This window comes from Delphinus delphis, chromosome 20 (genome assembly GCF_949987515.2).
Source record: "Delphinus delphis chromosome 20, mDelDel1.2, whole genome shotgun sequence".
In the NCBI taxonomy this organism is placed as follows: domain Eukaryota; kingdom Metazoa; phylum Chordata; class Mammalia; order Artiodactyla; family Delphinidae; genus Delphinus; species Delphinus delphis.
The window spans coordinates 5,229,650-5,287,794 of record NC_082702.1 but is presented as its reverse complement, the minus strand read 5'-3'; the positions used below and the strand labels follow the sequence as shown (position 1 = coordinate 5,287,794).

Genomic DNA, 58,145 nt, shown 5'->3' with positions numbered 1-58,145 from the left:
GGACTCTCTGCTGCTCCCTAATACGTGAACTCAACGTAAAGGTTTTGCCACACTCATTGCCATTTGCGAGTTATCGCTCCAGTAGAACATACTGTGATGTTTGGGTAAAATCCTTGCCACACACATTACATTTGTGCGGTTTCTCTCCACGATAAATATTCTGGTATTTAAGTACGAGTAAGCAATATATTAAATTTTGACACATTCATTGCATTTTAAAGAATGAAGTATTTGATGACCCCTGAGTTTAAGGCACAACCTAAACGCTTTGCAAAATTCAGTACATTTGTAACATGCTGTCCAGTGCAGACTACCTGATTATTGGTGTGATGTGAGCCATGAGAACAGATTTCTCACATTCATGGCACTGGTGAGGATTCTTTCCAGAATGCATTATCAACGGCCTGACCACATTAAATACATGTATCTGGGCTCTATCCAGTATGAATACTCTCAGGAAGCCTAAGATGTGAAGATTCATTACATTTTTAAGGGCTCTCACCTGTATACATCAGCTGATGGCAAGTTAGGCCTGAAAGCACACTTAAGAACTTACCACATTTATTGCATTTCTCACAGTTCCTTCCAATATGAATTCTGTCATGGATCATAAGGTAAGCACTTTGACTAAACACTTTGAGACACTCATTGCATTTGTAATGTAACACTCCAGTATGAATTATCTGATCATAAGTGAGACTTACACACATAAAAGCTTTGCCACACTCATGATATTTGTATAGTTTCTTTTCTACTTTGAGATTTAAAGACCTTCCCACATGTAATACACTTACACAATTTCTCTCAGGTATGGATTTTCTGATGTTTAGTGAGGGTTGAGACCTCAGTGAATGCTCTTCCACACTCAAAACATTTGAAAGGTCTCTCTACCATATGTACTCTCTGATGACTTGTAAGGTGTGAATTTCGACTGAAGACCTTGCCACACTCATCACATCTGAAAGGCTTCTCTCCGGTATGAACTCTCCAATGAAGTTGAAGATGTGCTTTTTGACTAAAGGCCTTTCTACACTCATTACATGTGTAAGGTTTCTCTCCAGTATGAATCCTCTGATGTTTTGCAAGAGTTGCCTTTTCACTAAAGACCTTGCTGCACTCATTACATTTGTAAGGTTTCTCTCCGGTATGAATCCTCTGATGAGTTGAAAGGTGTGAACTGTAACTAAACAGCTTGCCACACTCATTACATTTATAAGGTTTCTCTCCAGTATGAACTCTCCGATGATCTGCAAGGTTTGATTTTCGACTAAAGACCCTGCCACATGCTTCACATTTATATAATTTCTTTCCTGTATGAATTATCTTATGTCTACTGAGGTTTGAGTAGCGATTAAAGGTTTTGTCACACTCGTTACATTTGAAAGGTTTCTCCCCAGTATGAATTCTCTGATGATTTGCAAGGGCTGTTTTTTGACTGAATACCTTGCCGCACTCACTACACTTGTAAGGTTTCTTTCCCGTATGAATGCTCTCATGAACTGCAAGGTGTGACTTTGTACTAAAGCCCTTGACACATACATCACATTTATGTAATATCTCTTCTGAATAGATTATCTGATTATTCCTGACAATTGAGCCATGACTAAAGGTTTTCCCACACTCAGTACATTTAAAATCTCTTTCCCTGTGTGTTTTCTGATCTTGTGTCAGTACTAAAGGATGCATAACATCATTCCCATATACATTAGAAACGTTAGTTTGGACACGAGGAGGAATTCTTTGAAGTGGTGAAAATGAGAAACTATTGTTGATGGACCTCTCAACTTCATTACATCCAGAAATTAACCTGTCAGTTTGAAATACCTGCAGTTTACCCTGAAAGTTTAATCCAAGCCTATTTCCAATGGGCTTGATTCCTGCATCCCTTCTACCATGTATATCTCTTCTATCAGTGAGATTTCCATTATGGGTTATAGGTATTCCTTTGTAATTTCTTTCATCATCTCTCCAATGACACTCAAAGTCATACATATTTTTCTGGATTTCCGTGAGGTAAAAATGTTTGATTTCACGACTTTTAGATCTTCCCAAGATCACTCTTTGAAATACTTCTCCTGGATCACTGTTCCCTTTGGGTTGTAATTGCTTGACCACATGTATTGGACAGATATCTACAAGACATAAAGAGCCATAGGGATAAATTCAAAATTAACTGTTTCATGTTGAATATATGATATTACACCAAAGGTAATACTTATACCAAACACAGTTGTAAAACTTCCCAACTATGTATTTTTTTAATTTTTTTTAATTTTTTTAAAATTTTGAAATTGCCCAACTATGATCTTAAAATTATTAGAAACACTAAAGCAATAGAATTGTTTACTAAAAAAAGAGTTATAAAATACAATTCAAATTGATTTTAGAGGAGACTACTTGCAAACCCGCTATGACAAAAACACTCACACAGGAAAAACAGACGTCAGCTCTCAAAAGAACGCAATTTTTCCACCATGACTCCAAAGCATGTACCAATTAACAGTAAACATACTGCTGTCTCTGAGAAAAATACATTATACTACAGATATATTCTGCATACCTGGTGTACATAAGTAAATGTTAATGAACACACAATATACTGTAATGCTAAAATATCCAAAACAAGCTTATCTAATAATACGTCGCTGTTTAGAATTATAAAACATATATACCATAGAGAAAAAGAATTCAATAGGACAGTTTTTATGAAAACAAAACATTTTTCTAAATATCTTCTACAAAATGACATACCCATAACAGGCATTCTGCAACATTAATAAGTAAAAAAAAACTTATAGAAATAATGAAAGACTTCAAAAAAATTACTAGATACAACATCAACATGCAAAAACCAACTGGGTTTCTAAACATTAAAAATGAACAGGGCAGGGCTTCCCTGGTGGCGCAGTGGTTGAGAGTTCACCTGCCGATGCAGGGGACACGGGTTCGTGCCCCGGTCTGGGAAGATCCCACATGCCGCGGAGCGGCTGGGCCTGTGAGCCATGGCCACTGAGCCTGCGCGTCCGGAGCCTCCGCAACGCGAGAGGCCACAGCAGTGAGAGGCCCGCATACCGGAGAAAAAAAAGAACAATCAAAGCAATTCAATTTACAATAGAATCAAAAAGGAAGAGTACTTAAACATAACATTATACAAGAAGGGAAGGATTTGTAACTACTGCAAAATAAAGACTTCTGAAACATATTAGAGAAGACACAAATAAATGCAAAGATACCCCAAGTTCATGGATTTGAAGCTGATATTGTCAAGATGTCAATACTAGCCAAAGTTATCAGGATATTCAAAATAATCCCTAGTGTAATCCCAAATCCCAATACCGCTTTGCTGAAGAAACAGATGAATCAATCCTACAATTCCTGTGGAATTTCAGGACACAATGAAGAGCAAAAAGAAGTTTGAAAACAAAGTCAGACAATTCACATTTCTTTATTTCAAAACTTTTTCCAAAGCTACACTAATCAAAGCAGTATGGTACTGGCATAAAGACAGAGAGACCTGTGGAACACAAGAGATTGAGGAAAATACTTCCGTGTATAAGGTCAAATGATGTTCCGCAAGGTTGTCAAGACCACATAATGGGGGAAGGGCAGTCTATGGAACAAAACGTGTTGAGAAAACTGGATATCCACATGCAGAAGAATTTAGTTGGACCATTACTGTATTAACTCAAAATGCTTCAAAGATCTAAACCTAAGTCCCTAGTGAATAAAACTCCTATAAGTAAATTTACAAAAAAAGATTAACATTGGATTCACCAATGATTTATCAGATGTAACAGCAAAAGCTCAGGCCAACAAACTAAAAACAGATAAATTGGACTACATCATAACTATTAACTATTGTGCACTAAACCATACTCAGCAGAGTGAAAAAACAATGTATGGTATAATACAAAATATTTGTAAATCATATATTCAATAATAGTTTAACATCAAGAATATTTATTTAATAAATAAGTTTGTTGTTTTTTTTTTTTAAAAAAGACAGACTCCAAAATTCCAACTATAGTTTGTGACAAGGAGAGACTCTCCATTGCCAAATGCCTGGAAGCTATCCTGCCATTTTCCAGTGATGTAGTGACATTCAGAGCCAAAGTATGTTGCAGAGAAAATAAGATCTGTGCTACTTCCGACTTGACAACTGACACCCTATATTCTCCAGTTAGAATTTGTTCTCAACCAAAAATAATATATTTTTCTTTGATAAGTGATCTTGGGACTTCGCTTGTGGCACAGTGGTTAAGAATCCGCCTGCCAATGTAGGGGACACCAGTTCGAGCCCTGGTCCGGGAACTAAGATCCCACATACCGCAGAGCAACTAAGCCCACGCGCCACAACTACTGAAGCCCGCATGCCTAGAGCCCGTGCTCTGCAACAAGAGAAGCCACTGCAATGAGAAGCCTGCGCAAAGCCTGTGCACCGCAATGAAGAGTAGCCCCCTCTCACCACAACTAGAGAAAGCCCACGCACAGCAACAAAGACCCAACACGCAGCCAAAAAAAAAAAAATTAAATAATAAAAATAATTTTAAAATTTTTTTAAATTAATAAAAATTAAATAGCAGCTGGTATTTTCCATCTTCTGATTATATCTTCCAAATACAACAGACATGAAACCAGGACAGGGTCAGGGGTTAGACACTAGAGGCATCAGCTTTGATCTATATGGACTAAAAACTGAGCATCCAATAGAATCAAGTCCATAAGGAGAGAAGAGGGCTAGACAAGCCAATAACACAGCCCGCTTCATGCTCCTCAAAGTCAAGCAACAACCAGTTCACAGCAGCCAGATGATGAGGGTTGTGGATCTTGATAAAGACCTTGCCTTTGTCTCTATAGGAGCTGCAGCAACACTGGAGGGTGAAAGAATACATTTTACATTTGGAAGGATAGAGTGATAACTCGAGTAGAAGAAAAGTCTCCTCTGAGAGTTTAATAAAGAAACTTTGGTTTTCCCAAAGAACGCTCCACCATGAGAAGCGTTTCCCAAACACTATTAATGTTGTGGCTTCCTCTCTGCCCTGAGATCCCACCTGTGTTCACACTTTTGATACACCTACCCATTTGGTTTTTTTGCTATTTTCACACCACTCACCAGAGTCCTGGGCTCTTCCTCTTGCTCCAAAAATGGAGATAATGTTCAGATCAGAAAAAGAAATTTCTGCTTATCAGAACAAAGAAATGTAAATTGGTGTGGTTTTTCCAAAACCACAGCTCTTTGTTCAGCTGAGGAGTGAGGACATTACAGGTGGGTCAGGAAAAATATTTCACAAATTCATCCACCTCCTCCTTCTAAATGCATTGGGAACAGTGTAATACATATATCTAGCACTCTTCCAAGAAATAGTCAGTCAAAGCCACAGGGCAGAAGACAAGAAATTGGATATCGTTTAAAAGTCTGCCATTGAGCTTTATACATAATTAAGCTCTTGAATAACCCCTAATGTAACATGAAATGGGCAGATCATCTGAAGAAAGGGTCAGTTTAAACGCATGATGGTACTTCATGTCTGAGTCCACAGGCTTTTCAGATCAAAGGAAACAGGGCCTCCCAAGAGGCACAGAGGGAAAAATGCAAAACACCCAAGGGGAGATCCCAACTTCTAGAGGGAAGTTATCCTCACCCACAGAGATCAGGTTCCTGTAGGTCTCCAACATCACGTCCCTGTACAGGGCCCTCTGACCAGGGTCCAGGCATTCCCACTCCTCCTGAGAGAATTCAATGACCACATCCTTGAAGGTCAACCATTCCTGAAATGAAAATACATTTCAACAACGGGTCATGAGAAGGGTTATCTTCATACAAAATGGGAAGATGAGAGAGGGGTAAGGATCGATTTGGTTCAAGTATATGTTCTGAAAGATCTGTGTTAAGGTATTTGGAGCAAATACTGTGTCCCTTATTTTAAATTCTTATGCTTTTTCATAAGAGATTATCATATCATCCAATAAATATGGATTTGTCATCTTTGTGGAGAATCCATAAAACATATATAAATAATACTAAACAAGGGGTTGTCTATGCAGAAGTGTCAGATCTATGTTCTAAACATTGAGTGATATTCAATATTTAAATAAGTTACACCATGAGTGGCAGCTTCAGAGATGACAAAGTCCACAATGGCTTTAAAGAAAACTCAAAATCTTCAATTATGATAATGATAGAAACAGCAATGACTAAAAGTGTTTGAATACTTCCTATAGACAAAACATTACTCAAAATAAGTACTTTACAAGCACGAACTTCTTATCAATACAACAGCTCATTCGAGAAAGATATGTTCCCATCTTACAGAGCGGAAAACTGTGTCAGAGACACAAAGAGAAACTCGAACCAAGTCAAGAAGCTAAGCAATGACACAGCAAGCACCTGAACTCAGGTGGTTGAGCACAGGAATTGAAGCTTAAAAATCAGTTAAGGAGAGCATTGAAAGTTCACTGACACTTTGTTATAAAGCGGAAACTAACACACCACTGTAAAGCAATTATACTCCAATAAAGATGTTTAAAAAAAAAAAGAGTACATTGACAGAGGGATCCCTGAGAAAAGCTTGAAAGACATTCAAGGTGAATGACATGGAATAGCATGAAAGGTCATTATAGATGCGGGCACACAAGCACATGCACATACAATGTTAGTAATCTTACTACTATTTAAACCCATTAACATGATGGTGTAGAAAAATTCAAGGCCACGGAACATATATATGTATATATATATTTATACCTTGGTTAGGGCATTTCTTTCTTTTACTTTGGATTGCAGACACTTGCTTATGTATATGTACCTTAAATCATTAAAACAAGGATTCAAATCTGTTTCATCTCTTCATGTCTTCTATTACTTAAACAGGTCTTTTTTTTTATTAGTTATCCATTTTATACATATTAGTGTATATGTATCAATCCCAATCACCCAATTCATCCCACCACCAAGGCCACGGAATATATTGAAGATATAATTTCAACTGCAAAAAGATATATACTTTTGAAATCATGTCTTTTATCTAAATGAATGGCTTGCACATCCATGGCACCCATCACACAGATCAACACAAAATCAACTGGAACGAGAAGACTTATCTCTTTACATATTTCAGGACAATTTTTTTTATCATCGGTTTTTTTGTTTTCCACTAAAAAACATTGACACAAAATTAGAGAAGTTTAGTGTTATACACTATTTTCACAGATTAAGAAAATTATCACAGTGGTAAAGTTAAAAACTTCTTGGAGAATTAAAAATCATGACAAAAAAAGCGTATGGAAAAAATATATTGTTATTAAGCAAGAACATTTAACCAAACGTCATGAAAAGTAAACACTTGATACGTATCCTCTGTAATTACAGTGAAATAAAGGGGGCTGGCCAGGGCACCAACCTTTCACCACTGCTCAGTGTGCCTGAGCAGGGACCACTAGAGGAAGTAACAGGAGGAAAAAAGGAAGACCAAGTGTAAGAGACACAGAGAGAGTGTGTCAGACAGTTGGAAATGTGAACATTCACACATCAAATGAGACGGAAAAGCTAAAGGTGAAAGAAAGGAAGAAGATATTCCATGCTAAAGAGAGCAGGGCTGAGGATATTATATCACACAAAACAAAGGCAAAAACTGACAGAAGGCACAAAGGATATTATACAATCTTAAACGAGTCAATTCACTAAGAAGATATAGCAGTTATAAATATATACATTAGAGCTTCCCCCCAAATGAAGCAAACGTTAACAGAAATCAAGAGGAAAACAGGGACTTCCCTGATGGCGCAGTGGTTAAGAATCTGCCTGCCAATACAGGGGACACGGGTTTGAGCCCTGGTCCGGGAAGATCCCACATGCCGCGGAGCAACTAAGCCCGTGTGCCACAACTACTGAGCCTGTGCTCTAGAGCCTGCAAGCCACAACTACTGAGCCCGTGTGCCACAACTGAAGCCCGCACGCCTAGAGCCCATGCTCCGCAACAAGAGAAGCCACCGCAGTGAGAAGCCCACGCACCGCAACGAAGAGTAGCCCCTGCTTGACGCAACTAGAGAAATCCCACATGCAGCAACGAAAACCCAACAGAGCCAAAAATAAATTAATTAATTAAAAAAAAAAAGGGGGAAACAGCAGCACAGTAACAATATGACACTTCAATACCTCCATTTTACTTGAAGGCTATAACAAAAGAGAAATCTACACGGCTAAACGGTTACAACAGAAAGGGAAAAGATCTCCACTCAAGAATTTTTTACATCTCAAAGAAGCAGAAAGAGAACAAACTGAATCCAACTTTGGCAGAACAAAAGAGTTAAATAAGAAAGATTCAGGGCTTCCCTGGTGGCACAGTGGTTGAGAGTCCGCCTGCCGATGCAGGGGACACGGGTTCGTGCCCCGGTCCGGGAGGATCCCACATGCCATGGAGCGGCTGGGCCCATGAGCCATGGCCACTGAGCCTGTGCGTCCAGAGCCTGTGCTCCGCAACGGGAGAGGCCACAATGGTGAGAGGCCCGCGTACCGCAAAAAAAAAAAAAAAAGGAAGATTCAGATCCTGCAAACCCACTCCTAAGCATATATCGGGAGAAAACCATAATTCGAAAAGATACATGCACCCCAATGTTCACTGCAGCACTATTTACAATACCCAAGACATGTAAGCAACCTAAATGTCCACTAACAGATGAATGGATGAAGAAGATGTGGTGTATGCATGTGTGTGTGTGTATATATGTATATATGTATACATATATACACACACACACACACACACACACATATATATACACATACACAATGGAATATTACTCAGCCATAAATACAAATGAAATAATGCCATTTGCAGCAAAATGGATGGAACTAGAGATTATCACACTAAGTGAAGTAAGCCAGACAGAGAAAGACAAATATATCACTTATATGTGAAACTGAAGGAAAGAAGATACAATTGAACTTACATATGAAACAGAAATAGACCCACAGATATAGTAAAGAAAGTTAGGGGTGACCAAAGCAGAAGGGAGGGGCATAAATTAGGATTTGGTATTAACATATACACACTATTTTGTATAAAATAGATAACCAACAAGGACCTACTATATAGCACGGGGAACCATACTCAGTATTTTGTAATAACCTATAAGGGGAAAGGATCTGAAAAAGAATATATATAAAATTGAGTCATTTTGTTGTACACCCAAAACTAACCAAACACTGTAAACCAACAATACTTCATATAGGGATATATATGTATGTATAGCTGATTCACTTTGTTATAAAGCAGAAACTAACACACCATTATAAAGCAATTATACTCCAATAAAGATGTTAAAAAAAATACTTCAGTAAAAAATTGCTAAGTAGTTCGACATCACTAATTATTAAAGAAATGCAAATCAAAACTACAATGAGCTATCACCTCACACCAGTCAAAATGGCTACCATCAAAAAATCCACAAACAGGGCTTCCCTGGTGGCACAGTGGTTGAGAGTCCGCCTGCCGATGCAGGGGACACGGGTTCGTGCTCCGGTCCAGGAAGATCCCACATGCCGCGGAGCAGCTGGGCCCGTGAGCCATGGCCACTGAGCCTGTGCATCCAGAGCCTGTGCTCCGCAACGGGAGAGGCCACAACAGTGAGAGACCCGCGTACCGCAAAAAAAAAAAAAACAAAAAAAAAACCCACAAACAATAAATGCTGGAGAGGGTGTGGAGAGAAGGGGACACTCCTGAACTGCTGGTGGGAATGTAAATTGAGCCACTATGGAGAAGACTATGGAGGTCCCTTAAAAAAAAACAAAAATAGAGCTATCATATGACACTGCAATCCCACTCCTGGGTATATATCCAGAGAAAAACATGGTCCGAAAGGATACATGCACCCCAGTGTTCACTGAAGCACTGTTTACAAGAGCCAAGGCATGGAAGCAACCTAAATATCAACAGAATAATGGATAAAGAAGATGTGGTACGGGGCTTCCCTGGTGGCGCAATGGTTAAGAATCCACCTGCCAATGCAGGGGACACAGGTTCGAGCCCTGGTCCGGGAAGATCCCACATGCCACGGGGCAACTAAGCCCATGCGCCACAACTACCGAGGCTGCGCTCTAGAGTCCATGAGCCACAACTACTGAGCTCACGTGCCACAACTACTGAAGCCCGTGCACCTAGAGCCCATGCTCGGCAACAAGAGAAGCCACCACAATGAGAAGCCCACACACTGCAATGAAGAGTAGTCCCCACTCACCGCAACTAGAGAAAGCCCGCGTGCAGCAACAAAGACCCAAGGTGGCCAAAAATAAATAATAAAATAAAATTAAAATAAAAAAGATGTGGTACATATATACAATGGAATATTACTCAGCCATTAAAAAGAATTAATACCATTTGCAGCAACATGGATAGACCTAGAGATTGTCATACTAACTGAAGTAAGTCAGACAGAGAAAGAAATATCGTGTGATATCACTTATATGCGGAACCTAAAAAGAAATGATACGGAGCTCTAGTACCCGGAGTCAGAATAGCTCCACAAGTGATGGAGAGCGATCTGTTTCCAGCCAAAGCAGCAGCAGCATTCCCTCTCAGGTAACAACGGTAGGGTCTGGAAAAATTTCTGAACCAGAAACTCCAGATAAACATGATTCAGCGTCCTTTGTTTCTTCGTTGTTGAAATCCAGTGTGAACAGTCATGTGACCCCATCTACTGATTCCAGAGAACAAAGTGGATCCCCGAAAAAGAGTGCTTTGGAAGGCTCTTCAGTCTCAGCCTCTCAAAGCATTTCAGAGATTGAGGTGTCCTTGTTGGGCTTCTCAGGAAGCTCAGAAGTAGAGTTGCCACCGTTGTCTTCTAAACCTAGTTCAGAGACAGCTTCAAGAGGTTAACTCCCAGAACTAGTTCAGAGGCAAGTGTTTTGTCATCTGTTTCTAAAAACAGTTCCTCATCAGGCACATCTTTACTAACCCCCAAAAGCACCACCTCAGCAAACACGATGCTGACTTCCAAAAGCACTTCACAGGTAGCTGCATCACTGTTAGCTTCCAAGAACAACTCCCAGACCAGTGGCTCTCTGGTTTCCAAAAGCACTTCCATAGCAAGTGTGTCCCAGCTGGCTTCTAAGAGTAGTTCTCAGACCAGCACGTCACAGCTGCCTTCTGAAAGTACTTCGCAATCGAGCGAGAGTTCTGTCAGATTCTCCTGTTGCAAGTTAACCAATGAAGATGTGAAACCGAAGCAGCCTTCTGTCAATAGACTGTACAAAATGGTGGCATGGAAGCTGGTGGCCGTTGGTGACTTCAGTCCCAGCATGAATCATGGAGAGCTCCTAAACGCAGCTATCAAGGCTCTGAAAGCAACACTGGATGTGTGTCTTGTCCCACTAATAGAACTGGCAGATCTGCCTCAAAATAAGAGCTCTCAAGAAAGTATTGTGAACTGAGATGTAAGCCTGTGTATTTGGGCACTGGCTGTGGAAAAAGCAAAGAAAACGCAAAAGCAGGTGCATCAAGAGAAGCCTGGAAGTTATTTCTCAAGAAGAAGATGGTGGTAAAAATATGTAAAAGGAAATACAGAGGCAGTGAAACAGAAGACTTAGTACTCCTCGATGAAGAGTCAAGGCCTGTAAACTTACCTCGAGCATTAAAACATCCTCAAGAATTACTATAATACGTCCAAAATATCACTGCGTACAATATCTGGTATTTGAAGAGAAAAACTTGCTTACTTTTGTATAATATGAAACACAGGCTTTCACAAATTTTGTATTGCTTTTTTCCAGTTTTGCAGAAAATCTACATTCTAGTTCTCTTCACACAGTGGAAGTTGTAAATAACTTGTGAATGACAGTATACATTAAAAGGTTTATGCATTAACAGCATACCAATATGCTGTTTTATTTGCTGAAGAAAATACTGTCTTCTATTTCTAATGACACATTAGGTACAATGTGTAATTCTGTAGTCTTAATTTTTGTACTACTTTGAATCTGGTGAAAATGTATTGTCTACCATGCTTTATTTTTCTAGCTGAATAATCCTTCACATCAAAGAAAAGGAGACCATAGTATTTGAACGTCTGAAAGTCTGTGAAGCTTAAGGTTTTAAGAATGTTGCCCATAATGTTGAACATGTCTGTTAAAGAATAAAAGAGAAAATAGTTGCCTCAGACTAAAAAAAAAAAAAAAGAAATCCAAAGATACAAATAAATCTATACTCATGGACTGGAAGTCTCAAAACTCTTGAAATGTCCAAACAAACTACCCAAACTGTTCTACATATTCAATGCAACCATTATCAAAATCACAATGGCAATTTTTGCAGAAATAGAAGAAACACAGGCCAGACACCACAGAAACTCAAGGGACCGCAAATTGCCAAAACACTCTTGAATAAGAAGAAAGATGGAGGCCACCCTTTAATTTTCAAAACATATTATAAAGTAATCAAGATGGTGTGGTACTGGCATAAACACAGATATATAAACCAATGGAACACAAGAGAACGCTCAGAAATGATCCTTTGTATATATTTAAAATCTACTGATACTAAGGATGCTAAGACTACACAGTGGAAAAAAGACAGCTGCCATTAACAAATGGTGCTGGGAGGGCTTCCCTGGTGGCACAGTGGTTAAGAACCTGCCTGCCAATGCAGGGGACATGGGTTTGAGCCCTGGTCCAGGAAGATCCCACATGCCGCAGAGCAACTAGAGCCCACGAGCCACAACTACTGAGCTGGCGTGCCACATGCCTAGAGCCCATGCTCCACAACAACAGAAGCCCATGCACCACAACAAAGAGTAGCCCCCGCTTGCCACAACTAGGGAGAAGCCTGCGTGCAGCAAAGAAGACCCAATGCAACCAAAAATAAATAAACTAATTAAATAAATTTATAGCAAAACAAAACAAATGGTGCTGGGAAACTGGATGCCAGGATGTGATAAACAATGAAGAGGAAACCTTACCTTCATCAAACGTAAAAATTTCTCTGTGCCAAAGAACAAAACCAGCACAGTGAAAATACAAAATCTGAAGAATGAATGTGATGAAAGTGACTTAAGGAATTTCCACCTCTCAGACATTTAGACTGATTTCATAGTTTGAAACAGATGATGGAATAAAACACCCTCTATCACTGATGTCTGGTTCTGAATTTTTCCTTCTGTTCCCAATCATTAAGATTCTGAAGTCAGTGACTCACTCATTTAGCTTAATTGCCTTAGAAAAAGTCAGAACAAATTTCCCCTTGTTGGTCTACTCCCAGATTTTACCAGGTATTGTGCACCTAATAACTGACTTTCATGTGCAGTTTCTTTATCCTGGTTTACGGAGAGCAGACAGTCCATCCAGATGGGGCCCTAAACAACCCCTCCCACCCAATAGCACTGACGCTCTGCCTGAATCTGTGGGTGTGAAGCCCTGCCCAGCACTGCACCCAGTGGAGCCTCTTCACAAGTTCCAGGTCACTGGGTCATGGGGAGATGGGATCTAAGTGGAGATGACAGGCCCTGAGGGAAGGACCCGGGTGAGTGTGAATGTACAGGTGTTAGGCAGGATAGTTCAGAGTCAGAGATTAGCAAGTCCAAAGAATGGCATTTCAGGAAGCACAGGCAGAAGAAAAAACTGAGAATATGACTTTACCTGAGAAAGAGCCATTTCTGACTCCTTTTCTTTCCTCTCCCTCCTCTTCAGGGCTTCTTCCTCAGACAACGTTGAGTCTTTAGAGGTTGACCTTGAAAGTGGAAAACAGGCTGTTTAATGCTTGGAATCGACACACCCCCTTCCTGAGTCACCACCACACACACAGGGAAGCCCTCAGCATGTGGAACAGACGGTCCTCTGCTGCCCACTGTCCCAGGAGGGGCTCAGGACAGTAAACTCGTAAAAGACCAACAGGTGAGTTTTCCCACCCTTTCTTCAGATCTCGCTCCCCTCCAGGTGAGGCCCTCACGTACCCAGCAGCAGTGGGCACCTCAGCGGGACCCGACGATCCCCTGCAGGTCACAGACCAGCCCTGATCCATCCCCACGCAGAGCAGAGCCCTCACCCTCAGCCCAGATCTCAGCCCTCAGGAACGGGGGGACCCAGAGTCATGATGCTCAATGCTGGATCCAGATTAGAATTAATGGGGGCAACTTAAATATTATTGAGCTTTGGCCTCACACCGACGATCTGAAGAAGAATCTCTCATTCGAGGGTACAAAACATGTATATGCAAAATGCCTCATCGATCTAATATGAAGCCTGGGTTGAGCACCACTCAGCAGTGGCAAGGCCAGCACAGCCCTCACTTTCTTTTTCTTTCCCAGCTTAACTGAGGTAGGATTGATGAGTAACAACCGTGTACATGTGAGGCATATAATGTGATTATTTGATAGATGTATATTCACTGTGTAATAATTATCACAATAGTTTACACTTCCATCAACTTACAATTACCATTTTATTTCTGTGTAGTGAGAACACTTGAGTGTTACGCTCAGAGCAAACTCCAAGTACACAGAAACACAGTGTGATTAACTATAGTCTGCATGCTGTACATTAGATATACATGTGGTACTTTTTCGTTTTACAACTGAACGTTTGTAACCTCTGACCAACCCCACCCCATTTACCCCACCATCCAACCCCTCCTAATACCCTTTATACTCTATGGCCCTATGAGTAAGACATTTCTACTTTCCACCTATAATATCTGCCTTTTTCTGTCATAATAATGTCATAATTTATGGCTGAAATAAATTTTCTATATCCATTCATTTGTCAGACATTTTAGTTCTTTCTACATCTTGGCTGTTGTGAATAATACAGTAATGTTCATTGCAGTGCAAATATTTCCCTCGCTATAATGATTTCATTTCCCTTGGATATCTAGCCAGAGGTGGATAACATAAGCGGATAAACTTCAAATGTTTCACATTCTAAAGCAACAAATTAAAATATCACAACTTAATCACCCATATCCAAAGAACTCACCCCCCATCTGTATCCAGTTTCCCCCTCTACCTGACTACTATGTGTTTCTATTTCATTCTTTATCTATCTCCCTATTTCTCTCTTTGTTCCCCTCTACTCTCCTGCTGTCTGCCCTGCTATTTATTTTATCACACCTGTCCTGCCCCACTACTCTGCAACTCGTTCCCCCTCTCGTTGCTCTTTACGCCCAACTTTTCTGATTGTCCTAAATATCCATATATTTCTGCCTCTTTCTTCCTCCATCTCCGCTCCCGCTCTGCCCTCCAGATTACATTCCTTCTATTCCTGTTACACTCCCACTCTATGGCACCCCAGACGGCTATGCTTCCTTCCTGCTCTGTCTTCCTCTGCTCTTCTAGTCAACACCTGTCCTCTGTGTCTCTCCCAGGACCACGATGCTCCGAAGGCCTTACTTCTAACTCTTTTATCCTCTCCCCCCACTCTCTGTGAAGTGCTCTCACCACTGCTGTCCCTCCTGCTACAGCTGACGCAGGGCCCCTGTCCCCATGTTGCTCTCCAAACCCAGGAGATCACACTCCTTTATTCACTTCTCTATTTTATCCACCCGCTACTTTAAGAGCTAAATCTGTTTCATTTTACTATCCCTTTGAGAACAATTTCCAGCGAGATGAACTCGTGAGGGAAGAATACTGGGTGTCACACGGTTGGCCCTGGTCACCTCCCCCTACACAGGGTGAGCGGAAGAGCTGACTAGAAGAGGAGGCTTGCGGAGCACAAGTACCGGCCTGAGGAGACGCGAGGACAGAGGCGCTGGGACGGAGGGAGAGGGTCTCCGGAGGGGGGTGGGGTCTCCAGAATCCCGGGACCCGGGAGAGGACGCGGCCTGTCCGGGAGCGCGGCGGCCGGCGCTGCCCTCTGGGGCGGGGGAGAGAGCGAAGCTGCGGGCGCGCGAATGCAGCTCGCAGAAGAGGACTTTACAAGGGGCAGGCGGAAGTAATAAAGGATTGTAAGCAGGATAATGTCGCGAAAGGCGGTGTCTCAGTGGACCGAAGGCCGAAAAGCAAAGGGCAAGGACCCTCACAGCGATTTCAAACCCAAAGGAAATTAATACTCGACCTGTAACGGCGACTTCTGGATTTACTTGGGGCGGACGGCGGGCGCTGGGCTATTACGCCCGCAGAACCTCGGAGACCCTAAAGATGGAGTAAGGGGGACCGCGCAGCACAGACTTAACACTAGAGGGAAAAACTTAAGCTCCGCTGTGCGACCTTCACTCTCAGGTCTCCGCTTCCGCTTCCGTAAGAAACTGCGCACGCAGCGCGTACTTCAGAGGCGAGGCTTCTAGGCGGGACTTGGGCGGAGCGCTGAAGGTGAGAGGCGGGGCGAGGAGAGTCCAGGTCCGAGCCCGAGAGCCCGAAAGGCGGGACGGGGGTAGGGGGGGCAGTCAGGGAATGGTGCTTCCCAGTACTTTGAAACCCCTTAAGTTACTGGCTGTTACAGTTTTCAGGTAAAAGCTTACAGCTTTGGGGACCAGTTATGTTGGAAACTAGGATGTTTCCTCCTAACAAGTAGAAAATGATTTTAATAAAAAATTGTTTTTGCCAGCATGTTGCTCACAAGTCCTGCTCCTGAGGCTCAAGCAATTCAGTGGTTGGGAACTTGGGTCTCCAAGTGGTAGCTGTGGGGCAGTCATTGGATGTGGAACATTTCCTGCAATTAGTATTAATTTAAGCAGATAAGAAAACAAGAGCTTGACTTGTCTCTGTATTACAAACTAGAATAAAAAATACAAAACTCCGGGACTTCCCTGCTGGCGCAGTGGTTAAGAATTCGCCTGCCAATGCAGGGGACACGGGTTCGAGCCCTGGTCCAGGAAGATCCCACATGCCACGGAGCAACTAAGCCCATGCACCACAACTACTGAGCCTGCGCTCTAGAGCCCACAGGCTGCAACTACTGCAGCCCACATGCCACAACTACTGAAGCCCGCGCTCCTAGAGCCTACGTGCCGCAACTACTGAAGCCCGCATGCCACAACTACTGAAGCCCACCCTCCTAGAGCCTGAGCTCTGCAGCAAGAGAAGCCACCACAATGAGAAGCCCGCACACCACAATAAAGAGTAGCTCCCACTCACCGCAACTGGAGAAAGCCTGCGCGCCACAAGGAAGACGCAAGGCAGCCAAAAATAAATAAATGCAAAACTCTCCCTGGGAAGAATGGGCCATTTCATACTGACACCCTGCAGAACAACTTATCCTTTCTGTTTCTTATTCAGCCAGGAGGCCAACTCAACACTGCTCGGTTCCAGAGACTCAGGGACAAAACCCAGGGTCTGGGCTTCCCTGGTGGCGCAGTGGTTGAGAGTCCACCTGCCGATGCAGGGGATACGGGTTCGTGCCCCGGTCCGGGGAGATCCCACATGCCGCGGAGTGGCTGGACCCGTGAGCCATGGCTGCTGAGCCTGTGCTCCGCAACAGGAGAGGCCGCAGGGGTGAGAGGCCCGCATACCGCAAAAAAAAAAAAAAAAAAAAAAAAAACACAGGGTCTGAGACTGGAGGACTAAGGTATGTGATAACTTCTGTCAGTAATGATTACTCTTTTTCTTTAATTTTTTTTAAAATTTTTAAATTAAAAACATTTTTACTAACCATTGCTTTAAAAAGAGCAATACATTTTTAAAAACTGATATAAATTACATTGTTCTTTTGTTACTGAGTATAAGCCCCTACTGCTCGCCACATGACAGGCCAACGATCAACAGACGAGTCGTTGGGACAAGGAGTAACGACTTTATTCAGAAAGACAGCAAACCAAGAAGATGGTGGGCTCATGCCCCCAAAGAACCATCTTGCCTGAGTTAGAATTCAGGCTCCTTTTATACTAAAAGGGGAGGCAGTAAAGTCAAACACTTCCTGGTTTCCATCAGCCTCCAGAGGGGGATGTGTCAATTTCTTCCTCCCTGCAGTCATTCACAGGTGGGCCTGGTCAGGAGGTTTCCTTTGAGCTAAACAAAGGTATTTTACCTTAAGGCTCATGACCTGGGAGGCTGGGTTCCCAGAGATGGGCCATTATGTATAATTTAAGCTTCTAGGCAACATCCCTTCAGTGATGAACTTGTAATAGAATACAAAGTGTTCTTCCCTATTACAATTCCCCACTGTCAATTTCCATCCCACAATCTTGTGGGAAAAGGAATGAAGACACTTCTGCTGAACAGAGGTGAGGAATATTCCTTAGAATCTTTAGTTAGTCCTTTTTATCTACAACTATTTAAACCTGAGGAAACCTCTTAGCAGTTTCTTGTCTAATTCGTAACTGAACTTGGGGTTTTGGTTCCAGTTCAATACATATACTAAATTCCGGTGCTATTTCTTTGGACACAATTAAACAAATTGGTTGCCCCTTCTCCAATGGGCAATGGAGATGGAATTCCCATCTACTTCGGTTGGATGGGCAGACCTGTTGGAGGTCTACTCATGAATAAATAGAGCCCAAAGTTTTAATGTGATTGGCCACCGCTAGGTCTTTAGCATTTATAGATTCTCCTGTCTGGGAACACACCTGCAAGGCCTGCCATACAGTATTCTAAAAAGGCTTAATTTAAGCCTGCTTCTGGGAGCCACTGATCCATAGCAGAGCAACTGGCAAGGCCTCATCCCAAATTCAGTGTCTCTTGACATGTTTTAGCGATGTTCCTTTTTAATGTATGATTCATTTTCTCGGTTTTTCCTGTTGATTATGGTCTCCAGGATGAATGCAGTTTTAATGCCTTCTTCCAAATCCGGGGATAATATCCCTTAGAAGGGCTTTAACCACTTCAGAGATTTTCTGTCCGTGGGATATGCTTCCACCCATCCTGAAAAAGTGTCCACACAAACACTAGCAGGTTATCTGAAATTTCTTGCAGTTCAAGGCATTTGAGGACAGTCTGTTTTTCAGTCCTGGGTTGGGCAGTTTCCTCTGTGTTGAGTCCCCATCTGTGGAGGTCTGACAGCAGTCTTTGGGTTATTTTTAAGACCTTGCGGGAAAGAGCTTTGTCTCCTTTCCAGGGATTTTCATGAGCCCCATCTGTAGGCTTAAATTAAAGCGTGTTCTGGTGGGACTTCGATGTCAAGCTATTCTGGTGGAAAAACTTCAGGGTGAGGTCTATCAGAAAGTTAATCAGGGCTTCCCTGGTGGCACAGTGGTTGAGAATCTGCCTGCCAATGCAGGGAACACAGGTTCGAGCCCTGGTCTGGGAAAATCCCACATGCCACAGAGCAACTAGGCCCGTGAGCCACAGCTACTGAGCCTGCGCATCTGGAACCTGTGCTCCGCAACGGGAGAGGCCCGCACACCGCGATGAAGAGTGGCCCCCACTTGCCGCGACTAGAGAAAGCCCTCGCACAGAAAGAAACGAAGACCCAACACAGCCATAAATAAATAAATATTTAATTTTATTTAAAAAAAAAAAAAGAAAGTTAATCAGCTCATTCCCCACTGTCAATTTCACCCCCAACTTCTGTGGGGAATTAGGTGCCTCAAGTCCAAGGGAGCCCCTGGGCCTCTTCATTCAGTGTTCCTCTCTTTCTACCATGAGAGGTTCTTGTCTTTTATCGTTCTTCTTCTGTTTTAGCCGAGGGCAACCTTCTCCAATGTTCCCCCTCCTTCCAGTAAGCACATTGTTCCTTCCCCAGTGGGCACTCACCTCTCTTCAGGTTACTCGCCTTCCGGGAATCCAATGCCACTGTCAAAAGAGTGGCGTGTCGTTTTGCATCTTCATTTTTCTGTTGTTCCCTGTTGAACACTTTAAAAGCAACATCTACCAACTGAGGAGGGTTCACTCCAAATGTACCATCTAATTTTTCCAACTTTCTCCTGATATCGGAGGCACTTTGCCCCAAAAGGTCAAATGTACTATTCTAATATTTTCAGGGGCCTCAGGATCTGCATTAGTATGACGTCTGTAGGCCTGAGGTCTTCATTTGTTTTGCTGAATGTTGCTCAAACTCTTTTGCTTTGGTTTCCCTTTTCAAGGCCCTGCCAAGGTGCACTAATGAGTGGTGCTCTAATAAGGGCCTTCTTCCCTGACTGGGGTCCCAATTCGGTTCAGCTGTGGGTGCTTCCAAGTGGGCTTCAGGTGTAGGGGATCCTCCCTATAAGGAGGACTGCAATCTTTCCAATTAAACAAGCCTGAGAAACCCAGCCGGCTATTCATTTGCATTTACGCCCCCTATGAGATAACGGCGTAAGGGGAACTGCCCGTCCCGGAAATGGCTCCTGGCCCAAATTGGGTGCCCTGTCGGGTCTTAGATGGCAATACCAGACCAAGTCCCTGTACCCCTGAAACTAACACAGGATTTTCTATCTGACCCCTATAAGGAGGGGCTGTCCTGGGCCTCAGTGTAAGGAATACAGGCTGGATAGGAATGGAAAGTGGTGGAAGGGGTGTATATAGTGGCATAATTGTCAGAGCAGCTGGGACAGCTAGCTCAGCCAGAGGAGTTAAGGTTTGGAGCAACATATGCTCACGCTCATTCCCTACTTTTTTGTATTTTCCCTGATAATACTACCAATCCTTGTGCATAAAGGATTTCATCATTCTTCCCTGCTTTTTCACAAAATACCTACAGAGTCATTCAACAGCCACTGTAAAACTATAGATAATAATTGATCATATAACCATTAAAAGGGCGAATTTCTTTTTAAGAGGGTATTAAATCATTTGTTGATTACACATGCTAATGGATGACACACAAGCTTCACTCCCATCTATAACTTTATCTGGTACCATAATTCAATTTAGATATATTGCACAGGATGTGCCAACAATCATATTAATAACCAAAAAACTCCATGACTTTGCTTGGGTGACCCTTTTAACGGTGAACTCTAGGTCACGACACAGTAACAGTCAGTTCATAGCTTCTCCACCAAAGCAGGTTGTAAATAAACTTTGAATGGAACCTGGCATCACCCTGAAGGAATTCTAACGTCACACTGTTGGGGTAGTTTACCAATATGGCTTCAGAGTAGACTAACTACACAGCACATTTAAAAAAAAAAAAACACATTTATTCAGCGTCATGATCAGACTATTACATTTAGCAATCAACAGCATGGGTGCAAAAAAAAAAAAATCTACATTAAAACCCTTTATTGGAATGCTTTACACTTTCCACAGAACAAAAACTAAAGTAACCTGTTAGGGCTTCCCTGGTGGCGCAGTGGTTGAGAGTCCGCCTGCCGATGCAGGAGACACGGGTTCGTGCCCCGGTCCGGGAAGATCCCACATGCCGTGGAGCGGCTGGACCGTGAGCCATGGCCGCTGAGCCTGCGCTTCTGGAGCCTGCGCGTCCGGAGCCTGTGCCCCGCAACGGGAGAGGCCACAACAGTGAGAGGCCCACGTACCGCAAAAAATAAATAAATAAAATAAAATAACCTGTTATACAATTAGCCACAAATACAGTCCTCGATTTTTTTTCCCCACACACATGAGTACTGTCTAAAACATGTCTTCTTTGTAGCAGTTAGGCCCTGCCACCACTGTGCTTGGCTGAGTTCACAAATCTTTTGTAACCTGGAGTTTCCCCGTCACTTCTCTGTCTCTCCTCTCCTGCTAAGCTTTGTTTCCCGGGAGTAGTTAAAACCTTCTGCCCCCACCACAGCTCCTGCTGCGGCTGGAACCGCCACAGCCACCTTGGTTTTGTGGTTTGGCAAAGTATTGGTCTCCACCACCACAGGGGCCAGCACTTCCGCCTCCAAAGTTTCCTCCTTTCATGGGTCCAAAATTTGCAGATTGTTTGTTGTAACTGCCAGAATCATTGTAGCTTCCACCACCTCCAAAATGGCTTCCATCATTACCGAACCCATTATAGCCATCCCCCCGCCACCATATCCCCCGCCACCGCGGCTGCCACCAAAGGCACCTCGGCCACTGAAGTCTCCTCCACGACCAAACCTGTCATTCGCACCAAAACCCCCTCCACGACCACCACCAAAGTTTCCAGAACCACTTCGACCTCTTTGGCTGGATGGGGAACTAGCCATCTCTTGCTTAGATAGGGCTTTCCTTACTTCACAGTTGTGGCCATTCACCGGGTGGTATTTCTGACTGACAGTCTTGTCTACAGAGTCATGGTCATCAAAGGTTACGAAAGCAAAGCCTCTCTTTTTGCCACTACCTTGGTCAGTCATGATTTCAGTCACTTCAGTCTTCCCATACTGTTCAAAATAATCTCTTAGGTGATGTTCTTCAGCATCTTCTTTAATGCCACCAACAAAAATCTTTTTCACAGTTAAGTGGGCACCAGGTCTTTGAGAATCTTCTCTTGAGACGGCCCTTTTTGGTTCCACAACTCTTCCATCCACCTTGTGTGGCCTTGCATTCATGACTGCATCCACCTCCTCCACAGTGGCGTATGTGACAACCCCGAAGCCTCTGCAGTGCTTGGTGTTTGGATCCCTCGTGGCCACACAATGTGTGAGCATTCCCCGCTGCTCAGAATGGCTCCTCAGACACTCATCAGTTGTTTCAAAGCTCAAACCTCCGATAAAGAACTTCTGCAGGGCTTCCCTGGTGGCACAGTGGTTGAGAGTCCGCCTGCCGATGCAGGGGACACGGGTTCGTGCCCCAGTCCGGGAAGATCCCACATGCCGCGGAGCGGCTGGGCCCGTGAGCCATGGCCGCTGAGCCGGCGCGTCCGGAGCCTGTGCTGCGCAACGGGAGAGGCCACAACAGTGAGAGGCCCGCGTACCGCAAAAAAAAAAAAAAAAAAAAAAAAAAAGTCAGACCAATGAACAGTTTTTCTTTTACACCCAGAGGTCAACAAGGTAGGAAAGCCCCCATATGGAAGAGTGGATGATTAGGTGGCCTGAGGCTACATTCTCAGGGGATGTTTTACACTAAAGTCTCCTACTTGGAGGAGATGTTCAGGCAGTGCTGTTGTTCTGAATTACAATGCTCAAAAGCGGTCTAAAATAGTGACCTTGGGAGGGGAGAAAAGCATACTAAATTTTGATTAAATCATGGTAACGGGGCTTCCCTGGTGGCACAGTGGTTGAGAGTCCGCCTATCAATGCAGGGGACACGGGTTCGTGCCCCGGTCCGGGAGGATCCCACATGCCGCGGAGCGGCTGGGCCATGGCACGTCTGGGGCCTGTGCTCCACAGCCAGAGAGGCCGCAGCAGTGAGAGGCCCGCGTAACATTAAAAAAAAAAAAAAAAAAAAATCATGGTAACGGTCATTGTACCCAGTGATCACTGAGGACAACTGAGGATGACACTGAGGCTGGGAATTTGGAGTATTCCTATCTGGCTGGTTCCTAAGGAAACAAGGGAGCTATCTCGAGTCATACTAAAATTGACAGGGAGGTGTAGTTCTTAGCTAAGTAAGCTGTTTCCTTTAGCACAAAAGAAGAAAAGGAGCTCTTTAACCTTTGATATTTTCAAGTTACAGAGTTTAAGTAAAGTCTAACATTTTCACTCCGTAATATGACAGAAAGCGAAATTCAAAAAATAATAAATACATGTGTTATATTTGAATAAAGGAATATTAGAAAATTTAAACTAATACTGGTAATAACAAACTTGCCCAGGAACCTTAGCGTTTATGACTTTGGATGGCATTGAAGGACCCTTCATACTCATTGTGCCTGTGTTGTGACTCTCCCTGTCACATACAAGAGAAATCATTAAGTGCTGAAATATGTTGCTCTAAATCACCAAGTCAGAAATCTATGAACCATAAACTGAACAAAATCCTAGAGGATATTTTCAGACCAAAATTTAGTCTTAACTGAGCTCATCCAGTTCCGAGGCTTCCTCATTCAGAGGAAGGCGGCACCATGAAATATGGCAATTTCAGTGAGATTATTTACAAATACTTGATCATGATAAACCAGTTGGAAGTTTTATAACTGAAAACACAAAGCCCTTTAAGGGTAGTTAGACAATGAACGTAATATATTTGCAATTGAATTAAAAACAAATGAATCTACTATACAAGTGTACTTATTTACAAAACAGAAATAAACTCAAAAACATAGAAAACAAACTTATCATTACCAAAGGGGAAAGTGGGGGAGGAATAAATTAGAGTTTGGGATTAACAGATATACAGCACTATATATCAAATAGACAAAAAACAAATACCTACTGTACAGCACAGGGAACTAAAATCAATATCCTGTAATATCCTATAATGGATTAGAATCCAAAACAGAATATATATATCTGAATCACTTTACTGTACATCTGAAACTAACACAACATGGTACATCAGCTATACTTCAATAGAAATAAATAAGTATGGAGGCTCCTTAAAAAACTACAAATAGAACTACCATACGACCCAGCAATCCCACTATTGGGCATATACCCTGAGGAAACCATAATTCAAAAAGAGTCATGTACCACAATGTTCACTGCAGCACTATTTACAATAGCCAGGACATGGAAGCAACCTAAGTGTCCATCGGCAGATGAATGGATAAAGAAGATGTGGCACATATATACAATGGAATATTAGCCATAAAAAGAAATGAAATTGAGTTATTTGTAGTGAGGTGGATGGACCTAGAGTCTGTCATACAGAGTGAAGTAAGTCAGAAGAGAAAAACAAATACCATATGCTAACACGTATATATGGAATCTAAAAAAAAAAAAAAATGGTTCTGAAGAACCTAGAGGCAGGACAGGAATAAAGATGCAGACGTAGAGAATGGGCTTGAGGACACAGGGAGGGGGAAGGGTAAGCTGGGACTAAGTGAGAGAGTAGCATGGACATATATACACTACCAAATGTAAAACAGATAGCTAGTGGGAAGCAGCCACATAGCACAGGGAGATCAGCTCGGTGCTTTGTGACCAGCTAGAGGGGTGGAATAGGGAGGGTGGGACGGACACACAAGAGGGAGGGGATATGGGGATATATGAATACATATAGCTGATTCACTTTGTTATACAGCAGAAACTAACACACCATTGTAAAGCGATTATACTCCAATAAAGATGTTAAAAATAAATAAATAAGAATAAATGCGGGACTTTCCTGGTGGTCCAGTGGGTAAGACTCTGAGCTCCCAATGCAGGGGGCCCAGGTTCCATCCCTGGTTGGGGAACTATATCCCGCATGCATGCCGCAACTAAGAAGTCCGCATGCCGTAACTAAAAGATCCTGCATGCCACAACGAAGATCCCGCGTGCCGCAACTAAGATATGGCGCAGCCTAAATAAATAAATAAATAGTTTTTTAAAAAGAGTAAATGCATGTTCTAATGGCAAGAGGCAATATATGAGAAGAAATAAGGGTAATAATTTAGGAAGTGAATCCAAGGGTTAAAGGTGGAGTAATTACTGGAGATAATGAGTTCTCACCTATAACCTTGACTTTGGGAGGTTAAGATGGGTATGGAAAAAGAAAAGGTCATTGAAAGTGACCAGTTAACTGTCTACAAGTTTTGCTATGGTAACAAATATTCCTGAATTCTCAATGGCTTACAACAAGAAACACTGATTGCTTCCTTATATTATATGAATCATTATTCACCTCTTGCTTCTTTCAATAATTTGATTCTGTCATTCTCGGTAAAATTTCAGTCTATCCAAGACCATTCTTGCAGTAGAGAGAAGACAGGGTTATATGAAGCAAATAAAAGCTTTGATTTCAGGTTGAAACATGCCACTCTACTCACACCAAACTGGCCCGGGAACTCAAAAGGCATAAATGGGCAAGGAAGTACAATCCTCTCAAAGGGAAGTAAGGGTTGCCTAAGTCAAGCAGCCAACCTTGTTATCAAAGGGCAGACATGTATAATCTCACAGGGTGATAATTAATAGGTAATTATTACAATATATGATACTGCAGCTTCTGTCACAAATAATTTGTCCCTCCCCTGTTCACAATAAATAAAACTACTAATTTCAAATGAAATAGGGAATATTACTACAGAACATGAATACATCAAAATGATATAAAGAAGCTTTGATAAAACTACACATTATACCTAACAACTCAATAGCACATTAAAACGATTATATACCATGGCTAATGGGAATGTATTTTTAAAATATAAGGATGGTTCAACATATGGAAATCGTTCAATGTAAAACAGCATGTTAACAGAATGAAAGAAAAAGACAACATGATCATCTCTACTGATGCAGAAAAAGCAGTTGACAAATGTCAACAGTCTTTTATGATAACAACACTCAATCAACTAAAAATAGACAAAACTTCCTCAACATTAAGGACGTATAGTAACAGCCCATGGCTAACATCATACTCAACAGATTTTCCTCTAAGATCAGGAACAAGACAAGGATATCTGCTCTCACTGTTTCTAAAAACAAATTACTAGAAAGCCTAGCAGGAACACATAGGCAGAAAAAAATAAGTAAATAAACGGTATCCAAATAGAAAAAGGAAGCAAAATTATCTCTGCTGACAAACAACATGTTCTAGTATGTAGAAAACCCTGAAGGTTCTGCAAAATAAACCTGCTAGAAATAATGAAGGAAGTCAGAAAAATTATGAGATAAAATCAACAAATAAAATCAACTGTGTTTCTATAAATTAAAAATGAACAATCAAGAAGGAAATTCGGGGGGGGGTTCCCTGGTTCCCTGGTGGTCGAGTAGTTAGGATTTGGCGCTTTCACTGCTGTGGTCCGGGTTCAATCCCTGATCGGGAAACTGAGATCCCTCAAGCAGTGCTGTGTGGCACAAAAAACAACAAAAAACACTCCTTAAAAAAAAACAAGGAAATTCAGAAACAACTCTATTAACCATAACATCAAAGAAATAAGTAAAATACTTGGAATAAGCTGACATTTAAAGGGAAAGATTTGTACACGGTAAACTAAAAACACAGCTGAAAAATATTAGAAAGGACACAATGCAAAGATATCCAAGTTCATTAACTGGTAGTCAATATTTTCTAGATGTAAATACTACCCAAAGCAATCAACAGAGTCAACCCAATCCCTAGTAAATCCCAATAGTGTCTCTTGAAGGAATAGATGAACACATCCTAAGAGTCACTGCCCTTGAGAAATGGTTTGTGATATTCCTCAAAATCAGGAAAAACCCTTTGGAAAGACTTATCAGCCAGGCTCTGTTGATACTTTCTGTCTCACATCCTAGAACATGCTGACCACTCCACTACATAGCTTGAAATGGTGATTTTGTATGCTGCAGGAAAATATTACAACATATGACGGAAACTGTTCTACATCAAAAATTTCTGTTACCCAGCAAACCCACACGACGGAGAGTCCACCTGAAGTTGTGCATTAACTAAGGGTGGCTCATCACAGCAGAGAAACTGGATAAAATTTCAGACCCTAGGACTAGGTATTTCAAAAACAAGTTTCAGAGGCAAAATCATGCCAACTTAGGAGAATATGAAATCAAGAAGAGTATACATTCCCCAGCTTGACAGAGCAGTACAAGAGCAAAACAAAATACAAGATTTGTAGGTCAGATATTATACGATGAAACCATGTGATCTACCCACAGGAGACAAACTAAAAGGCTGAAAGATGCATATTCATCCTTTGAGGGACTGCGGACTAGAAATAGGATCTCTCTGGGACTTACACTCTAACAATCTTTATACTCTATGGCTCTATGAGCTTGACATTTCTAGTTTCCATATATAACACCTTTCTTTTTTGTCACAATGTCATCATTTATGGCTGACATGTATTTTCTATATCCATTCATTTGCCAACAGGCATTTTAGTTCTTTCTACATCTTGGCTGTTTTGAATAATGCAATAATATTCATTGGAATACAAATATTAACCTCACTATAATGATGTGATTTCATTTGGATATGTAGCCAGACGTGGGTGTCATAGACTGTGTGCCTGTTCTATGTTTATTTTATTAAGGAAACTCCATACTGTCTTCAATAAAAGCCCTAACACTTACATTCCCACCAACAAAGCACAAGGGTTCCCTGTTCTGTGTATTGTGCGTGCGTGTATGTGTGTGTGTTCGTGTGTATTTTCACACAGGTAGGGAGAGGACAGTAGAGGAACCAGCACTGACCTGGCAGCCAGAAAGTAGCAGCTACAGCTTCCCAAGGATGAGCCTCTGGGCTGCAGATCACTGTGGTGCTACTTGCCCTCTGATTCTTGGAAAAATCTTTCACTACATCAGAGAACTTAATGGCCCCTCTCAAGTTGTGTCCACAGACACATCCCTAGCAGAATATCCCTAACGAAAACCTTTTGCCATTCAAAGCTTAGTACTCATAATTTTCCTTCTGGACTCAAATGAACTTACAAACTCTCATGGGGTCCAACACAGTCTCCGTACACTCTGAATCAACTCATCCTACTATAAAATACGAGAAAACATTCTACTTCAATAAATCACGCCTGAGGGAAAACTACATATATCTTCCTTCACCATGACCACAGACCAAACACTGTCATCTCCAAAAAACTATATATAAAAGAAAGATGTTTCCAATGGTGCACATGCCCCAGTGATAACCCCAAATCTCCCACGGAAACACTCCAAATTCTCTTCTGTATCTTTCACAGTGCATCTAAAACTTTCTTCATTTGGGACCCAAAATCCTAAAAAATACCAAAGATGACTCACAACACGATCACTGAAATTTTCCCTGTATTACTCTAACAATCGCACAATGACTCTACACCATCCAAAAGACCCAAGAGAAGTCACCTGTGGCGTGGAGGCTGTAGGGCACCCTCTAGATGGATAGACTGAGGACAAGGCACCCATCCTCATGCACCCAAAGATCCCTGTGGGCTCAGCTCAGGCCATACTTCTCACAACACTGGAGAAAAATGTTTTTCTCTGCCTAAATCCACTGCCTTCATTCGTCCCCAGGTATAACCATGAAATATCCAAATAAACCAATGCATGGAAACCTCAGTCTCAGCAGCTATGTCCCAGGGAACCTGAGCTAAGACACTACGGCACCTCAAACCATGCAATGCACCCGCAACTACCCATAAACCCAATACCAGGTGCTCCAGCCAGAACTGACACATCCCTTGCCACAAACCCCTTGAGACCAAAGCGACAGCTGAACACACCATGCATGGGGCTCGTCTTGATGCTTGCCCTTGCGGCCATATCCAGCCTATAGAACCCTACAGGGCCCCCTTCAATTTCCCCATTTTTCCACCTCTCCTCATGCAAACACGGGCAAAGAGGGCTGAAAGGCACAAGTATCTGTCTGCAAAGGCATCGCAACAGGAATATTCACAAGAAACCATCCAAAGGACGCTGGGCGTTCACTATGAAGGTCAAGAAGTTGACCCTCCTGGGAAAATTTACCAGCAACTGGGGACGTTATGGACTTCAGTTACAAAGCCATCGGAATTCAGTGAGGAAGTCTCAAAGAGAGAGGGTCCCCAGGTCTCTTGTCTCCTGTTCTTCCAACTCACAGGTAATTAAAAGATTAATTAGGGCTTCCCTGGTGGCGCAGTGGTTGGGAGTCCGCGAGCTCTTTGACAGGGACTTCCTTCATTCCCCTTAGGTTCTGGATTTATGCCCCCCACTTAGCACAGTGAAATCACTATTCTGGACTCTGAGCACATGAAATGCTTGAAGGCAAAGCTCCTATCCAAGGTGGCGACTGGTCACTGGATGTGCAGAGACTGGAATACCTGGGGGCTACAGGGGAGCAGTGACACAGGAGACTAAACACAGGGACACCTCAGGACACTGCATGAGGACATCAGATTTGTAGGGCTTTTTACAGCTCCCTACATCTTTTTGCTTTTGAGTAATTAAGTAGCCACATGGGGTAAGGATCAATTAAAGTCGAAATGTCCAGAACAAATATGGGAACCACCCTCATCACCTACCCTGTTCACCTGGTCTCTCCTTAGGGGAGATTACTCAGCCCATCCCACAGTCCTAGCTTCTAAACACATCCCCAGAGTGAGACGTTGCAGCCATCCTCAGAAGAAGAGGAAAACGTGTGCTCTTCAGTGACGTGAAAATGGGAAAGACTCCAAATAATCAACGGAGAAGGGCATTTCTCGTGAGGGTGATTGATGTAGGGACAATAAAACCATTAGTGTGACAAGAGATTGTCAGGAGGGGCTGGGGAGACCTCCCTGAGCCTAGACCTGAAGGAGGACAGAGGGCCTGACCCATGGTGACTTAAAGGGAGAAGGTAAGAAAGGAACTAAGATCTGAGACAGAAAAGGTTTTGGTGTTTGGGAACAAAGAAAAGGTGAATGTGACCGGGGCAGAGTGAACCATGAGAAAAGGTTAAGCTCCCAGGATGAGGCTGGAGACCCCGGCAGGGTCCTGAGGATGACACAGGGCTGTGTACCCACAGTGAGGAGTCAGGATTTTGTCCAGCGGACAAACGGTAGCCAGTGGAGGTCTGAGTGTAAGAACTGAGAATTAAAATTAGGGGCTTCCCTGGTGGCGCAGTGATTAAGAATCCGCCTGACAATGCAGGGGACACGGGTTCGAGCCCTGGTCCGGGAAGATCCCACATGCTGCCGAGCAACTAAGCCCGTGCGCCACAACTACTGAGCCCGCATGGCACAACTACTGAAGCCCATGTGCCTAGAGCCCATGCTCCACAACAAGAGAAGCCACCGCAATGAGAAGTCTGTGTGCACTGCAACTAAGAGTAGCCCCCGCTCACCACAACTAGAGAAAGCCCGCGAGCAGCAACAAAGACCCAACGCAGCCAAAAATAAATAAATAATGAAGTTATCTTCTGATACAAATAATTACTAAATGCACAAATCTTATAAACAGTTTTGCAATTGTCAGCCTCATCTGTAAACCTAAGTAAACAAATTTTATATTTACTATATTCCAAAGCCACAAATCAGCATATCACAACTTAATCGTCCATATCGAGACAATTCACCATCCATCTGGATCCAGTTTCCCCAACACTACCTGCACTACTGTGCGTTTCCATTTCATTCTCTTTATCTTTCTCCCTTTTTCTATTTTGTCTCTGTTTTTCTTCCCCTCCACTCTGCTGGTGTTCTTGTTGCGGATCAGGATTTTTGGGCTCCTTTATCAATAGAAATTGCTAAGAGTCCAGACAAGAAATTCAGGCAAGGCTTTATTGGGACTCATGCAGCAACAAGTAACAGGATCCCTTGCTCGCTCCCAGGGTCAGGGGGCAAGTTTGTCCCTTATATGGAGTGAGGTAGGGGTGGGTCCAGGGGTCAGGCTGGAGCGGTGTGCAGGGTGCATGCACAGTATCCTGTTTTTGCACCCAACACCTCAGAAGTGGCAAATGGGTTTTTAGTTTCTTTATATATTGTTTATAATTTGCCCCAACTGTTCATGCACACAGTTATTTTTAGTTCCTTCTATTTTCTTTGTATTCTGTTGCTCCAGATGTTTGTCCAGGTGTAAGCACTGCAGCAAAGGTTGCCAGGTCCCAGATCCCAAACTGTCTCATTCTTGCCCTCCTATATCGACCCTCACATGTGTCCAGTCCACTCTGCAACTTGTTTCCCCTCTTATGGCTCTTTCCCAAAACCTTTCTGATTACCCTAAATCTCTGGATATTCGTGCCTCTTTCTTCCCCCCATCTCTGCTCCCTCTCTGCCCTTGGGTTACACTCTTTCTATCCCTGTTATGCTCCCTTTGTCCCCACTCTCTAGCACCTCCAGGTGGCTATACTTCTTTCCTGCTCGTTTTCTTCCTCTGCTCCTGAAATCTTTGTTTCTTCTATCTCTCCAGGCACCATGTTGCTCTGAAGGCCAAGGTTCCAACTCTTTTGTCTTCCGCCGCCACGCTGTGTGTTGCCTCTCCACTGTTATTCCCCTCCTGCCAATGATCCTAGGTCCCTCCCACTATGTTGCTCTCCAATCCCGCAGATCCTATTTTAATTACTTCTATATTTTATCACAGTGCAAGACTTTCAACGCTAAATTTATTTTATGTTACTATTCCTCTTCAAGATCCTCAGCCATGGTTCACGTTCCCTTCGATTCGCCCTCATTCTTTTTTTTCTTTTTTTTTTTTTTGCGGTACGCGGGCCTCTCACCGCTGCGGCCTCTCCCGCTGCGGAGCACAGGCTCCGGACGCGCAGGCCCAGCGGCCATGGCTCACGGGCCATGGCTCCCGGACCGGGGCACGAACCTGCGCTCCCTGCATCGGCAGGTAGACTCTCAACCACTGCGCCACCAGGGAAGCCCCGCCCTCATTCTTTTCTCCTCAGTTTTTCTCCTTGTCTCTCAGTCACTGTGTCTCTGCTTCTCCTGATCCCCCTGCCCCACATATTTAGACGGATGGAGAATAAACAAGATGCCCAGCTACTGGAAGAGACCATTTGGAATTTGGGACGGAAGAACACTGGGTGTCACACGTCTGGCCCAGGTCACCCCCCCCATGCGGGCTGAGGGGAAGGGCTGACTACGAAAGGGAGGCCGGGGGAGCACAAGGACCGGCCTGAGGAGACGCGAGGACAGAGGGGCTGGGAGGGAGCGAGGGGGTCTCAGGAGAGGAGCGGGCTCTCCAGAATCCCAGGGCCAGGGAGAGGACACGGCCTCGCCGGCAGCGGGAGAGAGCGAAGCTGCGGGCGCGCGAATCCACCTCGCAGAAGGGGACTTTACAAGGCGCAGGCGGAGGTAATGAAGGATTTTAAGCAGGAAAATGTCGCAAAAGGCTGTGTCTCGGTGGACCGAAGACCGAGAGTGCGAGGCTAGGGGGCGCGAATCCCCCTCGCGGAAGAGGACTTCTCAGTGCGGGGGGCGGGGGTACTGAAGGGTTTTATGAAGGAAAACGACGCGAAACGCGGTGTCTACATGGAAGGCAGAAAAGCCACGAGAACAGGCAACCTCGCACCGATTTCAACCGAAGTGAACAGATACCCAACCTGTAACAGCGTCTGGATTTACTCGGCCGGAGGGCCAGGCGCTGGGGTGTAAGGTTAATAGTCACTCCCAAGACCCTGAAGGCAGAATACGGGGAACAGCGCAGCACATACTTACAGCAAAGTAGAAATACTTCGTAGCGAGACCTCCAACACGTGTACCCCGTTTCCGGTTCAGGAGGAAAGTGCGTCCGAAGGGACCAGGCGGGACTTCCGCGGGCGGGCTCTGGGCGGGCCGCTACTGGCTAGGGGCGGGGCGAGAGCCCAGCTCTGCGCAGAGAGCGGGGGGAAGGGTCTGGGGTGGCGGGGCGAGTGAGAGCGCCGTGCTTCCCCTTTTCTTGTAACTGCTGATTTTAAGTGACTTTCTGGAACACTTTTAAGGTAAAAGCTTACAGATGTGTGGGCCACTGATGTGGGAAACTGAGATGTTTCTCTCCCAACAAGTTAAAAGTGGTTTCAATAAACAGCTGTTTTTGCCAGCAGGTTGCTCGCATGTCCCGCTCCTGAGACTCCAGCAATTCAGTGGTCGGGAACTTGGGCCTCCAAGTGGTAGCTGTGGCGCAGTAGTTTGATCTGGGAACATTTCCTGAAGTTGAATTAGTTTTAGGAAACAAGAGCTGGAATTCTCTCTTTATTACAAACCAGAATGAGAAATACAAAACCCTCCCTGGGGAGAATGGGCCATTTCACACTGACACCCTACAGAAGAGCTTTTCCTTTCTATTCCTAATTCAGCCAGGACAACAAACCCAACACTCTGCTCAGTTCCACAGACTCGGGCAAAACTTGGGGTTTGAGGCTGGAGGACTAAGGCATATGATAATTTCCGTACCTAACCATTGTTTTAAAAAGAGTTTTTAAAAGGGTTTAAAATTTTAATTGTTATAAATTGCATTGTTCTTTCTTTTTTGCTAGTGTTTTATTTGCCTTTTAAAACCACATTTTATCCCCAGTTTTGAGAGGTACGTGACATACATCACTGTATGATTTTAAGGGGTACAGCATCATGTTCTGACTTACATATATTGAAATAATTACCGCAATGTTTAGTAAGCATCCATCATCTCATATAGATACCATGAAAATAGGGAGCAACAGAAAAAATATTTTGCTTTCTATGAGAACTACATTATCCTTTGAGACACTTGCTCTATTCCACACTTGTGAAAATTATGTTTAACTATATACTAGAAAAACTTGTTTATGAAATTATACTTATGTACATAAAAACTAAGCAATGTAATCTCAGATGACTCTATGTTCATCATGAAGATAATTAGAACGTTTTACTTTGTATTTTTTGCAAGATGCAGTATAGTTTAGCTCGTCTCTTTGTTTATATTTTTGAAAGTTCTGACAAGTGTGGATAACAGAGGCTGTGAAATATTCTTCAGAAGACACTAGAATTTATTTCCATGTAAATAATAATTACGTTGCAACATTTCTAAGGGCATTTAATAGGGAGGTATATTCTTATATGAACCCTAGAGAAAGTAAAACTAGATTATCAAATATGCAGTAAGTTCATTTCAACCCTCGATATTTTGATAACAATATCTTAGATAACATCTGCTACAGAGTGCGTTTTATCACATCCCTAACATATGAAACATTTCATCCATAGAGACACTAGAATCCATTCAAATATGATGAATTTTAGATAGGGAAATTAACATTTTAAGTATTTCCAGGTACAATGATCAGAACGTCCTGGTGTATCACACATACGAATACAAGAAAATGTATCACATTTTTATTATTTTTTTTTATTTTATTTTTTTTTCTGTACGTGGGCCTCTCATTGTTGTGGCCTATCCCGTTGCGGAGCACAGGCTCCGGACGCGCAGGCTCAGCGGCCATGGCTCACGGGCCCAGCCGCTCCGCGGCATGTGGGATCTTCCCAGACCAGGGCACGAACCCGTGTCCCCTGCATCGGCAGGCGGACTCTCAACCACTGCGCCACCTGGGAAGCCCTCAACTACACTTTTTTTGAACACGGACAACAATATGTCTCCCACAAGAAATGCACTCCAAAACTTTACACAGTAAAAAAAGCATAAAAAAATACACCATTTCAACACCATTCAAAATAGTGGCTAACATAATACAAAGTAAATTAAAGAGTAAATAATGTGTCAAGAATAAGGAAATCTATTTTATAATCATAAAGACAGAAATTCATCAGAATTACATGGCATTTCATTATAGCCACAAAAATATTCTGGAGAAAAGTTTGGAGACAACAACACAAGGATAAATAATCTACTTATAAGTTTTTCGAAGCCATCATGGATAGAAATTGTTAGATTCTCTAAAGCCCAAGAACCTACGGATGCACTGTTACCTTCTGGTATAAAGTACCTAGATGGAAGAAAACTGTGGTGGTGAAAGGAACATGATTCATTAGGATCATAAAAAATAATTAAATTTTATTAATTAAAACAAGAGACCTATGATACATTCTGAATAAAACAGTAGCAAAAGGCAATGACAGCAGTTAAATGTCAAATATACACATAGAATTCTGGGGCTTTATTTTTTTATACACTTATTTATTTTATTTATTTATCTTTGGCTGTGCTGGGTCTTCATTGCTGCATGCAGGCTTTCTCTAGTTGCAGCGAGTGGGGGCCACTCCTCGTTGCGGTGCGCAGGCTTCTCATTGTGGTGGCTTCTCTTGTTGCAGAGCATGGGCTCTAGGCATGTGAGCTTCAGTAGTTGTAGCACGTGGCCTCAGTAGTTGTGGCTCCCGGGCTCTAGAGCACAGGCTCAGCAGTTGTGGCACATGGGCTGCAGTTGCTCCGCGGCATGTGAGATCTTCCCAGTCCAGGGCTCGAACCCGTGTCCCCTGCATTGGCAGGTGGAGTCTTAACCACTGTGCCACCAGGGAAGCCCTAGAATTCTGGGACTTTTGATTAAATTTTCCTCTTGTGATAACTGCTCTCCCTTTAATTTCGAAGAATAAGACTAGTTTTTCATTAATCATAGATCTATACAACAGCTATTACCATGCAATGGAGGAAGTGACCAAATTTTCCCATGCATTCTGCCTACCACATAATCAGTCCCTGTTAACCTGTCACTCTCCTCCCATGAAAAGCCCATTCCCTTAACGTCCTGCCTGACCTATTCATGGTCAGTTAGTAAAGCATTCTGTCCTATAACCCACTATGACCTATCTACAAAAAGACACATGAGGCTTCCGTGGTGGCACAGTGGTTAAGAATCTGCCTGCCAATGCAGGGGACACGGGTTCGAGCCCTGGTCTGGGAAGATCCCACATGCTGCAGAGCAACTAAGCCCGTGAGCCACAACTACTGAGCCTGAGCGTCTGGAGCCTGTGCTCCGCAACGGGAGAGGCCGCGACAGTGAGAGGCCCCCGCTCGCCGCAACTGGAGAAAGCCCTCGCACAGAAACGAAGACCCAACACAGCCAAAAATTAATTAATTTTTTAAAAAGACACATGAATTAACATGATAAATCATGTCACAGTTTTACATTATTTTTTGTCCCCCCTTGTTGATAATTCAAACAATATTGCATTTGATAATTCAAGGTCCTTGTTTTCTCAGGAAACATGGATGTGACTGACCCACACCTAATCAAATTGGACCCCTCATTTTATAGATTCCTTCCCAGAGACTATCATGAAAGACCTGTAAGGCAGGCATAAGGTCAAGACTTCAAACTTCAGGTTGAAAGGTTATAAATATAATGTAGTCTTTTCAAAAGAACTCCAATAATTACGTATTTATACAGAGAAGATACCGGCATACTTCTACATATGTCCTTCTTCTGGTACTACAAACATCATGTCATACTTTTTAACGTATTGTCACTTGCAATGATTCTGCAGCATACAGTATCTCACATTAACCTTGGACAAATAAGACATTTATTCCTAGTATGGATTCTCTGATATGTTATCTGTTGTAAGAATCGCTCAAAAAATGTACCTAATTCAAAAAATTTACTTAATGTAAATTAAGTAAATTAAAATTTACTTAATGTAAATTAAAATCCTTACATTCGTAAGGATTCCCTCCCAATATGAATTCTTTGGTGGACCCTGAGGATGCACTGTTGGGTCAATTTCTTTCCATGTTCAGTAAATATCTATCGTTTCTGACCTGTATCAATGCTCACATTACAACAAAGGTGTGGATAGCTGATGAAAATTTTTACAACATTCATGACATTTGAAACGTTGCTCTTCAAAATACATTCTCTGTTTCAGAGCGTTGATCTTCAGGTACAAGCCTTAGCACACATACTGCTTTGTGTGCTTTCTCTCAAAGATATACATTGAGAAATCTAGTGCATTGTGAGGCCTGGATAAAGCCTCTGCTCATACATTTGAAGGGTTTCTTTTCAATGGACCGTCTGCAGTTAACTAATACTTGAAGTCAAGAAAAGGTTTCGTCACACTCATTTCATTTATAAGGTATCGCTCCAGTATGTCCCACCTTGTGATCTTTGGGTAAAAGCCTTGCCACACACATTACATTTGTGTCTTAACTACTGGATCGCTAGGGATGTCCCTAAAGTGTCAATTTTGAACGAAGACCTTTCCACATATATCACATTAATATTTCTCCTCTGTATTTATTACCTGATTTGTAGTACGGGTTGAGATCTCACGAAAGGCTTTCCAACACTCATTACCTTTTAGAGATTTTTCTGCATTATGAATTCTCAGATGAATTGCAAGGTCTGAATTTCAACTATAGACTTTGCCAAATTCATCACATTTATATTGAGTTGGCCAAAAAGTGCCTTCTGTTTTTAAGAAAAAATAAAAGACACATTTTTTTCATTTTCACCAAGAACTTTATTGAACAACATACACCCTTTTGTTCCACTACCTTCTGCCATTTTTCAGGAAACTTCATAATTCCAACTTCCCAAAGCTTTTCATCTTTTTGAGCAAAGAACTGTGCCAGTTGCCTTTTACAGTCTTCCAGGGAATTGAAATTTTTTCCATTAAGAGAATTTTGTAAAGACCGAAATAAACAGAAATCCATGGCGCCATGGTGAATATGGCAGATGAATTAGAACTTCCCAGCCAAGCTGTAACAGTTTTTGCCTGGTCATCAAAGAAACACGTGGTCTTGCGTTATCCTGATGGAAGATTATGCGTTTTCTGTTGACTAATTCCGGATGCTTTTCATGGAGTGCTGCTTTCAGTTGGTCTAACTGGGAGCAGTACTTGTTGGAATTAATCGTTTGGTTTTCTGGAAGGAGCTCAAAATAGAGGACTTCCAATCGCACTGTAGACACATCATCTTCTTTGGATGAAGACTAGCTGTCCGTGTGGTTGGTGGTGGTGCACTTCACATGGCCCACGATCTCTTCCATTCCACATGATTGTACAGTATCCACTTTTTTTTCCTTTTTTTTTTTTTTGCCGTACGCGGGCCTGTCACTGTTGTGGCCTCTCCCGTTGCAGAGCACAGGCTCCAGACGCGCAGGCTCAGCAGCCATGGCTTATGGGCCCAGCCGCTCCGCGGCATGTGGGATCTTCCTGGACCGGGGCACGAACCCGTGTCCCCTGCATTGGCAGGCGGACTCTCAACCACTGCGCCACCAGGGAAGTCCCCAGTATCCACTTTTCATCACCCATCACAATTTATTTTAAGAACAGAACTTTTTATTATGTTTAAGTAAAGAATCGCATGCAGATATACGGTCAAGGTTTTTTTTTTCCCTTAACTTATGTGGAACCCAAGCATCAAAGCAATTCATATAACCAAGCTGGTGCAAATGATTTTCAACGCTTGATTTGGATATTTTGAGTATGTCGGCTATCTCCCACGTGGTATACTGTTGATTGTTCTCAATTCATGTCTCAATTTGATCACTATCAACTTCAAATGGTCTACCTGACCGTGGAGCATCACCCAGTGAGAAATCTCCAGCACGAAATTCCGCAAACCACTTTTGACACGTTCGATCAGTCACAGCACCTTCTCCATACACTGCACAAATCTTTTTTTGCGTTTCGGTTGTGTTTTTACCTTTCTTGAAATAATGAAGAGTAATATGCTGAAAATTGTTGCTTTTTTCCTTCCATCTTCAATATTAAGATGGCTGCACAAAAATTCACCAATTTTTATGTCTTTTTTTAAAATGCACGCTGATATCGCAGCTGTCACATAAAATCTAACAAAATTGTTTGAATGAAGTTAAAGACAACTAAGTGCTCCTAGAGCCACCTTACGGAAAAAACTGAACCTTCTGGGCAACCCAATATAATTTCTGTCCTGTATGGATTCTCAGTGTTGAGTGAGGGCTGAGATGTGATTAAAGGTTTTGCCAAACTCATTACATTTGTATCAGCTCTCTCCGGTGTGAATTTTTTGATGACTTACAAGGTGTGATTTTTCACTAAAGACCATGGCACACTCATCACGTTTGTAAGGATTCTCTCCAGTATGAATTGTCTGGTGTCTTATAAGGTGTGCTTTTCGACTAAAGAACTTATCACACCCGATACACTTGTAAGGTTTCTCTCCCGTATGAATTCTCTGATGTCTTGTTAGGTTACTTTTTCGACTAAAGAGCTTGCCACACTTAATACACTTGTAAGGTTTCTCTCCAGTATGAGTTCCCTTATGACTTTTAAGGTGTGCTTTTCGACTAAAAAACTTACCACACTCAATACATTTATAAGGTTTCTCCCCAGTATGATTTCTCTGATATCTTGCAAGTAATGAATTTTGAGGAAAGACATTTTCACACACATCACATTTATGTAATTTCTCTTCTGTATGGAGAAACTGATGTCTGCCAGGTTTTGAGCTGTAATGAAAGATTTTCCCACACTCATTACATTTGTAAGGTTTCTCTCCAGTATGAACTCTCTGATGCTTTCCAAGGTTTGGCTTTTGAGAAAAGAACCTGCCACAGTCATTACATTTGTAAGGTTTCTCTCCAGTATGAATTCTCTGATGACTTTCAAGATTTGAATTTCGATTGAAGACCCTGCTACACACATTACATTTGTAAGACTTCTCTTCATTATGAACTCTCTGATGCTTTATAAGGTATGCCTTTTGATTAAAGAATTTGCCACACTCATTACATTTATAAGGTTTCTCCCCATTATGATTTCTCCGATATCTTGCAAGGAATGAATTTCGAATAAAGACATTTTCACATACATCACATTTATGTAATTTCTCTTCTGTATGGAGAAACTGATGTCTTCCAAGTTCTGAGCTGTAATGAAAGATTTTCCCACACTCATTACATTTGTAAGGTTCCTCTCCAGTATGAGTTCTCTGATGACTTGCAAGGTGTGAATTGTGAGTAAAGACTTTTTCACATACATCACATTTATGTACTTTCCCTCCTGTATGGAAGATCTGATGTCTTTTGAGGTATGATCCCTGAAGGAAGGTTTTGCCACACAGATTACATTTGTAAGATCCTTCCCTGTGTGCTTCCTGTTCTTGTGTCACTACTGAAGGACGCATAAAACCACTCGCATGTGTACTAGAAATGTTGGTTTGCACACTAGAAGAAGTTCCTTCAAGTGGTGAAAATGAGGCACTACTCCTGATATCCTTGTCCACTTGAATAAATTCATCAATCTTCTCTTCACTTTTAAATATATGCAGTTCAACCCAAAAGCTTAATGCCAGTCTATTTTCAATAGGCTTGATTCCTGCAACACTTCTAACATGTTCCTCTCCCTTCTCAGTGAGATTTTCGTTATAGGTTATAGGTATTTGGTTGTAATCACTTTCCTCATCTCTCTTCTGAGACACTAAGTCATACATATTTTCTTGAACATCGCTGAGGTAAAAATGTTTCATTTCATTCCTTTCATGTCTTTCTGACATCACGGTTTGGAACACTTCTCCTCTATCAGTATTTGCTTTCAGTTGTAATATCTTGATCACATGCATGTAAGAGATATCTACAAGATATAAAGAACCGTAAGTATCCCATTCACTACAATTCATGAATAAATGTTTCAGGTTAAATAAGCCATACTAAACCAAATAATACTTCTATCAAGCAAAGTTATGAACCTCACCAACCATGATATTACAATTTGAAGAAACACAATAGGAATGATTCTTTACTAAAGCTAAAGTCATCAGAGGTAATTCCAGTAATTTTATGGCGCACCTTTAAACAACCTATGACAAAAATACTCACGTTGGAAAAACTGCTGTTAGCTATCAAAGTGTAGTTTTCACCCATGATGCCAACCAAAGCACATACCAATTATCAGTAAACATACTGGTAATCTTTACTCGAGGAGAAAAGGATATTAAACTATATGTGTGTGTGTGTGTATGTATATATATTTTCAGAATACTTATTATACATGAATAAATACTAAAGAACCAAAAATATATTGTAACAATAAATAAACCCAAACTAGCTTATCTAATGAATAATCTAAATGACTGCCACTTTAGAACTGGGAAACAAATATAACACAGAGAAAATGAAGAATTTGATAAATTTTTTTTTTTTTTTTGACCAGGCCCATGTGGCATGCAGGATCATAGTTCCCCGACCAGGGATCAAACCAGTGCCCCCCGAATTGGGAACAAGATGTCTTAACTGCTAGACAACCAGAGAAGTCCCAATAAAACATTTTTTTAAAACAACTAAATATTTCTAAAAACCTCCTATAAAACTATGTACCCATGAAGAAGCATAAAACATCTGTAAGACCACCATCTGGAAATCAAAATTAAATAAATTAATTATCAATAAATGAAACATTCTCCAGTTATATGAACAGCCAATAAATGAGCAACTCCCTACGTATGCAGGGACCTTAAACATCCAGTTCATTGGCTCTGGCATACATGTAATGAAGAATGAGCAACTTGTAAATTATTTAATTATGGTCAGATACAATATTGTCAGGAACAAATTGCAAAAATAAGGTATACAAGATATGATGCAGACAAAGAGATAGTATAATAAAAATAACAGAAAAATAATATATCTTTTCAACCAAAATAACTTTTGAGTTTTTACTATAAAAAATACACTATTCAAAGCCATCGAACAGTACTTATTCCTTTGAAAAGGCTTGAGGAAAATTATCAAGATTTTTCAAGGAAAGGAAGTAGACTCAAGAGGATTACGTACATGAACTCAATAGACAAAGAAACTACTGAGACAACCAGGATGTGCATCTGGACCTACAGTGTGAGAAAACATATTCTTAAGATGACCCTCAACCCAAGCAGCCCACCAGACTGAAGTACCAAGAGTTAAAAGTTCTGGCTAGGAAAAAATGCTCCTATTGACAACTTTTTACAGCATGTCAATGTGGAGAAATGTTTACATACATTCTGGGTATATCTGTAAAATCAGAATTCTTAGGTGTGATATTGTGATTTATTAAAAATACGGACTCGGTGATTGAGATGAGAAATTCATTACTCCCACTCACAACTTATCTGCCAAAACTGGTCCCTTGGCTTGCCCTGATGGAACGGGGCTGCGAAATTAGACAACGGGCAAAAATAGTAAGAGACGTTTCACTAAAATCAATATACAGAATAAAAGTAGGAAAAAGAAAATATATTTAACATCACTAACCAGTGTGAGACCTCTGAGTTTTCTGTTTCCTCCATGTGAACCCCCGACTGCCTTCAGGGGTCATAAAAAAGGGAAAGTCTCTACTACACTCTAGTGATATTCATTAGGAACTTGTAATTGTCTGTGGGAACTGGCAAATGGGAACAAAGTTTTTCAGAAACATTCTAAGCTCACCAAGTGTGCACTGTCATTGAAACACAGCTGAACTGATGTTGCGATTCTAGGAGATGGTATGTCAGAATAAAAAACACATCTTAGAGACTGGCTGTGTCCCTCCCACCCAACACTCTTACACTACACTAAGCCCACAGTTCTAGCAGCAGGAAGGCATCAGCAAAGTACTTTGCTGAGGCAAAAGAATATGTAAGGGGAAAAGCAGTAAATGCTCAAATCTCAAACATGCAATGCTCTAGGGTAGAAACTAATCCAGTGGCAAAGACACAGAGGAAGGAAGAATAATTCTGAAAACTCAACGGAGTTTGTGGAGAAAAATTACAGTTCCTGAGGACCACAACAATCCCTGACTGGTACTACTATAATTTAACGTAATGCTCACTGATGGTGGTTGTGGATGGTGGTTATCTATGAAGCATGTAATATGATATTAAATTTATCTATAACTTTTTTTTTTTTTTTTTTGTGGTATGCGGGCCTCTCACTGTTGTGGCCTCTCCCATTGAGGAGCACAGGCTCCGGACGCGCAGGCTCAGCGGCCATGGCTCAGGGGCCCAGCCGCTCTGCAGCATGTGGGATCTTCCCGGACTGGGGCACGAACCCGTGTCCTCTGCATCGGCAGGCGTACTCTCAACTACTGCGCCACCAGGGAAGCCCCTATCTATAACTTTAAATCTAATTTGCCTGATATAAAAGAGCCCTGACACTATTTTCGTGGTAATAGAGTAATTGCTATAAAATGTCCATGATATAACGAAAATATTTTTCTAAATAACTCCTACAAAACCATGTGCCCATGAAGAAGCAGAAAACATTCTGAAATGTTATATCATCTGTAAATCAAAATTAAATATTAATAAATGAAATATTCTCTAGTTATATTAACAGCCAAAGTCTGAGCATTTTAAGGATATAATTACATTAGTTAAGAATGTGAACACAAGAAAGAATGCTACTAAAATATTAACTATAAATATACTTTAAACAAAAAATGTATTGGCTTTAGAATATCAAAAGTTCATGCTAACACTCCATGTGATCAAACATTAAAATTAGCCTACCCCTCAAATTACTAGAAATCACACCATTATACTTTTTAACATTAGCTTTGCAAGGAAAAAAATGAAACCAATGAGGAGTGATATCAGCCCGATAGCAGAAAAGTAAACAACAGGCACTCATTAACATATGTGGAACCCAAGTTTAAAACAATATATAGACATACAAGCCTTTGGGAAAACTCTACAAACGAGTTAATAAGCGATACCACTCAAGCAACTACCTATCCCGAAAACACTAAACCGAAAAGTGTAGCAAAGTTCATGACAATTTGCTGGCCTTTGACTCCCCAGTCCTTTCTTAAATCACACTGAGACTGAACTGGAGGAAGCCTCCCAATTTTCAGAGGTGCCCTCAGGAGGAATGATAATAAAAACCACAATGAAATATTACATCATGCCTCTTAGAATAGCTCTCATTAAAAAGACCAGAGGTGACAATTGTTATTGAGAATGGGGATAAAATGGAATTCTAGTAACTCTGAGACATGGGTTTGTGGCATTCCTCAAAATCAGAAAAAAAACCTGGAAAGACTTATCAGTCAGGCTCTGTTGATACTTTCTCACATCCATGATGACCACTCCACTACATAGCTTGAAGCGATTTGTACATAGCAGAAAAATATTACAGGGCTTCCCTGGTGGTGCAGTGGTTAAGAATCCACCTGCCAAAGCAGGGGACATGGGTTCGAGCCCTGGCCTGGGAAGATTCTTCATGCCACAGAGCAACTAAGCCCACGTGCCACAACTACCTAGGCTGCACTCCAGAGCCCGTGAGCCACAACTACCGGGCCCACATGCCACAACTACTGAAGACTGCGCGCCACAACTGCTGAAGCCTGCACACCTAGAGCCTGTGCTCCGCAACAAGAGAAGTCACCACAATGAGAAGCCCGCACGCCACAACAAAGAGTAGCCCCCGCTCCTTGCAACTAGAGAAAAGCCTGTGTGTAGCAATGAAGATCCAACACAGCCAAAAACAAATTTAAAAATTTTTTTAAAAAGAAATGGCTCAGGGATCTAAACAAGAAGACAGGGATTGAGACAGATCAATGCAGGTTCTGAGGTGCCAGATGGAATCAAAGAGCAGCCAGTGTTTTCCCATCTTCTGATGAGGCTTCCTAAAAATATCAAATGGGGACGGAAGCAGGAAATGTTCAGGGATCGATGACTGGACTGACAACTGAGCATACAGTGGAACCATGTGCTGAAGGAGAGATGAAAGGGCAAGGGACCTTCATAAAACAGCCTGCCTCATGCTCCTCAACGATAAGCAACAGCAAGTTCACAGGAGCCAGATGGCAAGTGTCGTAGATCATGATAAAAATTGTGCTTTTGTGTCTGTTTGAGCAGCAGACCCACTGGAGGGTGAAAGTATACACTTTACGTGTTGAAGGACAGAGCCCTGTAACTGTCTGACTAGGGCACAGTTGCCAAACACTATTAATAATGAGGCCTCCCTTCTGCCTTTCTGAGATCTGACCTGTGTTCACACTTTGATACATCCCCAAGCTGCATTCATGCCACTCCACAGCCCAGCATTCTGCCTCTTGCTACAATACGGGTAAAATATTCGGATGATAAACAGAAATTCCTATACCTGAGAAAAAAGAAACATGGTTTGCTGTGGATTTTCCAGAATCATGGTTCTTTATTCAGCTAAGGATTGACGACACTACTGAGGGGTCTAGAAAAATATTTCAGAAACTTACCCACTGCTTGCCTCCTTCTGAATACACAGGGAACAGTTAAAATGCAGAAATCCACTCCCTCTTGAGAGAACACTGGAATCACAACTAACTGCTGAACAATCATCGACAGGAAGACACTGGAACTCACCAAAAAAAGATACCCCACATCCAAAGACAAAGGAGAAGCCACAATGAGACGGTAGGAGGGGCGCAATCACAATAAAATCAAATCCCGTAACTGCTGGGTAGGTGACCCACAAACTGGAGAACACTTATACCACAGCAGTCCACCCACTGGAGTGAAGGTTCTGAGCCCCACATCAGGCTTCCCAACCTGGGGGTCCGGGAACAGGAGGAAGAATTCCTAGAGAATCAGACTTTGAAGGCTAGAAGGATTTGACTGCAGGACTTTGACAGGACTGGGGGAAACAGAGACTCCACTCTTGGAGGGCACACATAAAGCAGTGTGTGCATTGGGACCCAGGGGAAGGAGCAGTGACCCCATAGAGATTGAACCAGACCTACCTCCTAGTGTTGGGGGATCTCCTGGAGAGGCGGGGGGTGGCTCTGTCTCACCATGAGGACAAGGACACTGGCAGCAGAAGTTCTGGGAAGTACTCCTTGGCGTGAGCCCTCCCAGACTCCACCATTAGCCCCACCAAAGAGCCTGGGTAGGCTCCAGTGTTGGGTCACCTCAGGCTAAACAACCAACAGAGAGGGGACACAGCCCCACCCATCAGCAGACAAGCGGATTAAAGTTTTACTGAGCTCTGCCCACCAGAGCAACAGCCAGCTCTACCCACCACCAGTCCCTCCCATCAGTAAACATGCACAAGCCTCTCAGATAGCCGCATCCACCAGAGAGCAGACAGCAGAAGCAAGAAGAACTACAATCCTGCAGCCTGTGGAACAAAAACCACATTCACAGAAAGATAGACAAGATGAAAAGGCAGAGGGCTATGTACCAGATGAAGGAACAAGATAGAACCCCAGAAAAACAACTAAATGAAGTGGAAATAGGTAACCTTCCAGAAAAAGAATTCAGAATAATGATAGTGAAGATGATCCAGGACCTTGGAAAAAGAATGGAGGCAAAGATCAAGAAGATGCAAGAAATGTTTAACAAAGACCTAGAAGAATTAAAGAACAAACAAACAGATGAACAATACAATAACTGAAACGGAAAATACACTAGAAGGAATCAATAGCAGAATAACTGAGGCAGAAGAACGGATAAGTGACCTGGAAGACCGAAGGGTGGAATTCACTGCTGCACAACAGAATAAAGAAAAAAGAATGAAAAGAAATGAAGACAGCCTAAGAGACCTCTGGGACAACATTAAACACAACATTTGCATTATAGGGGTCGTAGAACGAGAAGAGAGAGAGAGAGGACCTGAGAAAATATTTGAAGAGATTATAGTCGAAAACTTCCCTAACATGGGAAAGGAAATAGCCACCCAAGTCCAGGAAGCACAGAGAGTCCCAAACAGGATAAACCCAAGGAGAAACATGCTGAGACACATAGAAATCAAATTGGCAAAAATTAAAGACAAAGAAAAATTATTGAAAGCAGCAAGGGAAAAATGACAAATAACATACAAGGGAACTCCCATAAGGTTAACAGCTGATTTCTCAGCAGAAACTCTACAAGCCAGAAGGGAGTGGCATGACATATTTGAAGTGATGAAAGGGAAAAACCTACAACCAAGATAACTCTACCCGGCAAGGATCTCATTCAGATTTGATGGAGAAATCAAACGCTTAACAGACAAGCAAAAGCTAAGAGAATTCAGCACCACCAAACCAGCTCTACAACAAATGTGAAAGGAACTTCTCTAAGTGGGAAACACAAGAGAAGAAAAGGACCTACAAAAACAAACCCAAAACGATTAAGAAAATGGTCACAGGAACATACATATCAATAATTACCTTAAACGTGAATGGATTAAATGCTCCAACCAAAAGACACAGGCTTGCTGAATGGATACAAAAACAAGACACATATACATGCTGCCTACAAGAGACCCACTTCAGACCTAGGGACACACACAGACTGAAAGTGAGGGGATGGAAAAAGATATTCCATGCAAATGGAAATCAAAAGAAAGCTGGAGTAGCAATACTCATATCAGATAAAATAGACTTTAAAATAAAGAATGTTACAAGAGACAAGAAAGGACAATACATAATGATCAAGGGATCAATCCAAGAAGAAGATGTAACAGTTATAAATATATATGCACCCAACATAGGAGCACCTCAATACATAAGGCAACTGCTAACAGCTATAAAAGAGGAAATCGACAGTGACACAATAATAGTGGGGGACTTTAACACCTCACTTACACCAATGGACAGATCATCCAAACAGAAAATAAAGAAGGAAACACAAGCTTTAAATGACACAATAGACCAGAGAGATTTAATTGATATTTATAGGACATTCCATCCAAAAACAGCAGATTACACTTTCTTCTCAAGAACTCATGGAACATTCTCCAGGATAGATCACATCTTTGGTCACAAATCAAGCCTCAGTAAATTTAATAAAATTAAAATCATATCGAGCATCTTTTCTGACCATAATGCTATGAGATTGGAAATCAATTACAGGGAAAAAAACATAAAAAACACAAACACATGGAGGCTAAACAATACGTTACTAAATAACCAAGAGATCACTGAAGAAATCAAAGAGGAAACCAAAAAATACCTAAAGACAAATGAGAATGAAAACATGATCCAAAACCTATAGGATGGAGCAAAAGCAGTTCCAAGAAGGAAGTTCATAGCTATACAAGCCTACCTCAACAAACAAGAAAAATCTCAAATAAACAATCTAACCTTACACCTAAAAGAACTAGATAAAGAAGAACAAACAAAACCAAAAGTTAGCAGAAGGAAAGAAATCATAAAGATCAGAGCAGAAATAAATGAAATAGAAACAAAGAAAACAATAGCAAAGATCAATAAAACTAAAAGCTGGTTCCTTGAGAAGATAAAGAAAATTGATAAACCATTAGCCAGTCTCATCAAGAAAAAGAGGAAGAGGACTCAAATCAATAAAATTAGAAATAAAAAGGAGAAGTTACAAAAGACACCGCAGAAATACAAAGCATCCCAAGAAACTACTACAAGCAACACTATGCCAATAAAATGGACAACCTGGAAGAAATGGACAAATTCTTAGAAACGTATAACCTGCCAAGACTGAACCAGGGAGAAATAGACAATATGAACAGACCAATCACAAGTAATGAAATTGAAACTGTGATTAAAAATCTTCCAACAAACGAAAGTCCAGGACCAGATGGCTTCACAGGTGAATTCTAACAAACATTTAGAGAAGAGCTAACACCCACACTTCTCAAACTCTTCCAAAAAATTGCAGAGGAAGGAACACTCCCAAACTCATTCTATGAGGCCACCATCACCCTGATACCCAAATCAAACAAAGATACTACAAAAGAAGAAAATTACAGACCAATATCACTGATGAACACAGATACAAAAATCCTGAACAAAATACTAGCAAACAGAATCCAGCAACACATTAAAAGGATCATACACCATGATCAAGTGGGATTTATCCCAGGGATGCAAGGATTCCTCAATATATGCAAATCAATCAATGTGATACACCATATTAACAAATTGAAGAATAAAAACCACATGACTGGGCTTCCCTGGTGGTGCAGTGGTTAAGAATCTGCCTGCCAATGCAGGGGACACAGGTTCGAGCCCTGGTCTGGGAAGATCCACATGCCGTGGAGCAACTAAACCCACGTGCCACAACTACTGAGCCTGTGCGCTAGAGCCTGTGAACCACAACTACTGAGCCCGTGTGCCACAACTACTGAAGCCCGCACGCCTAGAGCCCGTGCTCCACAACAAAAGAAGCCACCACAGTGAAGCCTGTGCACCACAATCAAGAGTAGCCCCCGCTTGCCGCAACTAGAGAAAGCCCACGCACAGCAATAAAGACCCAATGCAGCCAAAAATAAATACAAATAAAATAAATTAAAGAAAAAAAACCACATGATCATCTCAATCGATGCAGAAAAAGCTTTTGACAAAATTCAACACCCATTTATGATAAAAACTCTCCAGAAAGTGGGCACAGAGGGAACCTACCTCAACATAATAAAGGCCATATATGACAAAGCCACAGCAAAAATCATTCTCAATGGTGAAAAACTGAAAGCATTTCCTCTATGATCAGGAACGAGACAAGGATGTCCACTCTCACCGTTACTATTCAACATAGTTTTGGAACTCCTAGCCTCGGGAATTAGAGAAGAAAAAGAAATAAAAGGAATATAAATTGGAAAAGAAGAAGTAAAACTGTCACTGTTTGCAGATGACATGATACTATACATAGAGAATCCTAAAGATGCCACCAGAAAACTGCTAGAGCTAATCAATGAATTTGGTAAAGTTGCATGATACAAAATTAATGCACAGAAATCTCTTGCATTCCTATACACTAATGATGAAACATCTGAAAGAGAAATTAAGGAAACACTCCCATTTACCATTGCAACAAACAGAATAAAATACATAGGAATAAACCTACCTAGGAAGACAAAAGACCTGTATGCAGAAAACTATAAGACACTGATGAAAGAAATTAAAGATAATGCCAACAGATGGAGAGATATACCATGTTCTTGGACTGGAAAACTCAATACTGTGAAAATGATTATACTACCCAAAACAATCTACAGATTGAATGCAATCCCTATCAAATTACCAATGGCATTTTTTACAGAACTAGAACAAATCATCTTATAATTTGTATGGAGACACAAAAGACCCTGAACAGCCAAAGCAGTATTGACAGAAAAAATCAGAGCTGGAGGAATCAGACTCCCTGACTTCAGACTCTACTACAAAGCTACAGTAATCAAGACAATATGGTACTGGCATAAAAACAAAAATACAGATCAATTGAACAAGTTAGAAAGCCCAAATGTAAACCCACGCACCTATGGTCAACTAATCTATGACAAAGAAGGCAAGGATATACAATGGAGAAAAGACAGTCTCTTCAATAAGTGGTGCTGGGAAAACTGAACAGCTACATGTAAAAGAATGAAATTAGAACACTCCCAAACACCATACACAACAATAAACTCAAAATGTATTCGACACCTAAATGTAAGACCGGACACTATAAAACTCTTGGAGGAAAACATAGGTAGAACACTCTTTGACATAAATCCCAGCAAGGTCTTTTTTGATCCACCTCCTACAGAAATGGAAATAAAAACAAAAATAAACAAATGGGACCTAATGAAACAAGCTTTTGCACAGCAAAGCAAACCATAAACAAGACGAAAAGACAACTCTCAAAATGGGAGAAAATACTTGCAAATGAATCAACAAAGGATTAATCTCCAAAATATATAAACAGCTCACGCAGCTCAATATTAAAGAAACAAACAGCCCAATCCCAAAATGGGCAGAAGACCTAAATAGACATTTCTCCAAAGAAGACTTACAGATGGCCAAGAAGCACATGAAAAGCTGCTCAACATCACTAATTATTAGAGAAATGCAAATCAAAACTACAATGAGGTATCACCTCACACCAGTTAGAATGGGCATCATCAGAAAATCTACAAGCAACAAATGCTGGAGAGGGTGTGGAGAAAAGGCAACTCTCTTGCACACTTGGTGGAAATTTAAATTGATACAGCCACTATGGAGAAGAGTACGGAGGTTCCTTAAAAAACTAGAGTAGAATTACCATATAACTCAGCAATCCCACTACTGGGCATATACCCAGAGAAAACCATAATTCAAAAAGACACATGCACCCCAATGTTCACTGCAGCACTATTTACAATAGCCAGGTCATGGAAGCAACCTAAATGCCCATTGACAGACAAATGGATAAAGAAGATGTGGTACATATATACAATGGAATATTACTCAGCCATAAAAAGGAACGAAATTGGGTCATTTGTATAGCCGTGGATGGGTCTAGAGACTGTCATACAGAGTGAAGTAGATCAGAAAGAGTAAAACAAATATCGTATATTAACGCATATATGTGGAACCTAGAAAAATGGTACAGATGAACTGGTTTGCAGGACAGAAATTGAGACACAGATGTAGAGAACAAACATATGGACACAAAGGGGGGAAAGCGGCAGGGGGTGGGGGTGGTGATGTTATGAATTAGGAGATTGGGATTGACATGTATACACTGATGTGTATAAAATGGATGACTAATAAGAACCTGCTGTATAAAAAAATAAATAAAATTAAATTAAAAAAAAAAAGAAAACGCAGAAATGCAGCTCACTTACTACAACTCCTCTCTCAAAAGTACATGGGTAGGAAACAAAGTGGGTATGTCCAAAATTTCCGAAGAACTTTGTAAATATGTAAGCTCTAAAACATCTCCTAATGTATCATGAAGTGGGCAGATCATCTAAGGAAAGTTAGGTTTAAACTGATGCCAGGACTTCCCTGGCGGTCTAGTGGTTAAGACACCGTGCTTCCAATGCAGGGTTGCAGGGTCCGCTGGTTTGAGGCCTGGTCGCGGAACTAAGATCACACATGCCGTGCTGTGCAGTGAGGCCATAAAGTAAACAACTAAATAAAAATTTAAACTCCTGATGCTGTATCCTGAAGGTTTTAGTATCTCGGTCAGCAGGCATTTTAGATCAGTCAAGAAAAACAGGTGCTCCCAAGAGGCACAGAAGGGAAAATGCAAAGATACCCAAGGGCAGATAGCAACATCTAGAGGGAAATTATCCTCACCCACGGAGATCAGGTTCCTGTAGTTCTCCAACATCACGTCCCTGTATAAGGCCCTCTGGGCAGGGTCCAGGCATTCCCACTCCTCCTCAGTGAATTCTATGGCCACATCCTTGAATGTTAACGGTCCCTGAAATGAAAACACATTTCACCAAGGGGCCCTGAAGAGAGTTCTCATTTTCACACCAAATGACAAGAGAAGAGTAAGGATCAATTCAGTTGAAGTATGTATTCTGACAGATCTATGTAAAGGGATTCAGAGCAAATTGTACATCTCTAAGTTTTATTTCTTATGCTTTCTCATAAAATTATGATATCTTACAATTAATGTGGATTTTTTTTCATATTTGTGGACAATACATGAAATATAATACATACAAATAAAATTCAATAATTCATTGTCTATGCAGAAGCATTACACATTATGTTTTAAACACTAAGTGAGGGCTTCCCTGGTGGCGCAGTGGTTGAGAGTCCACCTGCCGATGCAGGGGACACGGGTTTGTGCCCCGGGCCGGGAAGATCCCACATGCCGCGGAGCAGCTGGGCCCGTGAACCATGGCCGCTGAGCCTGCGCGTCCGGAGCCTGTGCTCCGCAACGGGAGAGGCCACAACAGTGAGAGGCCCGCGTACCGCAAAAAAAAAAAAAAAAAAAAAAAAAACTAAGTGATATTCAGTATCTAGATGAGTTACGGGTATGAACTGTGAGTTCAGAAATGACAAAGGCCACAGTGGCTTTAAACAAAAGTCACAATGAGGGGTGTTGTCTCAGGACATATTTTTGCTTTTTTTTTACTACTCATTTTTATTCATTTGAATATCAGAATTTTTGGCGAGATGAAAAAGTATCAACTCTACTAAGTGGTACTAACATGAAACAGAATACTTTAAGGGCAATCTCAATAAAATAATTATATTAAAAAATATACATACCATTTTTCTCCATTTAAACATACATAAGCAGGCATTAACAAAAGCCATAAAATGTTTGTTTTTCCTACTAATAAAACATTGATGCAACATTATAAATTTTATTAGTATTATGCATAATTTCCACAGATTAAGAAACAAATTATCACAAAAATAAAGTTAACAATTCCTGGAGAATTAAAAGTCATGACAAATAAGAATATGGAAAAAATGTAATTAAGCAAGAACACTTCACCAAATGATACGATAAGAAGAAAATAAGAAGGAAACACTCAGGACTTCCCTGGTGGTCCAGTGGTTAAGACTCCATGCTTCCACTGCACGGGGCATGGGTTGGATCCGGGGTCGGGGAACTAAGATCCCACATGCCACGAGGTGTGGCCAAAAAAAATTTTTTTAATTAAAAAACAAAAGAAGAAGAAGGAAATAGTGCATTCTCTCTGAAGTTACAGTGGAGTGAAGGGGGCTGGCCAGGGCTCCTGCCTTTCATCACTGTACAGTATGCCTGAGCAGGGACCACTAGAGGAAGTAACAGGAGGAAAACAGAGAACAAGAAACACAGAGAGAGTGTGTCAGAGTTGGAACTGTTAACATTCACAAATACAAGGACATGGAAAGGCGAAAAGTGAAAGGAAAAAAAAAATTCCATCCTAATGACAGCAGGGGTGACTACATTATATCAGACAAAATAAAGTAAGTACACAAACACGAGACAAAATACATTATATAACAGTAAAGGGGTAAAATTACCAAAAGCTAGAACAATTATAAATATGTATACATCTAACAACACTGCTCGCCCTAAAATGAAGCAAATCCTAACAGAAATAAAGAGAGAAATAGATAGCACAATATTAGTATCAGATTTCAATATCCTGGGTTTACCTACACATGGAAAGAAAAAGAAGATCAATAAGTTAACAGAGGACTTGAAAAACACTACAGTACAACTGTACCTAACAGACATGTACAGAACACTCCACCCAACAACAGCAGCAGAAAACACAGCCTTCCCCAACATGCATAAAACATTCTCCAGGACAGACCACATCTCCCACAAAACAAATCTGAACAAATTAGAGAAGACTGAGATCATAAAGAGTATCTTCTCTAAACACAAGGAAATAAAATTACAAATAGAAAGCGGAAGCAAAACAGGAAAATCTGCCAAATGTGGACATTACACAGCTAGCTCATTGTTAAAGAAGCAATCACCAAAGAAGAAATCACAAGGAAAATGTAAGAATACTTGAATGAAAACAAAAAGACTACATACGAAAATTTCTGACAGTGAAAGCGGTACTAAAGGGGAAGTTCACACTGCTAAATGATTACAACAAAAAGGAGAAAGATGCACATTCCACCCTACTGTTCAAGAAACTACTGAACGTCCCAGACAGAGCCATTGGACACCAAGAAAAAATTGAAAGTTATCCAAACTGAAAAAGAAGTAAAATTATCTTATTTTTAGGTGACAAGTTTTATATGTAGAAATCAAAAAGATTCCAAGAGAAAGCTACTACTCCAAAGAGCAACATTAGAAAAGTTGCAGCATAAAAAATAAGCACGCAAAAATCAGTTGCATGGGCTTCCCTGGTGGCGCAGTGGTTGAGAGTCCGCCTGCCGATGCAGGGGACGCGGGTTCGTGCCCTGGTCCGGGAAGATCCCACATGCCGCGGAGCGGCTGGGCCCGTGAGCCATGGCGGCTGAGCCTGCACGTCCGGAGCCTGTGCTCCGCAACGGGAGAGGCCACAACAGTGAGAGGCCCGCATACCAAAATAAATAAATAAATAAATAAAAATAAACACTTCTGTGTGTAAAAGGATATAACACACAGAGTAAAAAGACAACTTCTGGGCTTCCCTGGTGGCGCAGTGGTTGAGAATCTGCCTGCTAATGCAGGGGACACGGGTTCGAGCCCTGGTCTGGGAGGATCCCACATGCCGCGGAGCGACTAGGCCCGTGAGCCACAACTACTAAGCCTGCGCGTCTGGAGCCTGTGCTCTGCAACGAGAGGCCGCGATACTGAGAGGCACGCGTGCCACAATAGTGAGAGGCACCCGCACCGCGATGAAGACTGGCCCCCGCTTGCCGCAACTAGAGAAAGCCCTCGCACAGAAACGAAGACCCAACACAGCAAAAATAAATTAATTAATTACCTCCTACCCCCAACATCTTCTTAAAAAAAAAAAAAGATAACTTCTGAGGAATGGAGTGATGAAAGTGACTTAAAGAATTTCCAACTGTCAGAAATTTAGGTTGATTTCACAGTTTAAATTCAATGAAGCAATAAAACACCCATTATCACTGAAGTTTGCTTCTGAATTTCCATTCCATTTCCTTCTCAATCATTAGGATTAGAACAAAGTGACTCAGTCATTTAGCTTCAATTGCCTGGAAAATGTCATAAAGAATTTCCACTTACTGGTCTATCTTTCAGATTTTACCCCACTATTGTGCATATTAATACGTGACTTCCATATGCAGCTTCTTTATCCTGGTTTACAGAGAGCAGACAGTGCATCCTGATGGGGCCCTAAGCAATCCCTGCTGCCCAACAGCATTGACACCATGTCTCCAATCCATGGGTGTGAAGCCCTGCCCAGGACTACACCTAGCGGAGCCTCTTCACAAGTTCCAGGTCAGTGGGTCATGGGGAGACGGGATCTAAGTGGAGATGACAGGCCCTGAGGGAAGGACCCGAGTGAGTGTGAATGTACAGGTGTCAGGCAGGATAGTTCAGAGTCAGACAAGTTTACCGAGTCCAAATAAGGGCATCTGAGGAAAATCAGAAAAATCAGAAAAATCAACTGAGAATATGACATTACCTGAGAAAGAGCCATTTCTTACTCCTTTTCTTTCCTCTTCCTCCTCTTCTGGGCTTCTTCCTCAGACAATGTGAGTCTTTAGAGGTCGATCTTCAAAGCTGGAAACAGGCTGCTTAATGCTTAGAATCAACACACCCCCTTCCTGAGTCACCACCACACGCACAGGGAAGCCCTCAGCATGTGGAACAGACGGTCCTCTGCTGCCCACTGTCCCAGGAGGGATTTGGGGCTATAAACTCCTACACAGAGTCCAACAGGTGAGTTTCCCCACCCTTTCCTTCAGATCTCGCTCCCCTCCTGGTGAGGCCCTCACGTACCCAGCAGCAGCGGGCACCTCAGCTGGACCCACGATCCCCTTCAGGTCACAGACCAGCCCTGATCCATCCCCACGCAGAGCAGAGCCCTCACCCTCAAGCCCAGATCTCAGCCCTCAGGAATGGGGGGACTCAGAGTCCTGATGTTCAATGACGGATCCAGACTGCAATCACTTCGGGCACGTTAAGTACTACTGAGGCTGCACACCACACTGATGATAGGAAGGGAAATCTCTAGTCAGGGGGTAGAAAACACGCATATGCAAAATGCCTTATCAATCTAATGTGAAGTCTGGATTGAGCACCACTGACAGGAAGCAAGCCCAGCACACCTCCCACTTTCTTTTTCTTTTCCTGATTTATAGATATATAACCGATGAATAAAAATTCTGTACATACGAGGAATACACTGTGACTGCATCCAGTTTCCCCCCTTCTATCTGCACTACTATGTGCTTCCATTTCATTCTGTCTGGGTCTCCCTATTTCTTTCTCCTTCTCTTCCCCTCCGCTCTCCTGCTGTTCCTGCCCTCCTCTCTATTTCTTTTCTCACACCTGTCCTGCCCCACTCTGCAACCTGTTCCCCCTCTTGATGTCCTCTCTCTCCACCCTTCCTGATTGTCCTAAATCTCTATGTATTTCTGCCTCTTTCTTCCCTTTTCTGTGCTCCCTCTCTGCCCTCCAGGTTACACCCCTTCTATCCCTGTTACTCTCCCTTCCTCCCCACTCTCTGGCATGGCAAGTGGCTGTGCTTCCTTCCAGCTCTCCCTCTTCTTCTGCTCTTCTTATCATCCCTTGTCCTCATACTCTCCCAGCACCATAATGCTACGAAGGCCATGGGTCCACATTTTATCCTCTCTCCGACTCTCTGTGTGAAGGGCCTCACCACTGTTAGCCGCCCGCTACCGGTGATCCAGAGCCCCTCTCTCTATGCTGCTCTATGTCAAACTCTGGACATCCAGCTTTTTATATACTTCTCTAGTTCATTCACTTGCTCCTTTCAAGGCATAATCGCTTTTATTTTACAGTCTATTTACAAGTCGCTCAGCATCCTCTATGTTCCTAACGATGCTCCCTCATTCTTTTGCCTCAGTTGTTCTATTTCTCTCTCAGTCTCTCTGTCTCTGCTTCTCCTGGTCGCCTCGCCAACATATTTACAGGGATGGAGACTGAATAAGATGCCCGCCAACCGCAAGAGACCATTTTCCATCGGGTGGAATTTGAGATGATAGAACCATGGGTGTCACTAGGCTGGCCCAGGTCACCTCCCCCAACGCAGGGTGAGAGGAAGGGCTGACTACGAAAGGGAGGCCTGTGGGGCAGAAGGACAGACGCGAGGGCAGAGGGGCTGGGAGGGAGGGAGTGGGTCTCAGGAGACGGGCGGGCTCCCCAGAATCCCAGGACCAGGAAGACACCTCTGCGGGGCGACCCGCCTGCCCTCTAGGGGCTGAGAGGGTGAGGCTGGGGGTTGGGGGGGGTGTGCGGCGTGCATCCACCTCGCGTAAGAGGACGTTACATGGAGGGGCGAGGGGGAGGGCGGAGATACTAAAGGGTTTTAAACAGGAAAATGTCGCGAATGAAGGTGTCTACCTGGACCGAAGGCGGAAAAGCCAAGAGAACCGACCAGCCTCAGAACGAATTCAAACCCAAAGGAAAACATACCCGACCTGTATCGGCGACGTCTGGATTTACTTCGGGCGGAGGGCCGGGTGATGGGATTTTAGGTCTGAAGTGACTCCGAGACCCTGAGGATGGAGTAAGGGGGGGACCACGTAGCACAGATTCACACTAGAAAAATTTACGCCCCGCAGAGCGATCGTCGTTCCGAGAGTTAAACTTCCGGTTCTGTAAGAAATTGCGCACGCGCAGACTTAGAGGCGGAACTTCCGGGAGCGCGGCCTGGGCGGAGCGCTACAGATGAGAGGCTGCGGGAGGAGGGCCCTAACCCGCTCAGCCGGCGTCTGGAGGCGGGGCGGGTAACGGTACTTTTATGTACCATGAAAACGCTCGTCTTAAGTTCTTACCTGGAACAGGTTTAAG

The 58,145-nt window shown here is 42.2% G+C and overlaps 3 protein-coding genes and 1 pseudogene across 4 annotated transcripts; 1 reads left to right on the top strand and 3 right to left on the bottom strand.

Annotated features, from left to right (window-relative positions):
• Positions 1-673: 673 nt before the first annotated feature.
• On the bottom strand, positions 674-16,222 carry LOC132416400 (zinc finger protein 836-like). The gene is made up of 4 exons (XM_059999766.2): positions 16,040-16,222; positions 13,628-13,718; positions 5,643-5,769; positions 674-2,132 (listed from the first exon to the last, which is right to left on the bottom strand). The coding sequence occupies exons 2-4, from the start codon at positions 13,640-13,642 to the stop codon at positions 805-807; spliced, it is 1,470 nt and encodes a 489-aa protein (XP_059855749.1). The 5' UTR covers positions 13,643-13,718; positions 16,040-16,222; the 3' UTR covers positions 674-804.
• Positions 10,288-11,655, top strand: LOC132416406 (CDKN2A-interacting protein-like). Its single transcript, XM_059999771.1, is given in 3 exon segments — positions 10,288-10,869; positions 10,872-11,414; positions 11,417-11,655. Coding segments are annotated over 3 exon segments (1,170 nt in total). The 5' UTR covers positions 10,288-10,481.
• A 4,493-nt stretch (positions 16,223-20,715) lies between the features above and the next one.
• Positions 20,716-36,531, bottom strand: LOC132416993 (heterogeneous nuclear ribonucleoprotein A1-like; annotated as a pseudogene).
• A 1,047-nt stretch (positions 36,532-37,578) lies between these two features.
• LOC132416388 (zinc finger protein 813-like) lies at positions 37,579-57,916 on the bottom strand. Of its 2 annotated transcripts, XM_059999745.1 has the most exons (4): positions 57,768-57,916; positions 55,792-55,889; positions 52,037-52,163; positions 37,579-40,681 (listed from the first exon to the last, which is right to left on the bottom strand). In XM_059999745.1, exons 2-4 carry the CDS (start codon positions 55,804-55,806, stop codon positions 39,093-39,095), a joined length of 1,731 nt encoding a protein of 576 aa, XP_059855728.1. In that variant the 5' UTR covers positions 55,807-55,889; positions 57,768-57,916; the 3' UTR covers positions 37,579-39,092. The 2 variants fall into 2 exon arrangements, with proteins under 2 accessions (XP_059855728.1, XP_059855729.1); XM_059999746.1 differs by lacking the exon at positions 57,768-57,916 and having other exon boundaries at positions 55,792-56,643.
• Positions 57,917-58,145: the final 229 nt, after the last annotated feature.

Bases quoted from the DNA above. Each gene is read 5' to 3' on its own strand.
- LOC132416388 (XM_059999745.1), bottom strand. The intron at 40,682-52,036 runs GTGAGGATAATT...TATATCTTGTAG, and splicing joins CAGGAACCTGATCTCCGTGG to ATATCTCTTACATGCATGTG.
- LOC132416400 (XM_059999766.2), bottom strand. The intron at 2,133-5,642 runs GTGAGGATAACT...TATGTCTTGTAG, and splicing joins CAGGAACCTGATCTCTGTGG to ATATCTGTCCAATACATGTG.